The sequence below is a fragment of the Miscanthus floridulus genome, chromosome 4, assembly GCF_019320115.1.
Source record: "Miscanthus floridulus cultivar M001 chromosome 4, ASM1932011v1, whole genome shotgun sequence".
Lineage (NCBI taxonomy): Eukaryota > Viridiplantae > Streptophyta > Magnoliopsida > Poales > Poaceae > Miscanthus > Miscanthus floridulus.
In genome coordinates this window covers 90076860-90147669 of record NC_089583.1, presented here as the reverse complement: position 1 = coordinate 90147669, position 70810 = coordinate 90076860, and the positions used below count along the sequence as shown (strand labels likewise).

General features: G+C 43.4%; 4 protein-coding genes, 1 long non-coding RNA gene and 3 pseudogenes across 12 annotated transcripts; 2 read left to right on the top strand and 6 right to left on the bottom strand.

Annotated features, from left to right (window-relative positions):
• Positions 1–2933, bottom strand: part of LOC136549969 (type I inositol polyphosphate 5-phosphatase 13-like) — a 7236-nt pseudogene extending 4303 nt beyond the window's left edge.
• Positions 2934–5171: 2238 nt separating this feature from the next.
• LOC136549970 (uncharacterized) lies at positions 5172–9920 on the bottom strand. Of its 2 annotated transcripts, none has more exons than XR_010782108.1 (3): positions 9687–9920; positions 7880–7986; positions 5172–5670 (listed from the first exon to the last, which is right to left on the bottom strand). It is a non-coding gene; the product is annotated as an uncharacterized lncRNA (long non-coding RNA). The 2 variants fall into 2 exon arrangements; XR_010782109.1 differs by lacking the exon at positions 5172–5670 and adding an exon at positions 5715–6510.
• Positions 9921–14465: 4545 nt separating this feature from the next.
• On the bottom strand, positions 14466–43377 carry LOC136549965 (uncharacterized). Of its 2 annotated transcripts, XR_010782107.1 has the most exons (6): positions 43238–43377; positions 42683–42789; positions 41296–41555; positions 41021–41192; positions 15092–15253; positions 14466–15000 (listed from the first exon to the last, which is right to left on the bottom strand). XR_010782107.1 is itself a non-coding variant. In XM_066541398.1 (4 exons), exons 1-4 carry the CDS (start codon positions 43281–43283, stop codon positions 14644–14646), a joined length of 672 nt encoding a protein of 223 aa, XP_066397495.1. In that variant the 5' UTR covers positions 43284–43371; the 3' UTR covers positions 14466–14643. The 2 variants fall into 2 exon arrangements, 1 of the variants encoding a protein (XP_066397495.1); XM_066541398.1 differs by lacking the exons at positions 41021–41192; positions 41296–41555 and having other exon boundaries at positions 43238–43371.
• LOC136550659 (uncharacterized) lies at positions 27487–31016 on the bottom strand (annotated as a pseudogene).
• Positions 43262–47371, top strand: LOC136549966 (uncharacterized). 3 transcript variants are annotated; one of them, XM_066541400.1, is made up of 9 exons: positions 43262–43425; positions 43504–43780; positions 43972–44031; positions 44226–44278; positions 44412–44463; positions 45691–45750; positions 46098–46172; positions 46252–46330; positions 47051–47371. In XM_066541400.1, the coding sequence occupies exons 2-9, from the start codon at positions 43666–43668 to the stop codon at positions 47112–47114; spliced, it is 558 nt and encodes a 185-aa protein (XP_066397497.1). In that variant the 5' UTR covers positions 43262–43425; positions 43504–43665; the 3' UTR covers positions 47115–47371. The 3 variants fall into 3 exon arrangements, with proteins under 3 accessions (XP_066397497.1, XP_066397496.1, XP_066397498.1); XM_066541399.1 differs by having other exon boundaries at positions 43262–43780; XM_066541401.1 differs by lacking the exon at positions 43262–43425 and having other exon boundaries at positions 43446–43780; positions 46264–46330.
• A 3186-nt stretch (positions 47372–50557) lies between these two features.
• Positions 50558–54924, bottom strand: LOC136548796 (uncharacterized; annotated as a pseudogene).
• Positions 54925–56594: 1670 nt separating this feature from the next.
• LOC136552065 (uncharacterized) lies at positions 56595–60928 on the top strand. Of its 4 annotated transcripts, none has more exons than XR_010782738.1 (4): positions 56595–56744; positions 57402–59185; positions 60073–60198; positions 60275–60411. XR_010782738.1 is itself a non-coding variant. In XM_066543611.1 (4 exons), the coding sequence occupies exons 1-4, from the start codon at positions 56608–56610 to the stop codon at positions 60567–60569; spliced, it is 2334 nt and encodes a 777-aa protein (XP_066399708.1). In that variant the 5' UTR covers positions 56595–56607; the 3' UTR covers positions 60570–60928. The 4 variants fall into 4 exon arrangements, 3 of the variants coding, with proteins under 3 accessions (XP_066399708.1, XP_066399707.1, XP_066399709.1); XM_066543611.1 differs by having other exon boundaries at positions 60081–60198; positions 60275–60928; XM_066543610.1 differs by having other exon boundaries at positions 59994–60198; positions 60275–60928.
• Positions 60929–67568: 6640 nt separating this feature from the next.
• Positions 67569–68541, bottom strand: LOC136552063 (classical arabinogalactan protein 9-like). Its single transcript, XM_066543609.1, has one exon. It carries the CDS (start codon positions 68363–68365, stop codon positions 67976–67978), a length of 390 nt encoding a protein of 129 aa, XP_066399706.1. The 5' UTR covers positions 68366–68541; the 3' UTR covers positions 67569–67975.
• Positions 68542–70810: the final 2269 nt, after the last annotated feature.

Sequence of the window (70810 nt, the reverse complement as noted above, 5' to 3'; positions counted from 1 at the left end):
CAAGCCCTACCTGAAACCATGAAAAGAAACATTCAATCAAATGGTGATTCAGAGAACTTAACAGATAGCACTGCAATGACAAGTCAATGTAACACTACTGAGTGGTGAATTACAACACAAAGGTCAAAGAGGATCAAATCTGTTAATTCAAAAACAATTCTTATGCGTCTATTCAATAGCCCGGTGGTTATTTCATCAAAAACAGAAATAAATGCTAGTCACATCTACCTCAACAATTATTAAATTTGAAAACGCAACAGAAAGTATCTGAAGTGCAGTTAAATTACAGGAAACATCGAGCTGAAAACTATGTTTCAATATTGATCTGTAAAAATTAAGATGGAACAACATAGCGAATAGTTATATCTACGTTAAGTAGCAAGCTAGAAATGCATAACTAACTGAATTGAACCAAAAAAAGAAGAAACACCAGAAGTTAAGGCAAGTATCTTACTGTTTCTTTTGCAGCAGAAATGGCAAGAAACCCTGCGCCCATCTCAACCTCTTGTAACCCAACAACAACCAACCCAACATCAGATGCTACACTACCCAACCATGATCTTAGTGACTCAGCAGATGCTTTCCCTTGTGCTACATTCCAACTCCCTACCATTATGTTTATCTTCTCCATTCTAGTGTATGACAGCTCTTTGTTAGACAATTCAGTTCGGATAATATCGTCAAGGGGTCCAGGAGAAGTTAGTGGCCATCCCCGAATACCACCATGATGTGCCAGTGTGTAAATGTAAGAACAACCAATTGCCATCCTTATAACTGGACAGCTATGCCCAGTCCATCCTGCAATAATGTTACCTTCAGCATCCATGACTTGAATCAGGCCACTGGCATATCCCACCCACACCCTTTCTCCAAGTGCCTTTATGCACTGCACAGAAGAAGTATGATGCTGGAATTCTTGCACTCTATTCCCATTTCCATCCCACTGAATAATGGCGCCATTCGTGCATCCTGACCAGATCGATCCATCCATTACTTGAGCCACCGCTCCTGTTCTGCGGTTATCTTCGACAAATGTCCCCTTTGTTGCAACCCTGCGCACCGCATCAGCTGCTCCTATTAAAGCATTCCTAGATTTTTGGAAGAAGTTCAAAGAACCTTGTGACTTGTCCTTCTTCGAAGGTTTTGCTTTAGGATTAGGATTGATCTCTTCCTCCATAGGTTGCTCTGGCATGACAGGTGTCTCTAGCTTTGCTGACTCAACTTGGCCATCCATCCCAAATACTTTCAGCAACTCCCTTGTACGAGCATCCCTGTAGCAAGTGGTTCAGTAGAATTGGCATGTTAAAGTACCTACTATGTGCTGGGGAGAACAGTAATCTAACTAACACATTTCATCTGTTCCGGACCTTTCAAAAAAAAAAAAAAGAACAAATTTCATCTGTGTATGTGAAGGCATACCAGAGAGCAAATGTCATGCTAGTCACGGTCCAAACTTTCGCCCGTGAATGATCCGCTAGCATGTACTTAACATCAGAAGCGGGCAACGAGCAAACGTTACCAACTGTGCAATGGTTCCTCAGGTCGATGTAGGCTCTCTCAACCAACAAAGCAGCCATATGTCTCTCTTCTGGTGACAATGACAGGGACTTGGCAATGGCATCGTAAGGCCATGCCTTTATGATTCCACCCTCGGAACCCGACCATATCTCACCTGTTATTAGATTCAAAGACCCATAGTATGTATGGTCAGAAATTTTTAATTTGTAGTAGTTCACATGCAGTGATGTCAATGCGCAGATATAACGCAATTGTGAGTTTGTGGCAACAGAAATGCATTGGCATTGCAATGACGGTCGTAAATGGCATGCTCACCATACGAAGTGACGACCATGGAGAGCACGGGCGTCCGGCCATAGGCCTGCCATGTGAGGGCTTCCCTGAACACTGGCGCATTATTGCTTCCCCCGCCGTGACTACTTCCCCCAACGCTCCCGCCGTCGCCGCCTGCACCAGCGGCCGGGGGCGCAGGCGCCGTAGCGGCCGCGTCGAGGTCCATGCGCCACGATCGGATCCTCCCGTCCTTATGCCCCGTCCACAGCAAGCGGTTGGCCCTGTCTACGACGACGCAGAGCGCGGGCGGCGCGGGCATGCCCTCGCAAAAGGGCGCGCTCTCCTCGTCGCCGCGGCGCGCGCCCGCGCCCCACTCGGCGAACACCTCGTCGAGCGACCACACCCTGATCCCGGACTCGGCCCCGGCCCAGAGCTGGCGGCGCTGCGGGTCGGCAGCGAGCGATCGGAGGAAGGAGCCCGCCTGCGTCTCGCGGAGCGGGTGGGGCCGTACCTCGAGCGGGGGGCGGACGGCCCGGGTGCATGGCGGCGCGGAGTGGCACACGGAAGATGCCCTTGCCGCCCCCCGCGCCGACAAACTCCGGGAGGGTGCCTTGGCCGCCGCCGTACTCTGACATGGCGCGCTCGAGCGTCATGGAGCCCTCGCTGACGCCGCCGGCGGAGCGTCGGGTGTTGGAGGAGTAGGACGCGCTGGGGTGGTGCTGGTTGGGCGGGAGCGGGGGGTGGTAGCCCATGGGCGCCATGCCCGAGGGATCGTGGTGGAGCGGGTAGTTGAGGGAGTGGGAGGCCGGCAGAATGTGCTCGTCGTCGAGGCTGTGCTTGCGCAGCGCGGCGCGGCGCGCGGACGCGGCGTCCCGCGACAGCGGCTGGCTGTAGGAGATCCCGCGGCGCTGCTGCGGCGGGGCGCGCGCCGCCTTCAGCGCCTCGTCGTCCGGCTCCATGGCGATCGGTCGCGCCCCGCCGATCGGCAAGGCGGTGCGTGCGGGTGCGGGTGCGTTCTGCGTTGCGTGCGAGTGCCAGGTTTTTTTGGCGTTGGCCTGGGCGTGGAAACGGAAGAGAGGGATAAGACGGCCAGAACCGGTCAAGATGGGGAGGGAGAAGAGCGCGGCGAGTTCGTCGCGGGAGTGAGAGGTCGGGGTCGGAGGGAGGGAGGAGGAGCCGAGGAGGGCGCGGGGCGCGGGGAGAGAAACGCGAGCCGAGGTCTCAGTGTGTCGTGTGTGAGAGAGCGAGGATGCCGTTGCCGTCAATGCCTATGCGGATGGTCGCACGTAGGTGTAGCAGCCTAGCGGGAAAGGTGCCAGCAACGGCAATGTCACTGCGATGACTCGTATGTAGCATAGCATAGCATAGCATTTACTACTGTCAAGCGTAAAAAGTGTGTCGCTGATCTCTATACTTCAGGCTATCCTTCGCGCAAAACTTTACGCATGTCGTATCGAATGTGACACGTGTATAAAATATTAAATATAGATTAAAAAAATAGCTAGTTGCACAGATTGCGACTACTTTGCGAGATGAATCTTCTAAGCCTAATTAGTTCATGATTTGACAATAAAGTGTTACAGTGTGCTAATGACGGATTAATTAGGCTTAATAAATTCATCTCGAGGTCTACTGACGGATTCTGTAATTTGTTTTTTTATTAGTATCTGAATACCCCATGCGACATATGATGTAACACTTCAAAACTTTACGATCTGTATCTAAATAAGGCCTCAGTTCTTATGCTTAAACATCATTTACTTCGTTATAAATATTTTTTCTATTAGAACAAATACTTATTCCCGTGGATAAAATGGTTTCACCGTGGGGAAAAGATGCTATACCTATAATAAAAAAATTGGCCATAGCTAAAATTTTGTTTGCTTAAAAGATAAAAACATTGTGGCATGATAAAATTGTTCTACCACAATAAAAAAATATACCATTTGGACAAAAAAGCTCTACGAAAAAGAAGAGATGCTAAAATTTTGTTTACTTAATTGTGGTATGATAAATCGTTCTATCACAATAAAATATACCATCTGAACAAAAAAAAACTCTATGGAAAAGAAGAGGTTAATTATTTTTTTAGTCTTGCACACATGATATACGAAGGCTCTATTTGGCACAGCTCAGCTTCACTATTAAAACTATTCTTTTTTTTTGCAAAATCAACTTCACGAGCAGCTTTCTCAGTGAAGCTAAATGTTTTAGGAAAACTGTTTGGCAAAAATAACTTCACTAACAACTTTATGCATGGCTAAGAGAGAAAAATAGAGAGGGAGCTGTGAAAATCAATTTTTTTAGCTTCACCTCTGTCAATTCCTTTGTGAGAGCATAAAAAAAGAGAGCTTCACCCCATGAGACTATAAAGTTGTTTTAAAAAAAGGGTGAAACCGTGCCAAATAGGGTCCCTAACTCAGACTTCCTACACGGAAACTGCAAAAGTCGTTTTAGTAGCTATTAATTTATGTTATAATATTTTACAAACTCATTAGCCGAGTGTAGCAGCGGAAGAGCGCTCGGAGCGGATAAGCAAACGGATGGAAGCGGAGCTACATGGACGACGGTCGTGGAGTGCGAGGGGTGATTCCCACTAGAAGCAGGCCATACAAGCAGCCTTTCTAGGTGTAGGACACAAGCGGAATTTTTCTTTTTTAAGGCCCGTTTGGTTCGAAGGATTGCCATAGGAATTTTGGAGGATTAAGTTTCCTAAGGATTCTTTCCTATAGAGTTCTTTGGTTCATAGGAAGAGTAATGTTTTCTATAATTTTTTCAAATATTTCTTTTGAAAATAGTTTTTGTATAGCTTTTTCATAAAGGCTATTAATAACTTTCCTAACACATATCTGGACAAAGGTAAGGTGGAAAGGGTTTGCTAAAATTAAGAAAAACAATAGGGTGCGCGGGAGATTGGTGTTGTGATTGCTCTAGCAGCAGCATTCACTCATAATAGCAACAGTAGCTTCTATATACTCTCTTGTAAGACGCTTTGACTAGAAATCACAACAGCAACAGTAGCTCCTATATACTCTCTTTATTTTAAATTATAAGATGTTTTGACTTTTCTACCTACGTAGTTTTCTCTATGCACTTAGAAATACCAAAAAAAAAAATTAAAAACATTTTGTAATTTAGAATGAAAGAAGTACAAGTTAAGCAGCTGCAGGCGCCAGGCGCTGTAGGAAAATGGATATCATTTCAGAAATAGCGTGTGCACCAACTAGCAGAGCTTATTTACATACAACTTCGGTTTCATTTTTACCATAGTGTTTCCTCAACTTTACATAGAATAGCGCATGCACCAACTAGCAGGACCACCCATCCAAAAGACATCTTAAGGCTATGTTCCATCCGTTTCAAAATATAAGGTATTTTGATTTTTTTTGGATACATAGGTTTGACTATACACTTAGATATACACGATGTTTAAATATACAGTCAAAGCAATTCACCTAGAAAAGCCAAAGCGTTTTATAATTTAGAACCAAGGAAGTACAAGTTAAGTGGAAACAAAAAGTTGAAGAAAACAGAGCACAGACATCCAAAGTTTCATTGCCAAGACTCTCGGTGGGCCCTGAACATCTGATCTAACCGTGGAGGAAACCTTTGCCTCGATGTGGGAGGACGTTCTAGTAATAGCCACGATGCGGCAGTTGGGACGATCGCTGTTAATCTGATATGGATGGAAGTATGGAACCAGTGGACAATGGTAACAATAGGAGGTGCCCAGTTCTAAGGCATTCCAACGATGTGCCCAGGACATAGCATGCTAGCTCCAGAAGACTCTTTGAGCTTCTCATGGCGGTGTTCTGGCATCTGACGCGGATGCGAGGGATCTCCAGAAAACAAGCCATCACGCACACGAAGGTCCGGTACCTGAACATGGCAAATGAAAAACACTTGAGTTCATCCGTCAGGCCTCAGGCGCTGGACGTGTTTGCAAGATGAGGATGAGAATTTCCAAGCAAGGAGAAGCACAGAGAATGAACCAAGGAGAAAGTAATCATAATAGGCTGTGCCCCGAGTCTCTACTGGAACACGAATGCTCAGCTACTTAAGCTGGCGTAATTTTGCTAACAGTATGGTTGGATTGCGGCACCGCTTGATTCAGAATCAGTTTGCCCGCCAGTCCAGCAATTTTTGAAGAATCGACGAGTCCTTCAAATTACGCTAGCAGGGAAGATTACTACGGATGAGTTGCCAACAGATAGGTTCAACTCATGATGCAAACCATTTTTTTTTTTTTTTTTTTGAGAATTGCAAACCAAACAGATAATCCAGGTCGTCCAGCAATTTTTGAAGAATCGACCCGTCCTTCAAACTACCAGCTGGGAAGATTACTAAAGATGAGTTGGTAACAGATCGGCAAACCAAACATATAATCCATGTTCGGATTTTGGTTCCGGTATGTTGGTCAATCCAAACGTGGATGGTGTGCTGGTCATCAGCATAAAGGTTCCAGATCAGTTATATTATACAAGGCCTTACTGCTGTAGTATCATTGCACGTCCAACTCTGTTTCATTTAGTCACATCAACTACTCGAGTACAATCTCTATATACTTTATTATCTCCATACGGATTTTCTTTCGAGCCCAGAGTGTCAACACTGAAGTAGAGGCTGGAACTGGCACCATATCTCTATGCATGAGATACACAGGTAGCACGGCCAGCATCTCTAAGTGGCAATAGAGAATGTCTATGGCACAAGACTTTCCTGCAGGCGCAACAATGTGATAAACGTTTGATGATGGGGACTGCAGAAGCTAGTAGTTACTTTAACTAGAACACAGAAAAAATAGGAACATATAAAAGCAGCATTTAATCTCAGGTGCTCTATCTGTGTGACCAAACAAAATGTGCCCTAGCTGCATTACAGGGGTAGGAAATGCATTGGAATGCAATTGCAATTGGTATACTGAGGATCATCATACTAGAGTAGAAATTTTGTTGTCTCTCCATCTGTATTATGTGACTAGGAGGTGCCCTGCCTCTTCGAGTGATGTTGTGGTCTCAAGAGTCAAGGACACGTCATGCTAGCACTCGAGTATGTCATGGCATTGTTCTGGAATCTGAACCAGATCAGTCAATCGGGGTTTGATTCAATAATTCCACTTTTCAGAAAAAAAGTTTAATCTCAAAGCAAATATTAAAAGTAAAACGGAAGTAAAAAAAATGTATTTTTAGTCAAGCGTAATCTAAACTGATAAACATGCCCAACTGCCTGACTCTGGCTGACTATTTGGCCTCGCAGTCTGGCGGAGCCTACGAATACACGAATACATAAAGCTCACAGATATGCATCTCTCAACAGGCCTGATATTAATTTGTTTCTCATTGCATGAAACCTTCGCCAAACAATGTCTTGTAACTGTCCTTCCGACATTTCTAAAAGGTTCTGGGGTTCTGAAACACTGTAACGATTCTTGGCAGCTGTGGCTGCTGCAGCTCGTGAACTACGGGGTACTATAGCGAGAGCTTCTGCAGCGAACACACCCTACGAATCTAACTTTCATGTTTTCTCTGTCATTCAAATGTCAGAGGATTTAAATGACAGAGGCCGCACCATGAGAAAACAAGATTCAAAGGGTGCCACAAGCAGGGGCGAATCCAACCATGAAGTTTACCGGGGTCATCACATTTATACAATGGGGTCATCGTCGTTGATGGATTGTGATAAACAGTAATTTTCCACTAATTTTGCCGAAGTCATCGGGGTCAGGCGACCCCGGTAACATAAGCTAGATTCGCCCCTGGCCACAAGTTGAAGGAAGCGACCAAGGTTGCCTGTCATGAAGAAAGTTTCTTTGATGCAAACACCTTAATTTCACACATTGTGTAAAGAGACAACTAGATGTATCACTATTCCTTAGTCAAAACTCTTTAAATGAAATAGGTGCCGCTTTTCTCACAAGTTTATGGCATACATATGCCCATATAAGCTTCTTGTGCAACATCAAGGGACAAATATGTTAAAGTGCCATCCAAAATATTTGTATCCCACAACCAAAACTAGTGCCATAACAGTAGTTAACTAGTTATTATGATGATATTACTTGCAACCACTGTTTTGCATTTATACCTACCTGAGGAAGGGTGGGCCCTGAATATCCAGTTGCCTCCAAGAGAATTACCATCTTGATCACAAGCCACAAGGCAAGCCCTTCATGTGGCCACGGAAACAATAATCCATCTGAAGTGCAAATGCAATGCATCATGGTTATCATATAGGTTAGCCAATAACGGAACTACGAAAGTACAATAATATCAACCAAGCTGACTTTTCTGACTCTGCCTACCTTATGTGCAGGAATACAAACAATTCTATTGTTAAGAGCCAACTTGTAAGAACACAAACACAAAGGGCACATCCGTTCACATGGATTATCAGATAACAAACTAGTTAGCAACAATGTATGTGTCAGTTCCTGGAAGTGAATGACATGAAAGGCCTTCATTAGAATAGAATAGAGAAGGGGACTAGGGAGAGCAAATCGAACTCTGAAGAGGGAAGCCATAGAGAAAAGATCGCATAGGAATCAGAACTACACAGAAGGGCAGGATCAGTGCCCGAATGCGATTCCAATGCTGCTAGATCTGCCAATGCAAGAACTTCACCTTCAAAGTACTTCACCGGACTCTGGCTGAAGCTCTCACCAACGTGGAATGGCCAAGGGACATTCAAGGAGGCCTATCCTGGGCTGGTATTAGAGAATTCCTACGGCTATGGGACTGCCTCATGGGAATTGTTTTGACTGACCAAGAGGATCGTCACACGTGGAGGCTAGATGCAAGTGGATGCTACTCTTCCAAATCTGCCTATAAAGGTTTTTTTTTCTGTGGTGCCGTGACCTTTGAGCCTTGGCGTCGGCTATGGAAGACTTCGGCCCCGGCCAAACGCAAAATGTTTTTGTGGTTGGCAATCCGAAATAGATGTTGAAGGGCAGATAGGCTCGCTAAGAGGGGCCTCTCTCATCCGGATAAATGCCCTCTATGCGATCAAGAAGATGAGACGATACAACATCTTTTAACAGCATGTGTGGTGGCAAGACAAGTATGGTTCAGATTATTCACTCCACTGAACCTAGCAGATTCAGTCCCCCGACAAAACGAACTGAGTTTTGCTGACTGGTGGCGCAAGACGATGAGCAGAGTTAGCAAGGAGCACAGAAAAGGAGTGAACTCTTTAATTATTCTAGGGGCCTGGATTATTTGGAAACATAGGAATGCATGTGTTTTTGAGGGGGCTTCTCCTTCGATTAGCATGATTTGGAGTGAGCTGAAGAATGAGCACAGCCTCTGGTGCATGGCTGGGGCGAAGAATCTACAAGGGCTAGGGCAGGCGCTTGCAGACTAGGTCTTTTTTAGGTAAGGTCGAGTTGTGTTTGTTCACTATGTGTTTGAACCATGAGTCTATGTAATTGCCTCACTCATATCTGGTCCCCGTATGAGTGAGGATCCTGTTGCAACCCCCCCCCCCCCCCCCCCCCCCTATTTTTCATCTCTATAATACAAGAAACACAGCTCTCCTGCGTTTTCAAGAAAAGAAAAAGTACGGATCATGGACACCTTTTGGTTTGCATCCATCTACAGCTGCATGTGCTGACAGCTGAGGATGCAAATGAATGAATGGCACAACAATTGTGCTCCTTATCAAACCACAAATATAGTACTCCCTCTATTCCAAAACATAGGCCAGTTTTCTGTCCTAAGTCAAAATTCTCTAATCCTGATCAAGTCTATAGAAAATATATTAACATCTACAATACCAAATAAATACACTGGTAAGACATATTCCTGGTGGTCTCGGCAATACCAATTTGATGTTCTATAACCTTGGTGTTAGTTTGAGAAGTTTAACTAAGACTAAGAGAAAAAAAATAAACAACTTACATTTTGGAATGGGTGGAGTCTTAGCATAGAGAAGATTTCTACACAATTGTCGTAATAAGCCAGCCAACCAGCAGAAGACGTCAAGCAGCTTGTTTAGCTAAACTGAAGTTTGTTTGAATGCTCCTTGTAAGTAGTGCACTCAAAATGGTAAACCCATCATTTATAACTGTATCAAATCAGTCAAACAAGCAATCGATCTGATCTACACAAGGTACAAGAGGAACTAACTACTAATCAGCTAGTAATTTGATGTGATGGTGCCCAGTCTCGAGGAGCAGTTGCATGATCTCGCCACGCCGAAACAGACAGAATGACAAGCATCAGGGGAGGCGATCGATCGACCCGCTTGCTCAGATAAGCCCCTTGGTCCTGCAGCAAAGGCGCGTCACGGATCAGTTAAAAGCGAGCGCGCAGATCTAATGCGTCGACTCGACGGTATCTCCACCTCATGGAGGAAGGAAGGAAGAGAGGCAGAGCACACCTACGTCTGCTTGGAGAAGGAGGAGGGCCCCGCGGCGGAGGCGGAGGACGGCGAGCGCTTGCTGCGGAAGATCATGTACGCCAGCGGGAGCACCACGCCGGCCATCATGATCGCAGCCCCCACCAGGTACCTCGCCGGCGATGGCGCCCCCACCTCCAGCTCCATCCCGATCTCTGTCGCTCCCTGGATTTGGATCTGAGGAGGTGCCGAGGTGGAAACTCGGGGCAGAGGAAGGGGCGAGTGAGGCGGACGGAAACGACCAACTCGCGTGCGGTGCCGGCGTGCGTGCGTGGTCAGGTGTGGCCAGAGTCGGGTTCGACTTGGCTTGAGAGCCAATTTTCCAGGTTTTAAGGGTGTTTTACGACGTTCTCGTCGACGGCGAGATGCTTCGTCGACGTCGAGCGGTAGGCTAAAAAATAGAACGATAACATGTACATCACTGTGATAAATCAAGAATCGTACATATTCAACCCTTGATTGTGTAATCTTTATTTGAACATTATCAGTCTTAGTGTTCTTTGAAATAAAATCATAAATGCTATCAACAATTCTAATTCATTGCAATAAATTATTAAGTCTTTCTTATATCATTGGAGAACGCTAATACAACAATTCTAGTTCATATGAATTATTTAACAAAACCAAAATTTATGAAAAATAAATTACTTTGTTGGCTGGTACAACAGTCCTAGCTAGGCAGCGGCGAGCACTATGCATAGCTAGCGGTTCTGCATCAACATATAGCAACTACGTAGTAATTGTTAATTAATACAAGAAATATTTCCATCAAATATAAGACAATTGTTCTATTAGACAATTTGCTGGTACAATTAGTAATTTTGGGGGGCCCTACGAATGGGAGGCCCTGGTAAGATGCCTATAGTAACTTCGTCAATTTTGTGAATTTATTGGTCTAGTCTTTCTAGATGCTCATAGAAATAGAATTTGTGTTCATAAAAGATGAGTACATGCGCGTTGTGAGTGTATACGTTGTAAAGACATCAAGATGCTTTCTCACGGGACTTGTGATTTGCAATCGGACATTCTGATTCAATACCGACGGCAATCTTAGTACTCATTATGTTCTTCTATTCTTTTTTACATATCACAATTGTTTTGTCCTATGTTAAATATTACTATTTTTAACCATTCATTTAAAAAAATCTTTATAGGTTCATAACATATAAATTATAGATTAGAGGTGGATAACGAACCCTTTCAATTTTTTTACACGTCACGTTAGCTTTATGTGGATTTCAGATTTGTTTTGTAAGAAAAGGCATTTTAGAAATATATCCACGAATTTATTGCGAAAAGATGTACACGGATCCCTGTGAAAAAAAACATCATGGATCCATTATGTGAAGATGTTTTAGGGTCCTTTTTATGAAAGTTGTTTGGCTATAATAATTAATAAAGTTTACATGATACACGCATGCTGCAGCCTGCAGGGCATCCGTAGAAGCATGCCACCGTGTACACGATACAGGCGCTTGTAGGCGGAGTCGCTGCCTAACCAAGCGTTCGACGCTTCAGGCAGTCCGCCGCTCCTGGGCTAAAGCAAATACTGCTCTGAAAAGGTAACTACCATTGTTTTCTAGTTATGAAGCGCCTGTTCTGTTGTAGGCTACGGCTGCTAGATAATATTTTATACTTCCTCCCTCTTTAAGCCCCGATAGAAGACGATCTCCAACAGCCTATCCATATAGCTACCTAAACCCAAAATGCATCATGCACACGAAAAAAATGACATCTGGTAGAGTAGGCATACCAAACACCTATTTTGCGTAGAAAGAGAGAGGAAAACCCAAATATGTGTCCTCCCTCCATCTTCTCTCTCCTCAACCCAAATCTATGGCGCCGGGGTGGGGCGGCCCGTGGCAACGGCGGCGACACCCTCGACGGCGGAAGAGGCCTCTACAGCATCGTCCTCCTCCTCCGGCGCGAAGGCCTCCTCCTCCTGCTCTGACTTGGCGAGTTTCACGTAGTCAACCCTGACGGAGGACTCGAAGGTGGAGTCGGAGGCGACGAGCAGGAGGAGGCGTGCGGAGCGGAGGCGGAGCAGGCATCGGGGCAGGGCCAGCGCGAGGAGGACGAGGAAAAGTGAGGAAGGGGCGGGGCTCGGCTTGGGGAAGGAGGCGGCAGCGAGGACGTGGGGGGACACCGCGACGGAGGAGGACATGTGCCGCCGGCTGTCGAGGACCAATACTAGGGTATCCGAAGAGGATGAGCTAATAACCAATAAGGTTGATTCATCCGAGCAGTCGAGAGCGTGACTACAGCTCCAACCGACCCATAGGTGCGCAAACTCGGCCTCGCCCGACCCCGAGGCTGCGGGCTCCGCCTCGCCCGACCCCTAAGGGGTGGCTTCGCCTCGCCCGACACCAAGGCCGCAGGCTCCGCCTCGCCCGACCCCTGAGGGTGGCTCCGCCTCGTCCGACACCGAGGCCGCGGGCTGCGTCTCGCCCGACCCCTAAGGGCGGACTCTGCCTCGCCCGACACCGAGGCCACGGGCTCCGTCTCGTCCGACCCCTGAGGGCGGACTCCGCCTCGCCCGACACCGAGGTCGCGGGCTCTGCCTCGCCTGACCCCTAAGGGTGGCTCCGCGTCACTCGACCCCTGAGGGCGGACTCCGCCCCGCTCGACCCTTGGGTTTGGGCTCCGCCTCGCCCAAGCCTCGGGTTCACGCTCCGCCTCGCCCGACTCCGAGGCCGGGGGCTCCGTCTCGCCCGATGGAGACCCATACCGTCGCCAATCACTCCAGGTCCAAGCGTATGGGCCTAGGTCAAAGCTCTGACGCCGAAAAAGTGACGGGCACGCCTCGATGTAGCCCGTGACCCACGACAGGACATACCTGGGGGTTCACGTCAGGAACAACATCGAGTGTACCGGGACTGTTATGCCTAACCCCCGTACGAACACAGACGGGCATGTTAATTCGCCGTGATGTCCGCCAGGACGGAGTGGAGTGCCATGACCGGCAGACGCCGCCTGCACATGACGCTAGTGACGAACAGGGCCGCGACGGGAAGCTGTCCCTATTGACGTCTACAAGGTCGGTGGACCCTCATATAGGAGAAGAAGGACCTAGCGATCCTGAAGGACTTCTTCCTCTCGTTCTCTTCTCTTTCTCCACTGTAATCCGTGCTTTCCCTTGGCCTATAAAAGGGAAAGTAGGGTGTCCCACAAAGGACATCGGACCAACGATCGCAGCACATCGCATCGAACCATCGGACTCGAATCCGATCAATCCACCAAACCCCGAACACGCAGCCAAGCAGCGATCGAGCTCTCGGCACCCATTCGTTCCTTACATCAAAGACTTGGGACATGTCCCTCTCTCGACCGTTTGTAACCCCTACTACGAACTTTCAGTGCTAGTAACATAAGCAGCAGCAACGAACTGGACGTAGGGACGTTCTGCCCGAATCAGTATAAACCTCGTGTCCTCTTAGCACACCATCCGAGCTAGACGCGCAATATTAGAAATTTACTTGTTGGTGGCAACTCGAAACACCGACACCGGCGCTACGCGGCGGGGCGCGGCCGGCTCGGCGAGGCGCGCCCGCGGCTAGGTGGTTCCGCTGTGGGGTGCGGTCAGGCGGACCACGGCGGGTTCCTTCGAGCCGGCGGCTGCGGCTGCTCCTCCATTGTGGGCCCCGCCTCGCGCGGATGTGGTCCGACGTCGGCGCGGCTTGACCCACGCGCACGAGGCTCCCCGGCGGCGACACGACCCGCCTCGCTCAGAACGCGGCGCCGATGGCCATGCTTCTTGTTGCTCGGTGCTCGCCCTTCCCCAATCCTCCCCCGACGATTGCCTCAGAGCTCTGCGGTGCCGGAGGCTTCGATTTCTAGTTCTGGGGGCTGGAAGGAGAGGAGAGGGAGGAGGGAGAAGCGAGCTTCGAGGCGTGCCCGCGGCGCGACGAGTCCATGGCGGCTCAGCGCTCGGTGGGGAGGGAGGCGGGTTTTGAGGCTTGACTGCTCAGGACTCCTCTCTTTTTGCGTTGGCTGTTGGAGAAGGGACGTTTTGGGTGCGTGGCCCTTTCCCTATAGATGACCCAAACCATGAAATATGTCTCGTATTTGGGTTGGTGCTGTTGGAGATAGTCTAAGCATCTTTGCATTATACATGGCCTTACACCACTAATTCCTTTTTACTCTCCAACATAGAAGAAATGAGCAATCTGATCAAAGAAGATACAAGAGGTTCTTCGAAGGACAAGAGAGAGAGAAATAAAGTGGAGCGGGCGTTGGAGTACTTGATACATTTTCATGTGATATCCAATGCCGAAAAAAAAAGCAGACAAAAAAAAGACACCGACTACAGGCAGTCAGGCATGCAGGTAGTGCGTACACTGCCGAACAGCCGAAGCCAAACCAAACAAAGGCGCAACCACCGATGAGGTGCAGATCAGCAGATAATAAGACTTCTTCTAAACTTAAGTGGCCATAGTAATTTAATAAGCAGACACCTCATTAAACATTGGATGGCAATGATAACTTGACATCTAAAATACAAGGCTTCGGAAAGTCTAGCCTAGTCGTAGAGGGAAAATTTCCCTCGATGTGTGCTCTGACAGCGAAGATGAAGCATTTGCCAGATTTGCTGTGAGAAACCCCAGAACAACAGCATTTCGTGTCCAATGTAGGGCATTGAAGCGATGCCGTACTCTCAAGAATATGACATGTTAGTTCAACCAGGCTTTTCGTGGGGTGGAAACGGGCGATCTTCACCCTCTTGAGGTTGCCGTAGTGGCGCTCTGCCGTCTGGCGCATATGTGATTGCGAGAGTTCCCCAAGAACTGACTCAGGATCCTCGAATACCCTACGTAACTAAAGACAGAATGCATGATATTCAAGTTGATCCATTAGTCACTACTCACTAGGTATACTTGCTAATTGCAATATGAAAAATTATACTTACATTAAAATCCAAGATGAAAGTCTCCAAGGAAGGAGAAGCGTCAAGAAAAGAAGCCAGAGAAAAATAATCATAGTCTGGAACAAAGTACTGTCCAGGAACACAAATATCCAAGTACTTGAGCTGGTAGAATTTACTGGGTAGGATCGCTATATTATTGACCATCTGCATAAAGATTCTCAAGTTATACTCCAAGTTAAGAATTCTTTCCTACCACTATATGCATTCACTAGTCTATAATTACCAATTTACCATAAATTTTAGAGTATACCTCCTTCAACGACTCAATGGTAAGAATCTCGAGACATGGTGCAATCAGTGGAAGGTCCACACGAGCAAAATAGACGGCGCCATAGTGGGACATGTATAGGTCTTTCGCTTGACATGCTTCTCCAAGTGAGAGTTGTACAGGGTTGCCGCGTGAAAAGCGTAAAGTGGATAGAGATTTGGAGCTTCGATCTGTATCACTTCTAGACTCATGCATACTTTCACCTCCAGGTAGCTGAGGCGCCGCAGCAGGTAAGGTATCTAAAGGTTAATTATCTTGCTGCAACTCAGGAGTTCCAACCTCTCCAAAGCAAAGGAATCTGATAGAATACACTGTAACTCATCATCCGTGGTACTCGGAGAACAAAGATATAACTTCTTCAGGCTTCTCAAGCAAAGTGTAACTGTAGGACAAAAGGCACAGGAGCTAAGGCGAAGATTCTGAATCGAGTCTCTACTCTTGCCAGATAAAAGGGAGCATGGGAAGTAGTACTGTGACATGCACATTATGCCTGACCACAACTCAATGATGAGTTCTTCAAGCCCAGATGAAAGAGCAAGGTGAAGCCAGCTATCAAGATGACATAAGTTGTAATGATTAAACATATAACCAGACATTTCAAGCCCAAATGTCTTCGAGCCAGTGCCTGAGTGCCTTTTCAGAATGTGATAAACAGTGCTGATGAAATCCGATTCCATTCTCATGTCCATGTTGTTACTAACCTTGGGGATCTGAGAAGATAACCACTCCACAGGTGGAGATGATCTATATATAGAGAGCCACATGGGCCATATGGGCCTGTAGTATAAGGGCCTTCATAGTTCATACACTTAACACCCCCTTCAAACTCAAGGTGGAAGCGGACAAGCCCAAATGTCTTCGAGCTAGTGCCTGAGTGCCTTTTCAGAATGTGATAAACAGTGCTGATGAAATCCGATTCCATTCTCATGTCCATGTTGTTACTAACCTTGGGGATCTGAGAAGATAACCACTCCACAGGTGGAGATGATCTATATATAGAGGGCCACATGGGCCATATGGGCCTGTAGTATAAGGGCCTTCATAGTTCATACACTTAACACCCCCTTCAAACTCAAGGTGGAAGCGGAGGATTTGAAGCAAAGTTTGATCAAGTGAAGCCGATGCTGCTCTCTAGTTTATGCTTTAGTGAAAAAGTCAGCCAATTGCAACTCTGAAGGCACATATTGGAGAGAAATAGTTTTCTGATGACAATGAGACCGAGTAAAGAAGGCATCCACACCAATATGCTTTGTAAATTCATGCTTCACAGGATCATTGGCAATTTGTATGGCTCCTGTATTATCACAGAGAAGAGGTGTGACAAACATCACAAGCAATACCAAAATCAACCAACAACCATCGCAGCCATACAATCTCTGCAGTAGTAGTAGCAAGAACTCAAAGTTCGGCCTCCGTACTAGAACGAGATACAGTTGCTTGTTTCTTGAACGTCCATGCAATAGGAGAAGAGCCAAGTGAAAGCTCTAGTTTGGTTTTGGTGAATTGATGAAACCCTAAGTGCTAACCTAGTTTATCAAGTGATCATGAGATAGGTAGCACATTCCAAGTGGTGAATTAAATGAAGATCATAACATGATGATGATGACATGATGATGATCAAGTGCTTGGACTTAGAAAGAAGAAAGAAAAAAACAAAAAGTTCAAGGCAAAGGTATAAACCATAGGAGCTATTTTGTTTTGGTGATCAAGACACTTAGAGAGAGTGATCACATTTAGGTTTGATAGCCGTACTATTAAGAGGGGTGAAACTCGTATCGGAATACGGTTATCAAAGTGCCACTAGATGCTCTAACTCATTGCATATGCATTTAGGATCTAGTGGAGTGCTAACACCCTTCAAAATGTTTGTGAAAATATACTAACACATGTGCACAAGGTGATACACTTGGTGGTTGGCACATTTGAGCAAGGGTGAAGAAGATAGAGTCGAAGAGGAGTTAGCCGCGCTGGTTACAGAGTGACCGGACGTGTCCGGTATGGTGACCGGACACGTCCGGTATTTGGAGACGAACTCCGCGACCGGATGCGTCCGGTCGCCACACCGGACGCGTCCGGTGTGAATTAGAAAAAATAGTATACGGCAGGACAGTCGATCGAACGCTAGCAGCGTCCGGTCCGGTATCACCGGACGCGTCCGGTCGGGCAAGGATGCTTACTGTACTGCACCGGACGCTGCGTCTCAGCGTCCGATCATTTGTGTTTGTGCGTCCGGTGTAAGCGTCCGGTCGTCGGCAGATTAAGTAGCAACGGCTATGTTGGTTTGAACTGAACACGTGACAGTCTGGGGGCTACCGGACACGTCCGGTATGCCGACTGGACGCGTCCGGTATTCACGACCGGTGTGTCCGGTGCTGCGTCTGGTCAGTTGGACCAGAGCGTCTGGTCAGCCCGCGTTATGTCCAGTGAAGGGGTATAACGGCTCTATTCTGTGGAGGCTTCTATTTAAGCCTCATGGCCAGTTGAAGCTCACACATTTGGCCATTTTCATTGACATAGCAACCTTATGAGCTTAGCCAAAGCCCCCCACTCATCTCCACCATTGATTCATCATCTTTGTGAGATTAGGAGTGAATCCAAGTGCATTGCTTGAGTGTTTGCATCTAAAGGCACTTGGTGTTCGTGTTTCGCTGTGGATTTCGCTTGTTACTCTTGGTGGTTGCCGCCACCTAGACGGTTTGGAGCAGCGAGGATCATCGAGCGGAGGGTGGTGATTGTCTCTAGCTCCGATTGTAGTGATTGTGAGGGGTTCTTGACATTTCCCCAGCGGAGCGCCAAAAGGTACTCTAGTGGATTGCTCGTGGCTTGTGTGATCCTCATCTTGTGTTGGTTGTGCGGCACCCTATTGAGGATTTGGCGTGTGAAGCTAATTAGCACGTTAACCTCCAAGTGAGTGAATCGCCACAACGAGGACTAGCTTGCCGGCAAGCAAGTGAACCTCGGTAGAAAATCATTGTGTTCATTTTTTTATTTCGAGGTGATTGGTCTTTATTGATATTGATTCTTGTGATTGATTGGTTCACTCCTCGACACGGCGGTATAACTATCTTGCTTACTCTCATTACATTACCGCAAACTAGTTGTCAAGTTCTTTAGTGTAGTTAGTTGTGAGAACTTACTTGCTTAGTTGGTGTGGCTCTTTAGTTAGCCTTTGAGAGCACACTAACATAGAGTAGTATCATAGCTATTGTGTGAATAGATACTATCTAAACTAGAATTGTGGTAGGTGGCTTATATTTTGAGTAGGCTAGTGCAACACTTGCTTCGCCTCATAATTGTCTAACCATTTTGTTAAGTGTTGTTGTAGAAATTTTTATTAGGCTATTTACCCTCCTCTAGCCATTAGGACCTTTCAAGTGGTATCGGAGCCGAGGTCACCGTTATTTGAGGCTTAACAACCTTCGATGTTAAAATGGCTCAAATCAACAACACCAAGAAGCCACCCTAATTTGATGACTCCAACTATCTCTATTGGAAGGCCAAGATGACAACTTATATCAAGTCAATCAATAAGAAGGTTTGGAAGGTGGTAGAAACAAAAATTAAGATTGAAGATCTAGAGAATCCCACCGTGGCCGAAGAAGTACTTCTCCAAAACAATGACATTGCTCTAAGTGCTATTCATGATGTAATTGATGAAAGAATATTTGAGCAAGGCAAAAATATTGAGATGGCACATGAGACATGGAAGAAGTTGGAAGAGTCATTTGAGGGCACTCAAGCCGTGAAGGGTGCAAAGGCTTATATTCTCAAAGAACAGTTTGCAAGCTTCAAGATGAAGGATGATGAGAGTGTGCCGGAGATGTTCCATAGGCTTCAAGTGCTTATCAATGATCTCAAAGCACTTAGAGAAGAAGTGAAGGATAATGACTTCTCCCACAAGTTCTTGAGATGCTTACCCTCAAGATTTGGTACATTGGTCACTATTCTAGTGAGGAGTAGTTTGGACACCATGACACCAAACCAAGTGTTGGGAGATATAATGACCGATGATACTTATAGAGATGATGATGAGAAGGAAGAAAAGAAGGAGAAGAAAGATGAGAAGAAGGATGACAAGAAGAAGAGCATGGCATTCAAAGCCACATCATCCAAGGACAAAGTAAAGCAAGAAACATCAAGTGAAGAAGATGAATCATGGGATGATGATGATGATGAGAAGATGGCTCTATTTGTCAAGAGATTTGGCAAGTTCATAGTGAAGAAGGGCTACCGTGCTAGAAGAAAGAAGTCTTCATCCAAGAACAAAGAAGAGTCAAGAAGGTGCTTCAAGTGTGGAAGCAAAGATCATCTTGTTGCTCAATGCCCATATAATAGTAACAATGATGATGACAACAAGAAGAATAAGAAGAAGGACAAGAAGGAAAAGAAAGAGAAGAAGGACAAGATGGTCTTCAAGAAGAAGAAGGATGGTTCATATGTAGTCACTTGGGATAGTGATGCTTCCTCAAGTGATGATGATGATGATAGTGATGATCACAAGACCACCAAGAAGAAGGTTCTTGCTAGCATTGCCATCAATGATAAGCCTTCTCTCTTTGAATCTTCATCATACTTCATGGCTAAGGCCACTAAGATACAATCTTGTGATGATAAAAGTGATGAAGAACATGATGATGAAAATGAACATGAAAATGAAAATAATAGTGATAGTGATAATGATGAACCCACTAAAGATGAATTGTTTGACATGCTAGAAGATGTTAGAGAACACTTTAATATCAAGAGAAGGGAATGCAAAAGCTTGCGTAAGGAATTAAATGCCCTTAAGTAAGCCTTTGATGAGCTCAATGCATCTCATGAGAGGCTAGAGGAAGCCAATGAGAAACTTGGCAAAGCTCACAAAAAGCTTGAAAAGGCTCATTCCTCTTTGCTTGATGAGCAAAATAAAAAGAAGCATGTTGAAACTTATAATGTAGGTTTAACTTGTGATATAATTGATGAATCACCATCTATGCCTGTCATTGTTGCTCCTACTAACCCTTCTTATAGCACTTTCACTTCTTCCTCATCTAGTAGTGATGATCTCACTTGTGATGCCTCACTAGTGGTTGAGAATGAGAACCTCAAGAAGGAGGTCACTAAGCTCACTCACACCTTAGCTAAGGCTTATGGTGGTGAGGACCGCTTGCTTATGTGCTTGGGTAGCCAAAGAGCTTCTCTCTATAAAGAGGGATTGGGCTATACCCCCAAGTAAGGCAAGGCGGCCTTTGCTCCTCACAAGACTAATTTTATGAAGAACAATGGTCGGTTTTGCACTAGTTACAAGCAAGTGGGTCACAAAGAGCAAGAATGCAAAAACAAGAGTAAAAATGCTAATGTATCCTCCATTAAGCTTGATTCATGCTGTATGCTTACTAAGGGTACAAATGATGTGAATGCTAAGTTCATTGGTAAAGCATGGATGGGCTCAAAGAAGAAAGTCATTTGGGTACCAAAAAGCCTAGTGACTAACCTTCAAGGACCCAAGCAAGTTTGGGTACCTAAAAAGAATTGATCTTCTTTTGTAGGTCAATTACAAAGCCAGAGGAAGGTATTGGGTTCTTGATAGTGGGTGCACTCAACATATGACTGGTGATGCAAGAATATTCAACTCAATCAACATCAATGGCAATGATGATTATGATAGTATCACATATGGTGACAATGGCAAAGGCAAGGTCAAATGGCTTGGTAAGATTGCAATATCTAATGACATGAGCATATCTAATGTGTTGCTAGTAGAAAGCTTAAACTTCAATTTGCTATCCGTGGCACAATTATGTGATCTTGAATTCAAGTGCATATTTGGGATAGATGATATAGAGATCATAAGTGTAGATGGCTCTAACTTGATCTTCAAAGACTTTAGATTTGAGAATCTATACTTGGTTGATTTCAATGCTAGTGAAGCTAGATTGTCCACATGCTTGTTCACTAAGTCTAGCATGGATTGATTATGACATAGAAGGCTTGGTCATGTCAGAATGAAACAATTGAATAGATTGGTTAAGCATGACTTAGTTAAAGGCTTGAAAGATATTGTGTTTAAAAAAGATAAGCTTTGTAGCTCTTGTCAAGCCGGCAAACAAGTTGAAAACACCCATTCTAAGAAAAGCATGATGAGCACTAGTAAAGCATTTGAGTTATTGCACATGGATTTGTTTGGGCCAACACAATACACTAGCATCGGTGGTAATAAATATGGCTTTGTGATAGTGGATGATTACACTAGATATACTTGGGTATTCTTTCTAATGGACAAAAGTGATGTGTTTACAACATTCAAATCATTTATCAAAGGCATTCACAATAAGTTTGAAACAACCATCAAGAGAGTTAGAAGTGACAATGATAGTGAGTTCAAGAACACTAGAATTGATGAGTTGTGTGATAAATTTAGAATTAGACATCAATTCTCGGCCAAGTACACACCTCAATCAAATGGCCTTGTTGAGAGGAAGAATAGAACACTCATTGATATGGCAAGGTCTATGCTTAGTGAGTACAATGTGAATCAATCTTTTTGGGCCAAAGCTATCAACACGGCTTACTATTGTAGCAACCGCCTCTATTGTCACCCATTAAAAGAGAAGACACCATATGAGCTCTTGAATGGTAGAAAACCCAACATTGCATATTTTTGGGTCTTTGGTTGCAAATGTTATATCTTAAAGAAAGGCACTAGATTGGGAAAGTTTGACAAGAAATATGATGAAGGATTCCTACTTAGTTATTCCACTACAAGCAAAGTATATAGAGTTTGGAATTTGGATAGTGGTACTCTTGAGAAAGTTCATGATGTTGAATTTGATGAAACCAAGGGTTCACAAGTATAGAATGAGAACTTGAAAGATGTTAGAGGCATTCAACTTTCAAAAGCCATGAAGAACATGAATATTGGTGAATTGAGGCCTAGGCAAGTGAATGATGATGAAGATGATCAAGTGCAAGTGCTCTCTAACTAAAATGTGCAAGATGATACAAATCAAGTTAGTGCAAGTGGCTCTCATGACAATGAACAAGATCAAGTGGCTAGTACATCATCTCAACCCAATAATCAAGCAAGTGCAAGCAATCAAGTTCCAATCCTCCAACCAACCAATGTTGCAAGAGATCACCCATTGGACATTATCATTGATGATATTTCAAGAGGTATACAAATAAGATCAAGATTGGTATCATTTTGTGAACATTTTTCATTTATGTCATCTATTGAACCTAAGAAAATAGATGAAGCATTAAAGGATGTTGATTGAGTGAATGTTATGCATGAAGAATTGAATAACTTCACAAGAAATCAAGTATGAGAATTAATAGAGAGACCAAAGGGACACAATGTCATTGGAACCAAATGGGTCTTTAGAAACAAGCAAGATCAAGATGGGATAGTAGTAAGGAACAAAGCAAGATTAGTAGCACAAGGCTATTCACAAGTTGAAGGTCTTGACTTTGGAGAAACATATGCCCCGGTTGCTAGATTGTAAGCAATAAGAATCTTGCTAGCTTATGCTTGTGCCCACAACATCAAGCTCTATCAAATGGATGTTAAGAGTGCATTTCTCAATGGTTACATCAATGAAGAAGTATATGTTGAGCAATCTCCTAGTTTTGAAGATGACAACCATGTACAAGTTGAAGAAGGCATTGTATGGCTTTAAGCAAGCACCTAGAGCATGGTATGAGAGATTGAGAGATTTTCTACTCTCTAAAGGGTTCACAATGGGCAAGGCTGACACCACTCTTTTCATCAAGAAGATTGGAAAAGATCTATTTGTGTTGCAAATATATGTTGATGATATCATATTTGGATCAACCAATCAAGAATTTTGTGATAAGTTTGGAAAGATGATGGCTAATGAGTTTGAGATGTTCATGATTGAAGAGTTGAGTTACTTCCTTGGTCTTCAAATCAAGCAATTGAAAAATAGTACATTTGTGAGTCAAGGCAAGTACATCAAGGATATGATCAAAAAGTTTGGCATGATTGATAGCAAAGTCATTAGCACACCAATGGAAACCAATGACAACTTGGATAATGATGCAAGTGAAAATATGGTGGATTAAAAGTTGTATCGGTCTATGATTGGAAGCCTACTCTATGTGACCGCATCAAGACCGGATGTCATGTTTAGTGTATGCATGTGTGCAAGATTTCAAGCCTCACCAAGAGAAAGTCATTTGAAGGCTACAAAGAGGATATTGAGGTACTTCAAGCATACACCAAATGTTGGTTTGTGTTATACTAAAGGAGCAAAGTTTGAGCTAGTTGGTTACTCCGACTCGGATTATGCGGGATGTAAGGTTGAAAGGAAGAGCACCTCGAACACATGTCAATTATTGGGAAGATCACTTATTTCATGGTCATCAAAGAAGCAAAATAGTGTTGTATTATCAACCGTCGAAGCCGAATACATATCCACCGGTAGTTGTTGTGCACAAATACTTTGGATGAAGGCCACTTTATGTGACTTTGGAATCAAGTTCAAGAAAGTACCATTGCTATGTGACAATGAGTGCAATCAAGTTGATAAACAATCCGGTTCAACATGCAAGAACAAAGCACATTGATGTCCGCCACCATTTCATAAGAGATCACCAACAAAAATAGGACATTTGCATTGAGGGTGTAGGCATCGAAGATCAACTTGCCGATATATTCACCAAGCCATTAGATGAGAAAAGATTTTGCAAGCTAAGAAATGAGTTGAACATATTGGATTTCTCAAATATATGTTGATGCACCCCTACTCATATGACATGCCTCTTCTTCGAGCAATCCAAGGTAAAAGTTGATTGGCATGGCATATATCCTTGCTAAGGATATGTTTAGTGCATCTAGTCATATTTTCAATCTTATTAGGACCTTTCAAGTGGTTCTATTTTATTAGGCTCATTCATGAAAATCAAATGATTTTGATGTCTATATGATATCACTATTGCTTCTATGCTTGACTTAATCTAGTGATGGCATATGACATGTTTATGGGCTTGTAAACCTAGTGTTTAATCTAGAAAATGAGCTATAAGTGTTTAACTCAACATGGTACAAGATAACCCTTATTTGGAGGTGTGAAGAAGCTTGTCTTTGGATCAAACCGAGTTAAATATCTTTAGCAAATAATCTAGATTGGACCAAATTTAGAACTTTGATCATCACCCCATTGATTGTCATTGATAATCTTGACCCTACAAGTAATACTATCTATATTTAGAACCTTTGTGGTCATTAATGACAAAGGGAGAGAGAAACAAAGATAGTAGTAAAAATAGTGAAAAAGGGGAGAAGTATCATAAAGGAAGAGAAACATAAAGATATCTTGATATATGACATAGGAGGAGAGATATGATAAAGGAAAGGAATCAACTAAAATTTTGAGCACACAAGTAGAGGGAGCAAGCTCATGAACTTGTATGATGTATTTGAATGTGCATTTCATATGTTTGCTTGCATGGCACAAGTATTAAATTTAAATATCCATGCTTGTGTGATGTACGTTAGTTGTAAGATTGAATGATGAAATGAAATCACTAGATAACTTTTATTTCCAAGTATTGTTTCCAAGTGGTATTTAGCTAACCATAGTGCTAAGGATGGTATATTGGTGCACTCCGATTGGTATCGCACTTCAAAGATCCATCTTTTATACCTTAGCATCATTTGGTAGACATTGACTCCTATATTTTCTATCTAAGCATATGTGCAAGCTACAATCCAAACTCTTAGCACATATGTAGGGAGAGCAATTGCTACCATTTGGGGTTCATGAAACTTATCCATATCCTTTTACACATGGTAAATATGCTTGGGCAAGCAACATGGATTCAATTGAATTTCAATTCATATCTTTGTGAAAGGGTTGTCATCAATTACCAAAAAGAGGGAGATTGAAAGCTCTAGTTTGGTTTTGGTAAATTGATGAAACCCTAAGTGCTAACCTAGTTTATCAAGTGATCATGAGATAGATAGCATATTTCAAGTGGTGAAGCAAATGAAGATCATAATATGATGATGATACCATGATGATGATCAAATGCTTAGACTTAGAAAGAAGAAAAAGAAAACCAAAAAGCTCAAGGCAAAGGTATAAACTATAGGAGCTATTTTGTTTTGGTGATCAAGACACTTAGAGAGTGTGATCATATTTAGGTTTGATAGTTGTACTATTAAGAGGGGTGAAACTCATATCAAAATGCAGTTATCAAAGTGCCACTAGATGCTCTAACTTATTGCATATGCATTTAGGATCTAGTGGAGTGCTAACACCCTTCAAACTGTTTGTGAAAATATGCTAACACATGTGCACAAGGTGATACACTTGGTGGTTGGCACATTTGAGTAAGGGTGAAGAAGATAGAGTCGAAGAGGAGTTAGCCACGCTGGTTACAGAGTGACCGGATGCGTCCGGTATGGTGACCAGACACGTCCGATATTTGGAGACGAACTCCGCGACCGGACGCGTCCGGTCGCCACACCGGACGCATCCGGTGTGAATCAGAAAAAAATAGTATACGGCAGGACAGTCGATCGGACGCTGGCAGCGTCCGGTCCAGTATCACTAGACGTGTCTGATCGGGCAAGGATGCTTACTATACTGCACCGGACGCTGTGGCTCAGCGTCCGATCATTTGTGTTTGTACGTCCGGTGTGAGCGTCCGGTCGTCGGCAGATTAAGTAGCAACGGCTATGTTGGTTTGAACTGGACACGTGGCAGTCTAGGGGCTACCGGACGCGTCCGGTATTCACGACCAGTGCATCCGGTGCTGCGTCCGGTCAGTTGAACCGGAGCGTCCGGTCAGCCCGCGTTATGCCCAATAAAGGGGTATAATGGCTCTATTCCGTGGGGGTGTCTATTTAAGCCCCATGGCCGGTTGAAGATCATACCTTTGGTCATTTTCATTGACATAGCAACCTTATGAGCTTAGCCAAAGCCCCCCACTCATCTCCACCATTGATTCATCATCTTTGTGAGATTAGGAGTGAATCCAAGTGCATTGCTTGAGTATTTGCATCTAAAGGCACTTGGTGTTCGTGTTTCGCTGTGGATTTCGCTTGTTACTCTTGGTGGTTGCCACCACCTAGACGGCTTAGAGCAGCGAGGATCGTCGAGCGGAGGGTGGTGATTGTCTCCGGCTCCGATTGTAGTGATTGTGAGGGGTTCTTGACCTTTCCCCAGCGGAGCGCCAAAAGGTACTCTAGTGGATTGCTCGTGGCTTGTGTGATCCTCATCTTGTGTTGGTTGTGCGGCACCCTATTGAGGATTTGGCGTGTGAAGCTAATTAGCACGTTAACCTCCAAGTGAGTGAATCGCCACAACGAGGACTAGCTTGCCGGCAAGCAAGTGAACCTCGGTAGAAAATCATTGTGTTCATTTTTTTATTCCGAGGTGATTGGTCTTTATTGATATTGATTCTTGTGATTGATTGGTTCACTCCTCGACACGGCGGTATAACTATCTTGCTTACTCTCATTATATTACCGTAAACTAGTTATCAAGCTCTTTAGTATAGTTAGTTGTGAGAGCTTGCTTGCTTGCTTGATGTGGCTCTTTAGTTAGCCTTTGAGAGCACACTAACATAGAGTAGTATCATAGCTATTGTGTGAATAGATACTATCTAAACTAGAATTGTGGTAGGTGGCTTGTATTTTGAGTAGGCTAGCGCAACACTTGCTTTGCCTCATAATTATCTAACCATTTTGTTAAGTGTTGTTGTAAAATTTTTTATTAGGCTATTCACCCTCCTCTAGCCATTAGGACCTTTCACCAAGAAGAGTGCAATATCCGGTGATGGAACGTCGATCTGTTGGGTCACTTGCCCAAGTGGAGTCCGAGTAAGCATGAGGCTGAAGCAGACTATCATGCACATAGAATAAACTTTGAGATGATGTCCCCCGTAAATATCGCTACACGCGAAGTAAATGTCCAAAATGAACAGATGTTGGAGCACAAACAAACTGACTCAAAATATGGACGGCATGAGCAATATCAGGCCTAGTGATAGTGACATAAACAAGGCTGCCCATAATATGTCGATATCGAGAGGGATCCTCAAGAGCTACCCCATCAGTGAGACAAAATTGCAAGTAAAGATCCATAGGTGTAGCTGTAGTTCAATTATCAGTGATGCCTGAACGAGCAATAAGATCTTGTATGTACTTAGACTGAGAAAGATGGTAACCATTGGTAAATTGCTTAACCTCAATGTCTAAGAAATAACTGAGAGGACCCAAATCAGACATCTGAAATTCAGCACTAAGTTGTTGCTTCACATGAGAAATGTGATCCTCATCATCACCAGTAATCTGCATATCATCAACATATAGAAGAAGCAAAGTACGACCACGCGGTGACAAATGAACAAATAAAGCCAGATCATGATCACTAGGTGAAAAACTAGTAGCCCGTATCACAGATACAAAATGCTCATGCCAAGCACGAGGAGCCTGTTTAAGGCCATATAAAGCACGTCAAAGACGACAAACATATCCTGGAGGAGCAACAACACCTTGAGGTGGTTACATATAAACTTCTTCAGTCAAAACACCATGACGAAGAGCATTCTTGACATCCATTTGAGAGATATGCCAAGAAGAAGAAGCCACTGCAAGTAATGTGCGAATCATCATATGAGCAACATGTGCAAATGTCTCATCATAATCTAGCCCTTGAGTCTGCTAAGAACCTCTATCAACAAGATGGGCCTTATATCTCTCTATAGAGCCCACAGACTTGGTCTTAACTTTGAATACCCACTTAGATGTAATAGGTACCGTGTGTGATGGCAATGGAACAAGACCCCAAGTGCCTTGATGATCAAGGGCAGCAAGTTCCTCAGACATAGCTAGCTGCCATTTTGGAATATGAGAAACTTCCTCATAAGTGGATGGCTCATCAACAATAGCATTCACATGAGGAAAACCATACTTATCTACAGGACAAATAGTGCTACGATCTCAAAGATTATATCGTGGACCAATCTGTAACTCATCAGAAACAATAGATGACTCATCAACAGTATTATTAGAATCATCAACAACGAGCTTGTTAGGACTGGCCAAGGTGGTAGAATTAGAGAGAAGCTGGTTGGGGTTTTTAAGACGATGGCTGAAGACACGTGTGATGGGTGGTTTGGAAAAAGAGTGAGGTGGAGGAGTTTCAGGAGGTAAAGGTGGCGTGATGGAAATAGGAGCAGATGGTGTGGAGGTGTCATAGCTGGATGAAATTGGAGGAAGACACAAAAAGGAGGTGGACTCCGTGGGAGAATAGGAGGGCTTGGTAGAAGGGTTATAAAAAAGGACGGTCCTCAACAAAATTAACATCACAAGAGATGCGTATGCAACGAGAAAGAACGGTCATAGCATCAATAACCTTTATGCTTAGGACTACACCCCAGAAAAACACACTCAACAGACTATACAGTCAATTTAGTGCGCTCACGAGGGGCAAGCAAAACATAGCATGTACATCCAAAAACATGAAGATGATCATAGCTAGGAGGAGTACCATAAAGTACTTCACCAGGGCATTGGTTTGACAGTTTGGATGAGGGTTGCCTATTGATGAGGTAGACAGCAGTGGAAACAGCTTCACCCCAAAAATAAGAAGGGATAAAAGATAAGATCAAAATGGTGCGAGCTGTCTCTATGAGATGGCGATGTTTTCGTTCGGCAACACCATTCTGAGCATGAGCACCTAGGTAAGAGAGCTGTGCAAGAGTACCCTCAGAGGACAAAAATTGGCGAAAAGCAGCAGACAAATATTCACCCCTGGAGTCTGAACGAAGAATTTTAATGGGAGTAGAAAACTGTGTGTGAACCATTCGAACAAAAGACTGATAAATGGAATACAAGTGCGAACGATGTTTCATGAAATAAATCCATGTATAGCGAGAATAATCATCAATAAAAATAACATAATATTTGTGGCCACCCTTTGTAGCAAAAGGTGTAGGACCCCATACATCTGAATGAATAAGATCAAAAGGTCTAGCAGAATGGAAAACACTAGAAGAATAAGGAAGTTGTATTTGTTTGCCAAGTTTATAACCCTTACAATGAAAGCTAGACTCAATAGATGTATGACCTAAACAACCTTTATTTATCATGGAGGACAAACGAGACCCACAAAGATGACCAAGACGATGATGCCACTTGGCGAAGGAGGTGGCTGAAGACGATGCAGCAATGAGACATGAGCTGTTGATGCAACAGACAAAGGAAGATGTAGGGTGTCTAAAACATAGAGGCTAGAAGCACCCTTACAGCGATGGCTAGTCCCAATCACTTTCCAGCTGTGACAGTCCTGAATAAAACAAGATGAGTCATCAAAACTAACAAAACAATTTTGGTCGGTAACTTGACCAACCGATAGAAGATTCATAGACAACCGAGGTACAAAAGAAACATTTGGTATAGAAAAATGATTATTGCAAAGTGAACACTGATGAGTGATAGAACAAGATGTACCATCGGCTAACTGAATAGAAGCGCTATCAGTGATCGGCTTGTAGGCAACCAACTGGGACTGGTCGGATGTCACATGGAAGGAGGCTCTAGAATCAAGCACCCAAGACGAAGGAACACTCACAGTCAAGGAAGTAGCAATAGAAACTGACCCAATAGGTCCTGAACCTCGAGGAGTGGAAGAAGTACCACGACCACGAGCAGCATGGCGGGTGCGAAATTCAGCCAACTTCTCTAGATGCTTAGCAAAACAGGCATTTGAACTATGATTAGTCCTACCACAATGCTTACAGGGTTCTTTGAATGCACTGGTCTTCTAAGAAGCAGCCAACACACTGTAAGGGTGAGACACAGAAGAGGACAAGGACTGAAGACGTATCTCTTCAACAAGTAAGTCAGACAATGGTTGTGCCATAGTCAGAGTAGAGGAAGTATGAAACAGCCTTGTACGAATAGAATCAAACTCTGCCCTGACTCCCATGACAAATTTGTAAGTAAGAAACTGCTCAATAAATGAAAGTGTTGTATAATTCTAACCAGCTGTACACTGAGGTATCATGGAGATCAAAGAACCCATCAACCGATCAAAGGTAGAATAGTACTCATCAATGGACATGTCTTTTTGTTCAATAACATGAAGTTGCTGCATGAGAGTATGCTGAAGGGCACCACTTTCCTGAACATAGCGTGCCTTCAAATAAGACCACATGGGTTTGGCTTGCTTAAACTTACGCAGACTCATAATCATGGTGTGTTTAACATTGTTAACCATAGCAGCCATTACTTTTCCCTCATTGATTTCCTAGCTTTTGACTACAGCGGCATTACTACTATCAGGATTGAGAGTCAGTGGATCATCAGTTAAGTAAAAAATGAAGACCAACACCTCTCAAAGCAGTTTCAACAGAAAAGGCCCATTCTAGATAATTCGGACCATCAACAGTAATATTGATGGCAATTGTAGGAGTAATTTGAGACATTGCTGGAGGCTAAAATGAAGAATTACCACCAGCACAGAAGAAGTTGCAAGGAATATCACTGGTCGCGGGGCACTAGTAGGAATCCTCTATGGTTGACAGAGGAGGAAGATCAGTAGCAGCAGACGAGCACATAGAGCACGAACAGGTGAGGGAGTTCGTGCAGGCCATGAACAAGCCACACATGAAGATGTCCTATGTATGTGAAGAAGTTCCACGCCCCACGCGTAAAGACCACGAGCAGAGGCGACCTCGACCCTGACGGATGGGTCGTGCAGATGGCGTAGACTCCCCCGACGGACCCGACAGATGGTGAATTCCGGGTGCGCGGCCCCGCATGGGAAGTGCGCGTGAGAAGTCCGCAGAGGACAGGCGAGCCGCGAGCGGATGAAGCCGGTCACACAGATGAAGACCTCACGACGAAGGTGGCTGACGGTGCTGAAAGCTCTAGTATGGTTTTGATGAATTAATGAAACCCTAAGTGCTAACCTATTGCTCTAGTGATTATGAGATATGTAGCACATTCCAAGTGATGGAGCAAATAGAGAAGATCATGGTGATGGTGGAGTCCATGGAGATGATCAAGTGCTTGGGCATGGAAAAGAAGAAAGAGAAAAACAAAATACGCTCAAGGCAAAGGTGAATTTGATAGGGTCATTTTCTTTTGGTGATCAAGACACATAGCGGGTGTGATCACATTTAGGATAGATAGCCATACTATTAAGAGGGGTGAAACTCGTATTGAAATGCCGTTATCAAAGTGCCACTAGATGTTCTAACTCATTTGCATATGCATTTAGATCTAGTGGAGAGCTAACACCCTTGAAAATATTTGTGAAAATATGCTAACACACATGCAGAAGGTGTTACACTTAGAGGTTGGCACATTTGAGCTAGGTGTTACACTCGGTTTGTTGACCAGACACTGGAGCAAGGAGGTGACCAGACGCACAGCTTCTAGGTCTGGTCGTGTATGACGTATGCTGACATAAGCATGGAGACGAGGAAGAAGCGAGCGGACACAGGGGCGTGTCCGATCATGCTTGACATGATGCGTCCCGAGGATTTCATTGGTTCTCTTGTGATTGATTGATTGATCATCGCTTGCCACGTTGGTATAACCTCACTACCTCACCCTTGCATTTACTTTCCTAGTGTTGCTAAGCTCTTTAGTGTAATTAGTTTTGAGAGCTAGCTTGTGTCGGGTCTAGTGGTTAGTGAGGCTTTTTAGTTAGTCTTTGAGAGCTCACTAACTTAGTGGTAGTGACCTAGCATTGTGTGCTTAGAGACTAGTAACTAAAATTATGGTAGGTGACTTGTATTTTTAGTAGGCTAACGCAAGTATTGCTTTGCCTCATTTTTGTCCAACCACTTTGCTTAGTGTTGTTGTAGAAATTTTTATAGGCTATTCACCCTCCTCTAGCCATTATGACCTTTTAAGTGGTATCGGAGCCGTGGTCGTCGTGATTTCAGGCTTAACAACCTTCGGTGTCAAAATGGCTCAAGTCAACTATACTAAGAAGCCACCCCAATTTGATGGTTGAAATTATCCTTATTGGATGGCAAAGATGACCACCTACATCAGGTCAATCAATAGAAAGGTTTGAAAGATGGTGGAGACCAAGATTGAGGTTGCCAATATCGAAGCTCCCATCGTCGCCGAAGAAGTATTGCTCCAAAACAAGGACATTGCTCTTAGTACCATTCGTGATGCTTTGGATGAGAGAATATTTGAGCAAATCAAGAACATTGAGATGACTCATGAGGTATGGAAAAAGTTGGAGGAATCCTTTGAGGGCACTCAAGTCGTGAAGGGTGCAAAGACATACATTCTCAAAGATAAGTTTGCAAGCTTTAAGACGAAGGAAGATGAGAGTGTGCCGGAGATGTTACATAGGCTTCAAGTGCTTATCAATGATCTCAAAGCACTTGGAGAAGAGGTGAAGGACAAGGACTTCTCTCGCAAGTTCTTAAGATGCTTACCATCAAGATTTGACACATTGGCCACTATTATAGTGAGGTGTGGCTTGGACGCTATGACACCAAACCAAGTGTTGAAAAATATGATGACCGATGACACCTATAGAGATGATGATGAAAAGAAAGAGAAGAATGAGAAGAAGGATGATAAGAAGAAGAGTGGCATTCAAGGCCACTTCATCTAAGGGCAAGGCCAAGCAAGATACATCAAGTGAAGATGAAGGCTCATTTTCTTGGGATGACGATGATGATGAGAAGATGACTCTCTTTGTGAAGAGATTTGGCAAGTTCATGGTGAAAAAAGGCTATCGTGCTAGAAGGAAGAAGTTTCCGTCCAAGAATATTGGAATGAAATAATTGAATAGATTGGTTAAACATGATCTAGTTAGAGGCTTGAAAGATGTGGTATTTAAGGACAAACTTTGTAGCTCTTATTAAGTTGGCAAACAAGATGGAAACACCCATCCTAAGAAGAGTATAATGAGCACTAGCAAAGCATTTAAATTGTTGCACATGGATTTATTTGGACCAACATAGTACACTAGCATTGATAAAAACAAATATGGCTTTGTGATAGTGGATAACTATACAAAATACACTTGGGCATTCTTTCTAGCGGACAAGAGTGATGTATTTACAATATTTCAATCTTTTGTCATGGGCATTCACAATGAGTTTGAGACAACCATTAAGAGAGTTAGAAGTGACAATGATAGTGAGTTCAAGAACACAAGAATTGATGAGTTGTGTGATGACTTTAGAATTAGATATTAATTCTCGGCCAAGTACACTCCATAATCAAATGACCTTATTGAGAGAAAAAATAGAACACTCATTGACATGGCAAGATCTATGCTTAGTGAGTACAATGTGAGTCAATCCTTTTGAGCCGAAGCTATCAATACGGCTTGCTATTGTAGCAACCATTTATATTGTCACCCATTAAAAGAGAAAACACCTTTATGAGCTCTTGAATGGTAGAAAGCCAAACATTGCATATTTTTGGGGCTTTGGTTGCAAATGTTATATCTTGAAGAAAGACACTTGATTGAACAAGTTTGACAAGAAGTGTGATGAAGGATTCTTGCTTCAATACTGAACCACTAGCAAAGCATATAGAGTTTGAAATTTGGCAAGTGGTATTCTGAAAGAAGTTTATGATGTTGAATTTGATGAAACCAATAGTTCCCAAGATGAGAATAAGAATCTTGAAGATGTTAGAGGCATTCAACTTTTAAATGCCATAAAGAACATGGATGTTGATGAATTAAGACCTAGGCAAGTGATTGATGAAGAAAATGATTAAGTGCAAGTGCTTTCTAACTTAAATGTAGGTACTACAAGCGCAGATTTCGAGATAGTTCATAAAGGTTTTGGGTATGGTAGTAGGAATCAGGAGAGGGAGGAAGTTTTGGACTTCACGGTAGCTTTTGACCTGATGATAGCCAACACTTTCTTTAGAAAGAGAGAATCTCATCTAGTGACCTTCAGTAACGGACAACACTCTAGCCAAATTGACTTTGTCCTCACAAGAAGAAAGGACAAACAATTATGCTTGGGTTGCAAGGTGATCCCAGGAGAGTGTGTTGTTTCTCAACATAAGCTTTTGGTGGCCGACTTTCGTTTTCAAGTGCATGCCCATAGAGATATACAAGCTAAGATTGAAAGAACAAAGTGGTGGAAACTGAAAGAGGAGACGTCAGAGGTATTCAGGGAAAAGGTTATCAAAGAGAGCTCTTGAAAGGAAGAAGAGGACATAAACAATATGTGGGAGAAGATGGCAACCAACATTCGAAAGGTGGCCTCAGAGGTGTGTGGAGTAACCAAAGGAAGTGAATGTGAGGCTAAAGATATTTGGTGGTGAAACGAGGAAGTCCAAAGGGCTATTAATGAGAAGAAAGAGTGTTATAGATGCTTGTACCATGACAGGAGTGTGGACAACATAGAGAAGTACAAGGTGGTAAAGAAGACTGCAAAGCGAGCTGTAGTGTAGCAAAGGGTAGAGCGTACGATGATCTTTACCAATGTTTGAGTACGAAGGAAGGAGAGAAAGACATTTATAGGATGGCTAGGGTTCGTGAGAGAAAGACAAGGAACTTCAACCAAGTTAAGTGCATTAAGGATGAAAGGGAGCATCTCTTGGTGAAGGAGGATGAGATCCGACATCGATGGCAAGAGTATTTTGACAAATTGTTCAATGGTGAGAATACGGACACAACCTTTCAGTTGGATGATTCTTTTGATGACACTAATAGGCGCTTTGTGAGAAGAATCTAAGAATCTGAGGTCAGAGAGGTATTGAAATGGATGAAAGGAGGTAAGGTGATGGGACCGGATGGTATCCCGATCGCAGTGTGGAGATGACTCGAGGGCATAGCTATAGTATGGCTAATCAAACTGTTCAACCATATTTTTCGATCGAACAAGATGCCTGATGAGCGAAGAAGTATATTGGTACCGATATACAAGAATACAGGAGATATTCAAAATTGTACTAATTACCGGGGAATTAAGTTGATGAGCCATACTATGAAGCTATGGGAGAGAGTTATCGAACATCGCTTGAGAGCAATAACGTGGGTCTCTATGAACCAATTTGGTTTTATGCCCGAAAGATCAACCATGGAAGCCATTTTCTTAATAAGACAAGTTATGGAAGCGGTATAGGGAGAAGAAGGACCTACACATGTTTTTATTGACTTGGAGAAGGCTTATGATAAAATACCAAGGAATGTTATGTGGTGGACTTTGGACAAACATAAAGTCCCAACGAAGTACGTTGGGCTCATTAAGGACATGTACAACAATGTTGTGACTAGAGTTCGAACAAGTGATGGAGACACGGATGACTTCCCGATTAGGATAGGACTACATCAAGGGTCAGCTTTGAGCCCTTATTTGTTTGCCTTAGTGATGGACGAGGTCACAAGGGACATACAAGGGGACATCCCTTGGTATATGCTTTTCGCGGATGATGTAGTGCTAGTTGATGAAAGCCAAACAACAGTGAATCAGAAACTGGAGTTATGACGGGAGACTTTAAAGTCCAAAGGTTTTAGACTCAGTAAAACTAAAACTAAGTATATGAGATGTGACTTCAGCACTACTACTCAGGAGGAGGAGGATATTAGTTTAGAAGGTCAAGTAGTGCATAGGAAGGATACCTTTCGATATTTAGGATCAATGCTATAGAGAGACGGGAATATTGATGAAGATGTTAGCCATAGAATCAAAGTAGGGTGGATGAAGTGGCGGCAAGCATCTGATGTCCTATGTGACAAAAGGGTACCACAGAAGCTGGCGAATTAGACCTGCTATGTTGTATAGTGCAGAATATTGGCCTACGAAAAGACAACATGTTCAACAGATAAGAGTCGTGGAAATACATATATTGCGTTGGATTTGTGGTCATACAAGAAGAGATCGAGTTCGGAACGATGATATACGTGATAGATTAGGGGTAGCACCAATTGAAGAAAAGCTTGTCCAATACCAGTTGAGATGGTTTAACATGTCTAATGGAGACCTCTAGAGGCACCGGTGCGTAGTGGAATCCTAAGCCATGATAGTAACGTGAAGAGAGGCAGAGAAAGACCAAAGTTGACTTGGGTAGAGGCAATAAGAGGAAACTTGAAATGATAGAATATACCTAAAGACTTAGCCTTAGATAGGAGTGCTTGGAGGACAGCTATTCATGTGCCTAAACCTTGATTGCTTCTACTAGGTTTCAACTCTAGCCTAACCCAACTTGTTTGAGACTTAAAGGCTTTGTTGTTGTTGTTGTTGCTGCTTTCTAACTTAAATGTGCAAGATGATACAAATCAAGCAAGCACAAGTGGCTCTCATGACAATGAAGAAAATCAAGTGGCTAGTACATTATCTCAATCTAATGATCAAGCAAGTGCAAGCAACAATGTTTCAATACTCCAACCAACCATATTATAGATCATCCATTGGACATTATTATTGAGATATTTCTAGAGGTGTACAAACAAGATCAAGATTTGCATCATTTTGTGAATACTTCTCATTTGTGTCATCTATTGAACCAAAGAAGATAGAAAAAGCATTGATAGATGTGGATTGGGTAAATGCTATGCATGAAGAGTTGAATAACTTCACAAGAAATCAAGTATTGGAGTTAGTTGAAAGACCAAAGAACCACAATATGATTGGAACCAAATGAGTCTATAGAAACAAGCAAGATCAAGATGGGATAGTAGTAAAGAACAAAGCAATATTGGTAGCACAAGGCTATACACAAGTTAAAGGTCTCAACTTTAAAGAAACATATGCCCCGATTGCTTGATTGGAAGCGATTATAATTTTGCTAGCATATGCTTATGCCCACAACATCAAGCTCTATCAAATATATGTCAAGAGTGCATTTCTAAATGGCTACATCAATGAAGAAATTTATGTTGAGCAACCTCCTGATTTTGAAGATGACAACAAGCCCAACCATATGTACAAGTTGAAGATAGTATTGTATGGCTTGAAGCAAGCACCTAGAGCATGGTATGAGAGATTGAGGAACTTCCTACTCTCTAAGGATTAATAATGGGCAAAGTTAACATCACTTTTTTCACCAAAAAGATTAGCAAAGACTTATTTGTGTTGTAAATCTATGTTGATGACATTATCTTTGGATCAACCAATCAAGATTTTTATGAAGAGTTTGGAAATATGATGGCTAATGAATTTGAGACATCTATGATTGGAGAGTTGAGTTACTTCCATGGTCTTTAAATCAAGCAAATGAAGAATGGTACATTTGTGAGTCAAGGCAAATATATCAAAGATATGTTCAAGAAGTTTGTCATGAATGAGGCAAAAGCCATCAGTACACCAATGGGAACAAATGACAATTTGGATAGTGGTGCAAATGGCAATATGGTGAATCAAAAGTTATATCGCTCTATGATTGGAAACCTACTCTATGTGACCGCATCAAGGACGAATGTCATGTTTAATGTGTGCATGTGTGCAAGATTCAAAGCCTCACCAAGATAAAGTCATTTGAAGGCTACAAAGAGAATATTGAGGTATTTAAAGCATACACAAAATATTGATTTGTAGTATCCCAAAGGAGCAAAGTTTGAGCTAGTTGGATATTCTGACTCGGATTATGCAGGATGCAAGGTTGAAAGGAAGAGCACTTCGGGCACTTGTCAACTATTGGGAAGATCACTTATTTCATGGCCATCAAAGAAGCAAAATAATGTTGTATTATCAACCACTGAAGTCGAATACATATCCGTTGGTAGTTGTTGTGCACAAATACTTTAGATGAAGGCCACATTAAATGACTTTGGAATTAAGTTCAAGAAAGTGTCATTGCTATGTGACAATAAGAGTGCAATCAAGCTAACCAATAATCCGGTTCAACATGCAAAAACAAAGCACATTGATGTCCACCACCATTTCATAAGAGATCATAAAAAAAGACATTTCAATTGAGAGTGTAGACACCGAAGATCAACTTGCCGACATATTCACCAAGCCATTAGATGAGAAAAGGTTTTGTAAGTTAAGAAATAAGTTGAACATATTAGATTTCTCAAATATGTGTTGATGCAACCCTACTAATATGACATACCTCTCCTTCGAGCAATCCAAGGTAAAAATTGATTGACATGCATACATCCTTTGCTAAGGACATATTTAGTACATCTAATCATTCCTCATATTTAGTGCATCTATCCATGAAAAATAAATGAATTTGATGCTTGTATGGTACCACTATTACTTCTATGCTTGACTTGATTTAGTGATATCATATGACATGTTTGTGGACTTATAAACCTAGTGTTTGATCTAGAAAATGAGCTATAAGTGTTTAACTCAACATGGTCAAGATAATCCTTGAAATGAGGTGTGAAGAAGTTTGTCCTTGGATCAAACCGAGTTAAATATCTTTGGCAAGTGCTCTAGATTAGACCAAATTTGAAAAAACGATCCTCACCGCATTGATTGACATTGATAATCTTAACTTATTTAAAATTGAACATTTGTGGTCATTGATGACAAAGGGGGAGAAGTAACGCACAAAGATAGTGAAAATATGACAAAGGGGGAGAAATATGAAAGTAAGGGGATCAATTAAAATTTGAGCACACAAGTAGGGGGAGCAAGCTCATAAACTTGATTGATGCATTTGAATGTGCATTTCATATGTTTGCTTGCATGGCATAAGTTTTTATTTAAAATTTCCATGCTTGTATGGTGTATGCTAGTTGTAGGTTTGAATGATGAAATAAAAAACTAGTATGCATAGCTAATAGTTAGATATGCCTTGCTTACTTGCTTTGTCTTAATAAGTGGTACTAGAGTCTTGCTTCTAATGTTGATCTCATGAGGTATCTAGTATTTGTGTTTTGCAAGTAATTCCAAGTGGTATCTAACTAGCAATGGTGCTAGAGATGGTATATTTGGTATACTCCGATTAGTATCACACTTCAAAGGTCCATCTCTTATACCTTAGCATCATTTGGTAGACATTACTCTCCCACATTTCTAATCTATGCATATGTGCAAGCTTCAATCCAAACTCTTACCACATATGTAGGGGAGCAAATGCTACCAATGGAGGGTTCATGAAACTTGTCCAAATCCTTTTACACATGGTAAATATGCTTGGACAAGTAACATGGATTCAATTGAATTTCAATTTATATCTTTGCGAAAGGGTTGTCATCAATCACCAAAAAAGGGAGATTGAAAGCTCTAGTTTGGTTTTGGTGAATTGATAAAACCCTAAGTGCTAACCTATTACTCTAGTGATTATGAGATATGTAGCACATTCCAAGTGATGGAGCAAATAGAGAAGATCATGGTGATGGTGGTGACCGGACACACAACTTCTAGGTCCGGTCATGTATGACGTATACTGACGTAAGCATGGAGGCGAGGAAGAAGCGAGCAGACACAAGGGCGCATCCGGTCATGCTTGACCTGACACGTCTGGTCATGTTTTAGCCGCTTGGGAACCTTACTGGAAATGATTTGAAGCGCGCTGGCATGGCATCAGGTGGATCCAGCGGTGCGTCCGGTCGCGACGTTGGGTGATCGGGCGCTTGTCTGATCTGATGCAGTGGTGGTGCGTCCGATCGCCCTTCGGGTGCGTCCGGTCATGACTTAAGTGCAAACGTGGGCGAAACGACCGTTGAGATCGGGCGGCGCAAGTTTGAAGCGGGAGACACGTGGCAGTCATCCACTGACCGGACGCTGGGCTGTGCATCCGGTTTGGCAGACCTGCGCGTCCGATCACCCCGAGTTGGGTTGCAATGAGGAGCCCAATAGCTCTATTTTGTGGGGGCTTCTATTTAAGCCTCATGGTTGGCTCTAGCTCACCCTCTTGGCCATTTGCATTGATATAGCAACCTTGTGAGCTTAGCCAAAGCCCTCCCACTCATCTCCATCATTGATTCATCATCTCTATGAGATTGGGAATAAATCTAAGTGCATTGTTTGAGTGATTGCATCTAGAGACACTTGGTGATTGTGTTTCGCTGCGGATTTCATTTGTTTCTCTTGGTGGTTGCCACCACCTAGACGGCTTGGTGCAGCGAGGATCGTCGAGTGGAGGAAGGTGATTATTTTTGGCTCCGATCTTGGTGATTGTGAGGGGTTCTTGACTTTTCCTCGGCGAAGAGCCAAAAGGTACCCTAGTGGATTGCTCGTAGCTTGTGGGTTCCCATCTTGTGTTGGTTGTGCGGCACCCGATTGCGGGTTAGGCGTGTGATGCCTATTAGCGCGTGAACCTACAAGTGGTTGAATCGCTACAACGAGGACGTAGTTTACTGGCAAGCATGTGAATCTTGGGAATAAATCATTGTGTCATCTTGTCCCGATGATTTTATTGGTTCTCTTGTGATTGATTGATCATTGCTTGCCACGTCGATATAACCTCACTACCTCACCCTTGCATTTACTTTCCTAGTGTTGCTAAGCTCTTTAGTGTAATTAGTTTTGAGAGTTAGCTTGTGTCGGATCTAGTGGTTAGTGATGCTCTTTAGTTAGTCTTTGAGAGCTCACTAACTTAGTGGTAGTGACCTAGCATTGTGTGCTTAGAGTTAGAGACTATAGTAATTAGAATTGTGTTAGGTGGCTTGTATTTTTAGTAGGCTAGTGCAAGTATTGCTTCGCCTTATTTTTGTCTATCCACTTTGCTTAGTGTTGTAGAAATTTTCATAGGCTATTCACCCACATCCAGCTATTACGACCTTTCAGGCGCCGATGAAGACCGTGCGATGGAGGAGGACGGCGCAGATGAAGACTGCGCGAGAGGCTGCAACGACGGGCCGCGCGGATCACGCGCAGGTGGCGCAAACGACGCGCGCGGAACAAAGGACCTGCACAGCGACGGGCCGCAAGCAGGGGCCACGAGCAGAGGACCTGCGTGAAGAAAATCCCAAGGGGAAGAAAAAAATGGATCGTGGGTGAATTAGATCAGCCTAATCCTAACTCTAATCCATAGCTTTGATTCCATGTTACTAACCTTGGGATCTGAGAAGACAACCACTCCACAAGTGGAGACGATCTATATATAGAGAGGCACATGGGCCATATGGGCCTGTAGTATAAGGGCCTTCATAGTTCATACACTTAACACATGTAGTGTAGTTTTCAAGCCCATAGTTTCCTTACTGAAGTAGAGGTTGGGATGACACTTCAAGAATTTCGAAATGCACGAGACACGGAAGCAGCACGGGCAGCATCTCGAAGTGACAACAGAGAATGTATATGAAGCAAGATATCCTGCAGGCACAACCATAGGAGAAATGTTCAATGATGAAACTTAACAAGCTCATGATTACTTCAATAGGAAGGCCAAACCAACAGGAATGTATGGGCTAGCATTCTATCACAGGTGCTCCGTGGAGGGTAACATAACGCTGATGGCAATTCTACCGTAACTAGTTACGCTTACAAAGGTGTGTGTCCATCAAGCTAGGTCGAACGATGAGATGGCATATTCAGACTTCAGAGTAATATTGTTGGTTGCTGATGACATTCAGGCTATGAACCACAGAAAGAGATGTTTATTGATATGAAAAGTATCAAGGAAACATACTTCATATATGAATGTGTCACTCTTGCTTTCCAAGTGTTGGTACAATGAAAGTGCTATATATACAGAAGAAAGCTAAGGACAAATTGCACATGAAGTGTATAACAACTTCCAGTATTTGTAATATTGGGGCTTGCTTTTCAATACTCCAATTCCTGAAAAGTTTCTATATCTCGAAGTAAAAATGTCTTTTTGATATTTAAGTAAAAGACAAACAAATCTAAACTAATAGATATGCTCTCTATTAATATATTTGCCTGGCAGAAGTCCTGCCAGTGATTTTCAAAAAAAAAAAAACTAATAGACATGCCTAACTGCCCTGACTCTAGATGATCAAGGCCATGCACTCTGCTGGAACATACAAATGTGGAAAGCTCATAGGTATGCAGTTCCAGGAGGTATGCAATAATTTGTTTCGTCATGTATGAAAGTATGAAACCTTTTTTTTCTGCATTCCAGACAACTTTTCGGAGGTTTCTTTTCAAAATCTCCTTCTGGCACCATGAGAACACAGATTTAAAGGGTGGCATAACCTGAAGGAAACCTGAAACCTCACAAAATTGCCTAACATGGAAAAGATAAATTTTATTTGATGCAGAGATGTTTTAATTTCAGATACATTCTGTAAAGAAATAACTATAGGTATCACCCTTTCTCCATACAAAGGTTATGATATCTATATGCCATTGTAAGCTCTGTGTGGATGCTTGGGGACACATATGTCAAATGCCATCCGAAAGTTTAGTCTCCCACAATCCAAAGTTTTGCAGTAACAGTAATTATGATGATATTAATTGCAACCGTTATGCCGTACCTCAGGAAGGGTGGGCCCTGAATATCTACTTATTTTGCCTTCTGGAGAGTTACAATCTTGATCACAAGGGAAGTCCTTTCCCTCAGCCATGGAAACAATCGATCCATCTGAGGTGCAATACGAGAAAAAATCATGGTTACCAAAGAGTTTAGCCAAAAACCAAAGAACAACAAGAGAATCAAACACACCAATTTTCGGCGGCCAGCACACTGTTTTACTTTTCTTTTAACTAAATACATGGATTTGTTTATTCTATCGAACTTTTGCGTAAGAAACAGCAGAAAATTTTGTTGTCAACCAAACCAAACATGTATGGCTATCTCCTCCCCCATGCATGGCTATCATGGAGTAATAATCTGAACACAGGCTGTAAACGCCACGGCACCCGCACGGAGGTAGACCAAAGATAAAACACTGTTGCGTGCCGAATTGATGTGAGAGAAAAATAGCGAAATTTGGGCTAAAACTGGCTTAAAAAAACGTCGTTCCGACTGAATTATTGTTATTGTAAGTGAGGCCGAACATGGCCTAAACCGAGAAAGCTAGGAAGCATACCGCGCGCTTGGATTCGGGGATGGCGAAGCCGCTGGTGCCGCCGCATGGCCTTTGAGCATACGACACGAGGGAGAGGAGCGCAGCGCAGGTGCGCCGATCGCGTCGGCGCCGCCGACGATTTGTGGCCTTGTGGGGCTTCCGGCTATCGTCTGACTCCGCCGCCCAGCTCCCCCGTCCTGCGCGATAAGGTCTTGGCCTGCAAGTCCTATCCTGGAAACGGCCCAAACTTTGCCCAACCTAATAACCAGTCGAGCTATATGGTGTAGTGGGCCGTCTGTGGACCAGACACCCAGACTGATTCGCTGGCGGCAGGCCGACGGCCATCGGAGACGGAGGTGGCGACCGGTTCCGGCGAGCCGCAGGCGACGAAGAGGGGACGCCGCGACCTGTTCTAGCGAAGCGGGAGCGGGGAAGATTCGGAAGCAGCGATGTCGAAGCGGCTACTGTCGCGGCTGCTCGGCATGTTCCAATCGCGGACGCAGTTGGGCGTCGACAAGGCCGGCAACCGATACTTCACCCGCCTCGAGGAGGTCGACGGCGCCAGTACGTGTCCCCGTCCACCCCGCTCATCCTATCCCCTGTTTCCCCCTTCTTGCACGAGCTTGCCTCTAGTTTCCCCGCTCGTGGTCTCCTCTGGGGAGGAGGAAGGCACGTGAATGCCGGCTAAGCAAATCTCGATGCTGTTGCTTTTGCTTCTTCTTCATGTTGTTCTTGATTGCGGAACATGTGAACAGTGAAGGAGAGGCGGTGGGTGGAGTTCAAGGGCGCCGACCAGGACTCGACCACCGTTCCAGGTGACCTTCCTCCCTTGCTGCTCATTTTTTCCGATGAGGATTTTTTTGGTGTGACTGAAGAAGTGAAGTATCCCAATTTAACTGCTACGACACTGTGTTTGCAGGCATGTATGGATTGTGGCCTTGATTCTAGATTATATACTTGGATTTATTGATGGCATATACAGCATCTCATAGTTATGTCGTGCTTGTAGTCGAGTGGATTTGCTGGCTGAACGGCCAAAGGAAGAAAGCTCCAACACCAGAGGTAAGAGCAAGAATGTGAGACAGTGCATTGTCCTTCAAAGTTTTGCTTTTATTATTACATCATCAGTTCAAACTTAGCAAGGAGAGCAACATGATCTTTGCATCTGACGCTGATGTATTGTTGCGCCTTTCAGGAATTGGCTGAGCTGGAGGCAAGGCGTGAACGTGTCAAGCAAAACATTGAACGTATGTATATGCCATTTCCTACTTGTGTACTCATGTATGATTTTACTAATAAGCCTCACTGTGCATTGTGCATGCTGCTGCACTGAGCAGGAGTCCAAACATGTTTTCATAGGCATTGGCAGTTGAATAATCCATGTTAATTGCCTCAACTACTTTATGGTAGCCCATATGTATCATCATATGCACTCTATGCTAATTTCCATACCATTCACTGGATAAGACTAAGAGAAATGAAATAAAATGCTGGTCAGATATATGTGTTTCTTGTATTTGATGCTAGATTCTTATTTTGTAAATAGAAATTGTATCATATTTTGTGCCAGGAATCCTCAGCAAGGTTGGATGAAACATGATCACTTGCAAACTTTGATCTCTATTACAACTTTGCAAATCCACGAATTAGAAGGTTAACGTTGATATTCAGTTGCGGCCTTGTGGGGTGTGATTGGTGGTTGGAAAAGTAACAGGATATGCTGTTGTTGTCGTGCACTTAAAATTTGGTTTGTTAACCTCATGATTAGGGATTCAAGCGCTAACACCAAGTGTTGTGGGCCAGTCTGCCAGTTAATTTTTATCCCACCTCGCTTCCTTTGATATCCGGACTAGTTCAATTGAGTATTGGGTTGATCTGATGTCCCAAAGAAAGCGAAACTTGCATCCCTAGTCATGAGCCAAATTTCGATGATGCCTGCTATATATCTATTTAAATTCATCCATGGAAAACATGTTGGAAATGCTGGCCTATTGTTTATGGCCTTAATTTTTTTAGAGAACAGTTGTTACGATGTAATGTACTGGATAGGTTTGCAGCTATGAAGCTTTCATTCTAGTTGCAGACTTTGCGGTGCAGTAAAAGATCTTATTCGTACCAGCATATGTTTGCTATTATGGTGTCGCAGCTTCTTTTAAGTTTCGTTTCTTTCAAGAGTCAAGATCCTCATGGTGAAAGGGCCTCTAGCCTAGTGGTTAGAGCACCTGAGTAGTATCCAGCAGGCCTGGGTTCGACTCCCCGTGGGAGTGAATTTAAACAGGTCTGGAATAAAAAAAATATTAAAAAAATAGGTTGGGGTTTCCCCTGCTGACTTCAGTAAAAAAAAAGAATCAAGATCCTCATGCATGTAATTTTGCATTAGCCTTGGTTATTCATAAAGCTGTCATCTTTTTTTAGTTTGATGGCCAATAATCTGTGTTTTCTCCACTAATATGTTTAATCTGTGTTCAATCAAGTTCTCAAAAAGAAAGAAGAAGAGGAAAGAAAAAACGGTATCCGACCAGTCAAGAAAATTGGTATGTTTTTTCTGGTACCTTGTACTTCAATCCTTGCTTATATGCACTTACAGCTTTCTGTGGATTGTTTAGTATGCTTCCTGTGTCACAATTCCACTTTCATCTCTTACCCACTCTTTTCTTTTTGTTTCTTATATATTTAATATATTTACCACAATAGGGATATGAGATTTTGACATCATTTGATACCCTGCCGTGATACTTGACAGTTATACAATTCCTCATATTATCAGTTAATCTTCCATTGTAGTTTCTCCCTGTTGTGTTGGTGAAGGGGAAAGAAATCTCGTAATGCTTTCTTTTCTCTCCCCCTGATTGTTTGACTGCTGATGTTCCTCCAAATGCAGGGAAAGCCGAATCTCCAAATCTCCAAAGTTTCGTGAAGCAGCAGTTCTCTGGTACTCCTCCAGATCAGCAGAAAGGTAACATTACCTTATTTAACTATGTTTCTCTCTGGGAATATAAGTGCGACTACTTTTGAAATACATGATGACATTTTAGTTAACACTTTAGGACTTGAGGAGGTATCTAGGCCTAAGTACGCAACTCATACAGAAGATGCTACGACAGACAATGAGAGGTGCATTCCAGCTCAAAGTTCTTTCTGTGAATGTTTTATGTCATTGTGATGAAATGTTATTTACTCTGTAGCCATTTTATTTAAGTAAATAGTACCAGCAATGGCCAGCTGTATGCTCTTGTGCCTGCCTTTTGCTTTATATCTGCCTTCAAACATTCAGCATGGTTTTGCAATTTTCTGTGGTACTCCCTCCATCCCAAATTATAAGACATTTTGGCTTTTTTTAGATACATAGCTTTTGCTATTCACTTAGATATACACTATGTTTGTATACATAGTAAAAGTAATGTATCTGGAAAAGTCAAAACATCTTATAATTTGGAACAACGGGGAGTAAAACATTTATGCTGTTAATTTACGCTTAAAGCATTGTGTGGGCGCATGCCTGTGTACACCAGGAACATGTACAATAAAGTTAATTTACCGAACTTGAATATAGAAATGAAGTTCAACTTTTAGATTGAAGTTGGATATTATAATATCATGGTAATTTTTACTGGATCTGACAATATGCTCTGGACACCTCGGTCAAACTTCAATTTGGGTATTGCAGAAGTATTGAAAGTGCATCAATTTATTCATGGCTCCAGCTGATATAGGAGCTACATGAAAAACAACAATATGCTATTGTCTTTATCTTTGTTTTTTTTTTCTTTTGCACGAGTCTTCATCTGATTTTACATTATTTCTAATTTCAAACTCATGTTTATTTGTCTTCAGGTCATCTGAACCAACAGGAACTGGTGCCACTTTCAAGCCAGGGACTTGGCAGCCACCAACATGAATGCCAACCTGAACTCTACAAGATGAAGGGTGTGTACCAGAGCATTTTCCTTTCACCAATCCGTGTAACATTTTAACATTTGCTCTGAAAGAATCAATAGCATGAGTTCCTTTTTTTCTTCAGCTGGTTACTCCATCTGATGGAGTTTTAGGTGATCAGGGCTCCACGTTATCCCTGGATTTTTGCCAAATTGTCCTCTGTAATCTTTTTATGGACTGTGATAGCAACTATAATAAACTCGACCAATGTTTTGAACAGGGCTTTGTCAGGGACATGGTTCAACATATTGCAGTATGTCCGATGCAAAATATTGCCCTAAATGAAGTAAAAGCAATTTTGTTTGGTTCATATCCAGAGCACGCCACAGGACGCCACGCCTAACGTTAGCCGATGTTTGCCTCTTGACCAGACTTACGGCGAGCCCGAGCCGCACTTTGCCTCGGTGAAGCTAGATCATTTTGACGCCTTCCCTCGCCAAATCTCCGGCGCCAGTTTTCCTCGCCAGATTTTTGGCGTGGCCCCAGTTGAGTTACGGCGAGGTGTGGTCACAGGCCAAACGCGCCCACCCCATCAATTGATATGAAAATTGATGTTTTACTTTTATTTGTTGTATATGACTTTTATATTTTACAGGTATATTTGTTTCCATGATGGTCCCTGAATTTTGGTCTACAAAATATAAGAACCGGGCCTAAAAAATTCTGGGCTGAATTTGTATGGAGTATGGGCCTGTTTGGCACCGCTCACAACAGTTTTTAGCCTGTTCGCTTTGGTCGTAAACGATCGTAAAATTTCAGTCAGAACAGTATTTTTCTCTCACACCAAACCAGCCAGCAGTAATAATCCACGATCGTATACGATCGTTTCAGCCCCAGCCGAACAGGCTGTTTATGAGCAGTTGTGAGTTTTTTTTTTTTTTGCTAAACACTTATTTCCAAACAACTTCATGAGTGAAGCTGTTTTTCTTCTTCTCTCATAAAGACATGAGTTAGGATGAAGCTAAAAATGGTAGCTCATCCCAGCTCTCTCACTCATGAGCTATTGGTGAAGCTATTTTGCCTAACACTTTTTCCAAAAACAGTTCAGCTTCATAAATAAAAAAAAACCTGCTTGTGAAGCTGTTTTTCAAAACTAGTGGAGCTAAGTTGTGCCAAACATGCCCTATGTATTTAAGCTAAAAATGATTAAGAGCTGAGTTAGATTGCCTACCATCATTAGAGGCCTATTAAATTCCGTAGATATACATGCCCTAAAAATGAACTTACTGTTCCTATTCAACTAAGACCTATTTGGTCTATCGCAATAAATAATCCAAAGATGCAAATATAATCCATAATCCTAATTATAATAATTCTATCTATCTCTCCCTAATAATAAAGAGACAAAATTTTCATCCATTTTTTTTGTCCATCTATTTTTTTTTTGTCTGTCTCTCTCTAACTACCGGACAATAGAAAGTTTCTTTCATCCGGACATATATATAACTCTTGTTCATACGAGTTAGAATAGCTCTTGCCTAGCGCAATACAGAGTCCGATTCTAAAATATATTGGGTCCTATATGGTCTATGTTTAATCAAAGAGTCCATACTCCTACGCAAAAAAGTTCATACCCAATACGACTATTATATACAGTAAATTCGGTTTTTTCTCTTTTCTTATTCCGTCATCTATTCAGTCTTTTTTCCTTTTTTCTGGACTATCTCTGATCAGTTAACTGTATCCGATCCATTTTTCATTTTCGTATTCCTTCCACTTCTATTCCTAATTTCCTCTTTTTGTTTTTTCTTCTCCTTTTTCTTTTTTTTTCTTTTCTGGACTATCAAGTCCGTTTTTCTCATGCCCTTTTCCTTACTATTTTGCATGTCATTTTTGTTTTCTTGATTCTCTCATGATTTTTCTTATAAACATAAAAAATTAATACACAATATTACGGGTCTTTGGATCCTTCATCATTCCGTAATCCTTAATAATCAAATATTCATAATACTAAATTATTGATGTAATTTGATTAAGAATAAAAATTATTCTTATTATAACCTGAATTAGCAAATGGTCTAATTAATTAAATTATGCAAAGAAATCTTGGACGATCTATTTGTCCAATCTAACCGGGAGGCGGTAACGGGGGTTGCGCTGCCAGCAGACACGGCGTCGCGGGAGGCGGTGGCGGCCGGGCGGCGAGACGACCATCGACGACCTGTTGGGGGTGGGGAGGCGAGCGATGGAGAAGGAGAAGGAGAAGGGGGCGGGGAGGAGGTGGCGAATGCTGGCGAGGTGGCTGTCGCCGGCGGCAGCGACGGCGAAGCGGACGCAGCCGCCAAGGGCATTCATTTTTTCACTAAACTTTCCCGCTCTTTCATGGATAATTAAATATGTTCATATATATCTAGTTATTTTGCCCGACGGAAGGAATTTGCTAATTTAGCTGGCATTATTCTAAATTGCACTTTTATACAAGGTCAATGTTCTAATTTAATATTGCTTTATTGCTGATGGATTAAATGCTAGCCGGCTATAAAATAGCTTATTCTGTAGCCACTCTGAGTTACGATAATTACTATGTTAATTTACGAGATTACAGTAACTCCTTACTAAATGGTTTACTATAACGTTATGGTAAATACCCTCATGTCACCCAACTATCGTGTGTGTATATGTGTGTGTGTGTGTGTGTATATATATATATATATATATATATATATATATATATATATATATATATATATAGAGAGAGAGAGAGAGAGAGAGAGAGAGTGTGTGAAGATATAAATTTTGATTTTCTTCCGTTGGAATGCAATAATCTAAATCTATAATAATTTGACTAAGCCCACTGGGCCACCCCGATGGAAACCGCCGCGGCAGCCGCCCGATTCCACGAAAACCTCGCCGATCTTCTCCGGTTGTCGCCGTCCAGCTCCAGCTCCACCCTGACCCCGGCTATTCAGCCATGGGAAAATTGGTTCTGTAGCATCGAAAGGTTGCGACCTCTGTAAAATATCACTGAAAGAGTTTGGCCCCGTAGAATACCACTGAAAGGTGCACACGCGAACTGAAAGTACCATTCTGTTAGATTTGAGCGTCAGGTCTGTTAACTTAGACCAAAATACCCCCAAACCGGTACAAGAGCTCTAAAAACATAAGACCAAGACCCAAACCGGTACATGAGCTCTGAGAACATAAGATTGAAGTACATGGCATGAACCGACAGCATTTCAATACATACAAGTCACCATATGCACTAAATATTGACCAAGCACATGAAAAATATTCTGGTTCAACACATGGACTAATATTGACCAACACATCTTGCAAGCACATGGCCAAATAGGTTCACAGTACAAGAACCATATTGGTCTGGTCCAACACATGCCCAAAATAGGTTCAGTACATGACTTTTTCATACAGCAACAGTTCATTAAAATGATTCAGGATCACACTAGCCTAGTTTATGATGACCCTCCTAGCAACGCCTCCTGGTGATGTATCCAGTTGTGCTGCCATTCGTCTTGTTATTGGCCCTGGACTCACTGGTGTGCCTGGTGGTCTTGTTGGTGTAGAAACAGGAGCTGCCATCCTTCTTGTTGTTGGTCCTGGACTAACTGGTGCTTGGATGGCTAAGGAAGTAGAGGGGCTAGCTGTAGCTGTACCAGGTGATTGAGTGACTAAAGAAGTAGATGTTATTCTTGTATCATTCTTTGAAATACCACTTCCTCCCTTTCTTTTCCTACATAACAGCAATGTAATTAAGTCATTTTGCATGTAGGGTAATTCAGCTAGAACATGAAACTTGAAGTTTAACTTACCTAGGTTCAACAGCAAGTTCAGTAGGGGGCTCAGAAGAAGTAGTGGTTCCTGTAGCATTCTTCTTGGACTTTTTGGAAGCATTCTTGCATTTTGAAGTACCACATCCTCCCTTTCTTTTACTACAGAACAGCAATGTAATCAAATTATTTTGCATGTGGGGAAAAAAAGAAATCGATTCTGTGGTACATCTTCTATCATGGGCAGTCAGCTGGGCTTATGGCCGGACGGCAGTATATATATATATATATATATATATATATATATATATATATATATATATATATATATATATATATATATATATATATATATATATATATATAGGGAGAGGCTATTCAGCAGCTGGCTACAAAATAAGTTATTCTGTAGCCACCTCCATTTACTATAATTTTATATACTAATTTACCATAATATAAATACATATTTACGATAGTTGGGTTACTATAACACATGGGGATATTTACCATAACGTTATATTAAACCACTTAGTAAGGAGTTACTATAATCTCGTAAAATAACATAGTAATTATTGTAACTCAAAGTGGCTACAGAATAAGTTATTCTGGAAATATGGACTGAACACATTTTAAACAGGTTAGCATTCTCCTATCTATTTTTTAGTCAGCATTGAATACCTTGACTTATAATCACAGAGACAAGTTCCTTAAACTCGATGCAATTCAAGTAGATAAACACCCTAGTTACATGGGAATTGGAAGGGCTACAGAAGGGTAAGAATCTTTCATCAAGGATTCAAGTTTTTTATGGTAGCTTTTGGCTGGCGTCCAATTTTTTAATAATATTGACAAACTGCAGGTTCTCAGTTTTTGGCATGCTCAACAAGGTAAAAAACTTCTTTCTTTATTTACTTCTTTTCTGAAAAGCACTGACTGCGTGCACCCATCACGCAGACGCAGCACTGCCCCCACTCCTGGGCGGCCCACCTGCCAGCTAGTACACTCCAGTGCAAGGACTAGTCGTCCCGGACCCTACTACACCCACGGACACTGAGACGCCTATGGAGCGATGACTCCGCCGGCAGGTGAACAAAGTTGGCACTCTAGAATGCTAGACGCCTATGGAGCGACGACACTGAGACGCCTATTTCAGTTTGGGTTAGTCATGTCTGTATGAAAGCAGGTTAGCAAGCTGTCAATGAGTTTTTATTGTGTTTCTGTAGTGTACTGCACATTGCCATGCATGATAGCAGGTTAGTCACTAACATGATCCTTGCTTGATCTGTCAATGAAGTAACAGATTCTCATATGCATCAGCAGAAATGAATCAATAACTCAATTGCAGAAATCTTTTCCCATATGTGTTCTGATCATCTCAGAAGCTTGATTAGTCTTATTAGTAAAAGCATCACAAAGGGCTAGCTATACTGTATGCATGGAACCTTTCAACTGCAGCTAGTACTATCATTTTTCTAATAATATCAGTGATATACTCTACAGCATGGCAGATTTTCCTAAGCAACCATATGAACTAAAACTTGTATCCTACTGCAAGTTTGAAGAAGTAGAGGTTCAACTTACCTAGGTGCAACAGCAAGTTCAGTAGGGGGCTCAGAAGAAGTAGAGGTTCCTGTAGCATTCTTCTTGGACTTTTTGGAAGCATTCTTGCAGTTTGAAGTACTTGGTTTTTCTTTCCTTTTCCTACATAATAGCAAGGTAATCAACAATTATACTCAGAAGGAATTGGTATTGTACAAGTGATAGGAGCATAAAATTAATTTACCTAGATTTAGTAGGTATTGGTTGTGGTAATTCAACAGCAAGTTCAGTAGGGGGCTCACGACAACCCTTCTCAATGTGCCCAAAGTTGAAGCATCTTTTGCATTGGTAAGGACCCCTTTTTCCTGGCTCACCCTTACTCTTCAGCCTTTTCACTCTTGGCCTACCCGCGGACCTTTCAAGCTTTGGAGGCAACATTTGAAACCCGGGATCAACAATAGGCCACTGTGACTTGCCAACCATTGGGTTCACCTCAAACTGATAAGTAGCCTTGAAACGATGAACTGAGTAGTAGTCATGCACATAGTCATCAAGTTTTATTTGTCTCAAGGAACCTATAAAGGCAATAACATGTGTGCAAGGTTTACCGGAAATATGCCACTGCGCACATGAACATGTCTTGCTTTCAAGATCCACAGCATGCCTCCAAGGATAGTTGTCCTTAGTCAATCCAGATACCTCAGCCTTGAGACCACCACTCCCCTTAATTGTGTACTTCAAGTTTCTACTCTTCATTTTTAGCTCATTTATAACACTAGGGAGAATGGACCCTTCAAGTTTGTTAGCTATATGCTGCCTCATAGCTATCTTTTCCATGATCATACCCCTAATTGTGTCCACAAGGACATCCACAGGGAACCCTTTGGTCTCTTTAATCTAGTTGTTGAAGGACTCTGATATGTTGTTATTCACATAATCAACCTTGCATTCCCCTGAGAACTTAGCTCGAGACCAAAGTTGTTTGTGCTCTGCTTGCAAGTAAGGAATTGCTGCTGGACAATTCTCTCCAATTTTGTTCCAAAGCCAGTGATGCCTCCTAGGAGTACATGCTCAAGCACAAGGCCACATGTACTTTAGCACATCTCCATCGAAGTGCTTTCTAAAATTCTGCATGAGGTGCCTAAAACACTCTCTGTGCTCAACGTCACCTTGGAAGACGTCGTGGACTGCTATCTCTAAGCCTTTGCAAGCATCTGTGTGTATTGTGAGTCCATGTGGAGTTCCAATTGCTCTCTTCAATTGCTTCAGAAACCATGTCCAATTAGCTTTTGTCTCCTTGTAAAAAATTCCATATGCCACCGGGTACATCCAATTATGTCCATCAATTGTTGTTGCTGCAGCTAGCTGTCCATTATATTTTCCTGTGAGGTGAGTAGAATCAACCCCTAGGTATGGCCTGCAACCAGCAAGAAATCCATTCACACATGCTTTGATGGCCACAAACATCCTACAGAAATAGACTTGACCATCCTTTTTGCTCTTCTTGCAATCAATCTCTACTATGCTTCCAGGACATGTACCTTCTAACTCGGCTTTGAAACTCCACAACATTCTAAAACTTTCGTCCCAAGTGCCATGTAGGCCTTTTAGTGCAAGTTGCCTTCCTTCCCACACCTTATTATATGACATTTTGATCGGAAACTGTCTTTCAAGCTCAACTTGCAATTTCTTTGCTCCCAGCTCTGGAGTAGACTTGAGTACCTCTGTTGCTCTGTCAGCAATCCAGGCTTTGCTAGCCTCCTTACCCCTCACTTGGCTGGTGCTAGCACAGGTATGGCTAGAACCTATTGACACAACCTGAAAATAATAGAAGATATGGGATCTGAATTTAGTGTTTAAATATGTAGAGAACATGAAAAATAAAACATTCTGTACATTGTTTTTTTTTTCATTTTCTTTGCATTGTTTCCTTAAGCTGTTATAAGCAGACTATGAAAGCAATTAGTAAGGTTATAGTCTGGCTCGTTCAAGTGAAGAAACTGAAAAAGATAGCCAACTGGCTACAAATTGGAATAAGGAGCATTACCTAACAAGCAAAAATATCCAAAATCCATTGAGAGAACAAGGGATAATGTACCACACACTGATCCTAAAAATCAAGCATCTGTTTTAGTTCACCCTGATCCTAAAAATCTTGAATTTACTGCCCATGCTTAGGACTGTACCACACACTGCAGTTTGATCTGCACTGCGGCAGATATTGATCAGGTACACCTAAACGTACTTCGTACCATGGCATTAACTCTATTAAATATGTAGAGAACATGAAAAATAAAACATTCTGTACATTCTAAAAATTATGGGTAGAACATGAAAACAACAATTAGTACCATGAAAGTGGGGCAACCAAGAAGTTTCTTTGCGTGAACTTTCCATCCACACTCTGAATCTGCACATCTTGCCCTATATCTTGATTTATCACTATGCTCTACAAATGTTTGAAACTCCCTTTTTATGGCATATTGCTTAATCATCAGTATGAAGGCCTTTTTGTCAGTAAATGTCGAACCTTCCTTTATATCAGGGTTGTCTCTGTCATATGTAGTGAGTGCAACATATGGAGCATCTTGCATCATGGTGGCTTCATCACTTGGCACTGCCTCAGGATCTGTAGCTTCAGTTACATTCTTGCTGCTCTCTATTTTCTTCTTTTCTTGCTGCACTTTCTCATTGCTTCCTACTTCAGGTACCTTCCGGAAATACCTCCACTCTTCATCAACTCCAACTGGATCATCTCCCTCATGGTCAACACCTGGCTCCATATATTGGTCACCTTCCTCCTCTTCTACTCTAGAAGGACCAGCAGCTGTAACACCAAGTTGAGGTTCCATGGCCCATTCTAGACCATCCAATTCTGCACTCACATGCATCTCCTTGAATTGTTCTGTGACCTGAAGTTGTAAGTCATTCTCTTCATCTGTCACTTGTCTTTCATTCTCAATCAAAGCCATATCAACATGCTCACATCTATCTACGGTCATGATAAACTCCACCATTTTTGAGGCTCGCAGCAAAGTTAGAAGCTCTTGGTCCGTACCAAGGCGAATTGTTAGATTACTCTCACCCACAAACCAAAAGTTTGCCTCCTGATAACTAGCCCAACTAAAGTGCTTGAACACATCATTCTCCATATCAATGATGGAGTACTCTTCTGCATCCACCCACCAGTCCAAGCATCTACCCTTTTTGTACACAGATCGACCATCCTCAACAGTTGAGTAGGAAGAAACATCAATCACTACTCGACATGCATTGTTTGGATCGATCCTGAAATAGTAGCAGTGCAAAAAAAATTAGCACGGCTTTCAGATGCCCTTTCTCATCGGTGACCATCCTCATACCACGTGAAATCGCACACACAAATCGGACTTCGTAACTAATTTCAGTTGTACTAGGAACCATGAAATAGATAGCTAGGGTTTCATTCTTATCCGTCGGGGATCTCAGATCGATGCATTGTTCCACCGCATGCGCACTGGAGGAGGAGGAGGAGTCACGGCCGGTGCAACACGCAGTCGAGGAGGAGGAGGTGGTGGACGGCGCAGGCAGCGCGGCCTCCGCGAGACGAGCGGCCCACGGCGGACGGCGCGGCCTCCACACGGGGAGCGGCCTGCGCGCGAAAAGGAAGCCGCGGCGGCCGGCGTAGGAGGCCCTCCGAGCTCCCAGGCGGTCGGCGGATGGGCGGAGGCGGCGCGGCCTCCGCACGATGAGCGGCCCGCGGCGGACGGCGCGGCCTCCGCACGACGAGCGGCCCGCGGCGGACGGCGCAGGTAGCGAGGAAGCCGCGGTGGATGGCGCAGGTGGCGAGGAAGCCGCGGCGGCAGGCGCAGGTGGCGGACGGGCAGAGGCGGCGCTCCCAGCAAGACCGACCGCGGCGCGGCAAGACAGACAGGCACAGCCAGGCGTGCGCGGCGCAGCTGAGGACAGGGATGAGATAAGGCAAGGGCACAAATGTCATTTTCCCTTTGGAGTTTAGGTCAAACTAATGCTCTTGAGGTTAAAACCTGACGAAGTGCTATTTGCAGTTAACGGTGACAACTTTCAGTGCTGTTTTACGGGGCCAAACTCTTTCAGTGGTATTTTACGGAGGTCGCAACCTTTCGATGCTATAGAACCAATTTTCCCTTCAGCCATTCCAAGTCCTCCCAAAACCCAACCGCACCGCAGTGGATGAGTTCCGGTTTCTCGCCCGAATCCTCCCAGCTTCCCGCCGGTTTCCTTCTCTCCGACCTAGCGGACCAGATCTGCCGCCTGGGGGTGCTCGCCCCCAAGGACGAAGCCTTCGACCGCTTGATGACTGAAGAGAGGTGAGGCTGTGTAGTTTATTCTATACCTCAATTCAGTACTTTTCCAGTAGCTTGTGTATTTCATAGCAGAAGGGGTGCTCAAGTTTTGATCGGATTTTTTCGAAACCGGCCGGTTTTCATCACGCGCGGTCAGGTATCGCCGGATACCGCCTGGATTGTTCGCAAGTTCGGAGTAGTCATGGACTATAATCTTGGCTGTATTGCTTCTAAGCTGTAACTGGTTCTAATTACAGCGAAACGCCTTGAATCATCGGGTGGTTGTTTTTCTTTTCCTAGCCTAACCTTGTAACGGAAGCTGCCATAGTTAACCCCACAGGTCCACAAGCGAAGACTGCACACTTTTGTTCTAGATTTTGATTTTGCCTGTTGTATTCAAGGGGTCTACGCTGTGCAATGAACATATATAAATATTTTTACTTGCTTCATTGATTTTTTTTTTTTGAAATTTGAACAAATGCATAGGACTGTGTATAAATATGAAAGAGTGTGCAGCTTATTTCCTGATTTCCTGGATATGTACTCTGCTGGAGTTATTATTCTATGAAAACTGTAGTGCTCTTGTAATCTTTGATTAATCGTGGAACAAATGTGTAATGATACACAATTGATGTTTGGTAAAAGTTCTAAAATATATTTTTTTTATTCTGTCTTTATTAGAACTCAGGTAGCTGGTAGTGCATCAACTGTAGTCACCTTGATGGCATCACCTTCAGCTTCTTCGAGGCCACTGGATCCTGCTTGGGTTCACGCAAAAGTGGATGCCAGTTCAAGAAATGCCATCATATGTCTTCATTGTGGCAAAAAGATTGGGGGCGGCGGGATTACTCGCTTTAAATATCATCTTGCTGGAGTTCCAGGCCAAGTTGAATCTTGCAAGAAGGTGCCTGATGATGTGAAACGTCAGATAATACAACAAATTGATGAGAAGTGGAGAAATGAAGAAAGAAGGTATGAAACTAGAGATGCCCGCAGTTCACGCGCCAAAGATTCTTCAGATGCTATTTTCTCAACCGAGGGAGGCTCTGAAAGCCTATTCAGACCATCAAGGAAGCGAAGAACGGGATACTTTCCTCCGCAAGCTACCACAGGTTCAGAGCCAAGCAGTGGTGCATTTATGACTGCAGAAGACATGGTTCAACATGGTGTAGATGGTACAGAAGCTCCAAATGATCTGTTACATGAAGCTATAATTGCTATGGCTAGATGGTGGTATGATGCAGATGTACCCTTTAGTGCAGCAAATTCTCCTTTCTATCAGCCTATGCTAGAAGCGATAATATCTTCTGGACTGGGCTTCAAGGGACCATCTTATCATGACCTACGTAATCCATTATTGAAACAAATTGCTGAAGACATTCGTGAATATCTGGATGATCTCAAGAAAGAATGGAGTTTACATGGTTGCTCAATTATTGCTGACAGACAAAAGGACTATGGAGAGGGTTCTATAATCAATTTTCTTGTATACTGCCCACGAGGTACTTTGTTTTTGAAGTCAGTAGATACTTCGACAGAGAAATCTGATTTACTTGAGATATTTGATCAAGTTATTGGAGAAGTTGGGCCACAAAACATTGTTCAATTTATCACTGACATAGATGCAAGATATAAGGCTGCTGTTAAGGTTCTGGAGGAAAGATATGGCACTTTTGTTTGGTCTCCATGTGCAGCGCGCTGCATTGACTTGATGTTGGAGAATTTCGCTGATCCTAGATATTTTCCTATGATCAATGAAACTTTAGGTAAAGCCAGAAAGATAACAAAGTTTGTATATAATCATGCTTGGGTTTTGTCTTTAATGAGGAAAGAGTTCACAAATGGTAGAGATCTGTGTCGGCCTGGCATCTCGAGATTTGCTACTCATTTTCTTAGTCTCCAAAGCATTGTTAAATTTGAGAAAGAGCTCCGCCAAATGGTTACCAGCAACAAATGGGTGAAATCAACATATGCTAAAGGTGGTGTTGGAAAAGATGTCACAGCTATTATTATGAAAGATGTTGACTTCTGGGCCAAGAGCAAACATGTTGTTAAGGTCACTGAGCCCCTGTTGCGCGTTCTACGCTTGGTGGATAGTAATGAAAAACCTTCCATGGGCTATCTTTATGATGCAATGGAAAAGGCAAAGGAGTCAATAAGGGCAAGGATGATGCACAAGGCCTGTCTGTATGGACCATATGTGCGAGTAATTGATGCGAGGATGGAGAAGCAGCTCCATAGCCCGTTGCATGCAGCAGGATGCTTTTTCAATCCTTGTATTTACTTTAGCCCCTCTTTTAAGATGCAAAGCTATGCATTTAGGGGCCTTATTAAGACAATCACTAGTTTGGTCCCTGATGATGATGTCCAAGATAAGATATTTCTTCAGCTTGAGGAGTATAAGAAATCAACTGGTGACTTTGGCCTTCCAATTGCAATTCGTCAAAGAGAGAAACTTAATCCAGGTAAGAATGACTTCCATGTTATGAGACTTGTACCAGGGACACACCAAAAGGCAACCCATTTTGGCTGCCAAGCAGGGTATATGCTGCATTAACATAATTGATTTTTAAATTTTGTGAGTGAAAATAATCTAGTATATGATGATGAAGATAACAATGAAGAATTATCCTGGACCCAGTCGAGGTGGCAAGCGGAAATATGTTCTGTTTTCTTTTTCCACCCACTGATCCAGGTGGATAGGAAAAATGAGTGGCAAAATTTGCAGTTTTATGGGAAGAAAGCCAGACAGTGACATATGTAGGATTTTGGGTATGACTTGGTATAGATTGTTTAAGTACTGCAAATTGTAACGTGCCAATATACAATATGAGTACAGAATTTACTAAAAGCACATTAAGATAGATTAAAAAGGTTTCTTACAAACATCTTAAAATCAACAGTTAAGTATGAAATTTGACTTAAAAGAAGCTTACATGGCTACAATAGTTGGAAGAAGATTACAATACCAGATTTCCCACCTCACATGAGTTCTTTTTTCCCATACCTGGGCCTTGGGCCGAGGATTTTTTGGGTGGACCGTGGACCACCATCACTCCCTAGATCCGCAAATGGCCCCAGGTATTGTTGGGTTTGTGAAATAGCAACAGAAAGTATTCCATTGGTTTGTGACTATTATTAGGCCAAATATTGGTGTGCTTGTTAAATTTACTCTTTCCTAAATAAAACAGGAAAAAAATCCATTTTCCATGGAATTGTATTTGCCTGGATTCATTAATCTCACGTTGTCACATAATTGTTTATTATCATCAGTTGCATGGTGGGACAACTTTGGTAATGGAACTATAGAACTTCAAAGGCTTGCAATCCGAGTCCTAAGCCAATGTTGCAGTGCAACAGGGTGCGAAAGGAACTGGGATACATTCAAAGATCTCCATTCCAGGAAGCTAAGCAGGCTTGAGCGTTCAAGGTTAAGTGATGTTGTCTTTGTTAGGTATAATCTGAAGCTCCGAGAAAGGTACAAATACTTGAACCACGTCATATATGTATATACCATCCTGACTTGCTACTTACAGTTCAGCACTGTCATGCAGGAACCAGCGTAAGCTTAAGGATGCCATAGATCCTATCAGCCTGGACAACATCGATGTTTTGGATGAATGGGTCAGTGAAGAACCTAGCCTTCTCTGCAGAGACGACCTGAACTGGGAGAGCGTAGACGCGCCATTTGCCGAACCAACTTTGGACAACGACGAAGAGTTCGTCGCCATCGACAACGGCGAGGAAGCCCCAATGGCGGCACTGTCGTTGCCAGCAGCAGATGATTTGTACTGCCCACAACCAGATCAGGACCCCTACCTGTATGTCAACCAAGATTGCGAAACCTGACTGATTAGGCTTATGCCTATGTTGTATGGTGAACTGAACCTGAAATGAAACATATGTCAGGGTCTGATGCTTGCCTCGGCGTGGACTGGTGATGGTTAGGCTGTAGCAGGTCACTTGGGATCAAATTGTTGCGCTGAAATGAAACAATTCTCTTGTTTTGCAGTCTGTAGCATGCGCTCATTTGCCCTTTCTGATGCCAATGTTATCAGAGTGGACTGATGGTAGATCTAGCAGACCTGGAAGCCCACTATTTGCCACATCAGGGGGGAAAAAGCACATCAGGAGTGACTAGCTGCACTTTTAGAACAGTGCTGGTGCCCAGAGCTGAAAAATAGAATTCCGTCAGTTGCTCAATTATACGTTTATTATTGTATTATAATATAGTGGGTCTCTGGTCGACCTGTGTAGTTTATCTAGTCTTTCTACTAGTAGAAATCTGGATCTAAGACCTGGAAGAAATGATTGAGCCGGCTGATGAGTGGCTGGCTGGCTGCCGCGCGTGACAATCATCGCACCGGCGTGAGGTGGCATATACGCGATTTGTCCGTCGTAACGATGCGGAATACGATCTCTTTTCTAAAGCCTTATTATCGAGATCAGATGGGATGCGTACTCGTCACGGCCCGAAACACAGACGCATGCCTTCTTCACGCACATACACCGTTTTCCGTAGAGGTAGCGCAGGTCCTAAGTCCTAATTAACAGTGTACCGCGCAGGGATCACGAGGCTTATATGGTGCTCATCCGGTACATACGTTCCAGTACATGTCCAAGGACGACACTGGTCTATCTCGATCGGTTGATGACAGCACGCGCTACACGATCCGTTACGTTCCATATCGTTCCACGGAACGTTTCATTGCTCATTACACGCCTGGCCGGCGGCCTGCTGTACGCCTGTTGGTGTGGGGCGCCCGGTGGTGTGCCGGCCGGCCGGGCACCTAGCGTCTGCTGCGCGCGGCAGATGACACGGCCAATGCAATTGCCTCGGCTCGCCGTACGTAGCAGCTAGTAGCTGTCTCGATCTCCATCGCTGGAATCGGAGCTCGTGCTCGTCCTTGCGCAAGCAGCTGTCGATCGACGATCGTCTTCAATTCACTCCCGATCGACGATCCCCGGCGGCCGTTTTCTAGCTTGATCTGGTGGGTGGGTCGCGCGCCCACGGGCCGTGTCATGTTGTCGGTCCGCGAGACAGACAGACAGGACAGATTAAAGCATGGCACACGATCAGATACGCGGCCAGGTTCACCGTGCACTCACACACGAGGACCGCAACCGGGCGCGACGATCGCGCTGCATGCTGTAGCCCCTGTAGGCTAGCTGTAGGTGTGTGTATATTCAAGGCGGCGGCCGGCCGGCCGGCCCCCCTTTTTTTCTCTCAGAGTCGCCGATCGACGACTAGACGCGCGCGGGCGTTGCACGGTCACTCCATCGATCGATCCGCTGGCTCTTCGTCCCCCTCACGCGCGCGGCTGTCGGCCATGCCGGCCATCAGCACTGCCGGCGCCGGGCGAGATCATCCCGGCCGTACACGAGCGAGCTGGCGCACGTAGCCTTTTGCTCGCGCGACGACTAATAAACTAATTTAATTAGGCATATAGAATTGTAATCCCAAAGCAAGCGTACGTACGTGTTGTGGGTCATCCCGGGCGGCCGGCGATCGCTCGGTCGACAGTGGACAACGATGGGGACCCAGCGGCGTAGGACTGGGGTGCCCTATGCTGGCTATGCATGCGGAAAGCAAGCAAGCATGCATGCAGAACAATCGTCTTCGGGAATGCATTCCCTGATCTATCCATCCATCCAGCTGGGCTGCCGATGCATGGCTACCGACTACCGTACGTCACGTCGGCATCCTAAGCCATTCCTTGTTGTGGACAAAAGCGAGGCTTCGATTCGTTAGCGGTCAAAAGCTATTAGCTAGCCTAAAGAGCTGGAGCAGCACTGCGTGCAGCAGCATCAATCACGTTGCTTGCATGACAAGGCTCGCGCTACTTATCGTCATCATCATGCGTTCTCGTTACCTCTGAAAACGGATCCAATCCCAGTCGACCACCGGTCCCTGGCGATGATGTACTACCTGATCATCATCATCTCTGTTGTAGCTTTACGTTTCCCGATGAGATCGAACGGGCCGTTACTATTCAAGTATTCATAACCAAAAGCACTCATGTCGTGACAATAGTAGGGATGTTATTGAAGAACTCCCTTCTTCTCTAAATATCATCACAAGATCACAATGACGGGAAAAATCTGTCGTTTATTTCAATCTGTCGTAGCGGATCGCACTGACAGACTGAGACTGAACACACAACACAGCATCAGGTTCTCTGAAGAAAGGAATGGAAGCCTGACGAGCGAGGCCCAGATCGAGAGCGACGGCTGCTGCCTGCTGGATCTTGCTGGTGTCCGCTGCACTCGTCCGGACCCGTAGCCGCTAGTGCTGCGCGCCATTCGGAGGAGCCCTTTTGGCACTCTGCAGCTGATGAGACAATAAAATTATGCGTCAGTACACATCACACACATACAAAACTTCTTCTCAGCTTGGAAGAAGCATGTACAGTGTCGTCAGAATGGGATTGAACTTTGTACCACAAATCCTCTGATACTAGCTACTGTGCTACCAGATCTTTTTTCTTTCTTTTTTTTGCTTCGCTTGTTTTATGTTAGATAACAGAATGGACAAGATATATATGTTGGGTGTAAAAAAAACTAAATTTATAAAGTTCACCGTACTTTGAAGCTGCTAGCCAAGGTACAGGGTACCCTGGGCAAAATTTCCAATTTTCCACGGTGTTCCTTGGCTAGCTACTGCCTACTGGTTTGTGTCCTAGCAACTAGCAAGAGCCAGGATGGTGGTTAGTGAACGTTAACAAAGCTTGTGTTTTTTGGACCGGCAATAGAGCAGCTGGGGGGTTGCAGTATTTCCTAGCGGCCAAACCGTACCGTTGCAGCGCAGAGGACTGGTTGGTGTGGCTGGGTTAAAGCGGCCATTTGGATCCGCGAATTAGCAGCCCAAATCGTTTTTTGGGTGGACAGTCATGTGGAGCTACTGTACGTGCAGCTGCCTTCCTTCCTTCATGCTTTACTGCTGCTCAAAGCTAACCGGAAGAGAAGGGAAGGCAAACCGTACACACACGAGCATCCAAATTAACTGGTGTTCGATCGGCTCTCCTTTTTTTTTTCTTTCTTTTTTGAAATGAGAAGAGATTATTGACGCCAATCGAAGCAAATGCATCATGTCGACCCCAAAACGGCAGCCAGCAACTGCAACTCTCAGTGAGAGACCGAGAGTGATCCGGATTCCGACAAAAGAAGGTGAGATGGTTTCTATTCCAGTAATCATTGCCACGCACTGTTACAGCAGTTTTGATTTGTCATGCCGATCTTCGGGAAAAAAATAAAAAGATCTTTCGATTTGTCATGCCATTTTTTTTGGCTGGAGCTTTTGTAATTTCGAAAAACAATTTTGGAGGGAGTTGTCTAATAATGGAGCGAGCTATTATTATTGGACGAGTGGACATGTTGCAGGTGGCAGGACTGACAGAGCGCACATTTCTGCCGGGACCAAAATTAGGGGGTGTTTGGTCTTAGCAACTAAACTTTAGTCGCTGTTCCATCAGATGTTTGACACATGCATGAAGTATTAAATATAGACTAATTATGAAACTAATTGCACAGTTTGCGACTAATTTACGAGACAAATCTTTTAAGCCTAATTAGCCATGATTTGGCAATGTGGTGCTACAGTAAACATGTGCTGAAGACGGATTGATTAGACTTAATAAATTCGCCTCGTGGAGTACTGACAGATTCTGTAATTTGTTTTTTTATTAGTATCCGAACATCCCATACGACACTGTCATGTGACACCTCCTAAATTTTAGTCGCTGAATCCAAACACCCTCTTAAAATGATTTGAACGGAATTGATGCTACATTTGTTGTTGACAGTCATTTTTTACATTCATCACGAGTGCTCCAAACCCGTTTCTAAACACTTACCAAAAAGTTAGTTTCAAACACTTACTAAGGTCCTTGAGCTTATTGCCAACAATGCTGTGAGAGAGGGTCAATGAATTCTTCCACCCAGCACTATGCAACATCTTCATTTCATGGCCCTGCTGCAGCTGCTACACACTGACATCATGCATACTTGAAAAACGGGAGCAAGCATTACTTGGGTAAATCAATGGGGCGTGGAAAAAAGGAAGACGGAGTCCTTCACATATTTATGCATACCCGTTGTGGAGAGCCTAGTATAGCCTTGGATTCTACTGTTACCTGACGAGAAAAATGTGGAGAGCCAACGGTTGGTTTGGCAAGTGAATTTACTTCATGCACACCTGTTGTCCGTTTTTTTTTAGCATCTATACCAGTTGTCCGTTGAGAAGCCAGCCATGCAGGAAAAAAATCATTTACCGCGGTCCGCGGTCGAAAGAATCCTAGGCTATTTACTTGCATGCGTAGGGTACGTTCTCGTCCGCTTTACAGCCTCACATTTAGGATTGACCTCTGTTTAATTCATTGGAAAATCCAAGCATGCACCCTGAATTTCTGTACTCATTCGAGAAGGGTGGAAGGGACTGAAGAAAAAAATGTTTTTCTTTTACCACTAGCTAGGGCTGTACACTCACTCACGCTAGTCAGTACTCCGTCCGTCTATAAAAAAAAATGCAATTCTCACATTTCAAAGAGCCAAACAATTTAGATTTTAATTAAAATTATATAAAAAAAAGTATTAACACTTATGAAACAAAATAAGTATCATTAGATTAGTTATATAATATGTTTTTATAATATATTTATTTGAAGACAACAATGTTAATATTATTTATTATAAATTTGGTTAAATATTAGCTAATTTTGACCGACACGTTCTCATAATTGCATTCTTTCGTGGATAGAGGAAGCTTACTGCTCCTACTACTCTTCATTTTGTCTGGGCCCACATTTAGTGACAGAGTCAAGTGTCCAAAATAAACATCAATCATCAGAAAAAAATAGTATCTTTCTCGGGTTAGTATCAGCTAGCCGGGACAAAAAAAATTACACTCGGCCCCTGTTTTGTTGCATCCCAAAATGTCAATTTTTTCAAGATTCCTCGTCACATCGAATCTTTGGACGCATGCATGAAGCATTAAATATAAATAAAAAATAAAACTAATTATACAGTTTAGACGAAATCCACGAGACAAATCTTTTAAGCCTAATTAGACTATAATTGGATATTAATTATCAAATAACAACGAAAACGCTACAGTGTCATTTTGCCAAAAATTTTGGCATCTTAACGGTGCCTCGGAAGAAAAAGAGGGTAGTAGTAGGTTTGGAGACATTCCTTGTGCTGACCACAGCAGCAGGTTCTACCGCAGGTGAAAAACAAAAACTGAAGATGCAGGAATGCAGGAGTTAGGCCGATGCGAAAATTTTTGGCTTTTGACTACTTGTAGCACTTTCGTTTGTATTTGGCAAAAATTGTCCAATTATGGACTATTTAGGCTTAAAAGATTCGTCTCGCCAATTACGGGCAAACTGTGCAATTAGTTATTCTTTTTACCTACATTTAATGTTCCATACATGTGCCGCAAGATTTGATGTGACGAGGAATCTTAAAAATTTTTGGATTTTGGGTGACATCTAACCGGGGCCTTAACAGAATAGAACGGTTTTCCAAGCCCTCGCGTCATCCTGGGATAAAGTGGCCGGGCGACCTGTTCTGTTCCTGAGGCAAGAGCACTGACCGTAACTGCAAGTAACAACCCAGGGTGCCTTTTCTGCTCTCAGCTTCCTCTCTCTCCCTCTCTCCCTCCCCTTCCTCAGGGTCAGGGGCTCAGGGCACCATCGCAGCCTTTTCTCAGCATCTTCTTCTAAAGACACAAAGCCATGCTGGGTGAACTGAACTTTCCTGTAGTAACAGCAAGAGCTTTGTTCCTGAGAAACAGTAGTAGTGTGCACTGCAGGTAACCATACGCAAATGGTTGGGATCACCAATGTGGTTAGAAGCATCTCTCTGTGGCTTGGCTTGGATTTTACCGACTAAAATCCATATGGGAATTCACAGTTTTCATCAGGATATATAGGACAGTTGGAGTGTTGCTACCTGAACTGTGTGTTCTTCTGCCAGGCAATGTGTATATGGCTGGACTGTGAACTGTACTACTACTTGTGAGCTAGTAGATGTGGACTGTGACCAATGTAGCACAAGACAAAAGTCCCTGAGAGGTTGCCTGGCCTTTTCCTCTGTCACGATCCATCAGCTGCATGTTCTTGAAACTTGTGAGCTTGGATTCTGCTCAGATTTTCCAGTCATATCTCAGCTGTGAATGTGTGATACGATTGTTCATACTACTGTAGTACAGGGTAGGAGAGAAGCTTGAGCGGAGGCCTTATTTAGAATATCACATCGAACGTCGCATGGGTGATCGGATACTAATAAAAACAAATTATAGAATCTGTCAGTAATCCGCGAGACGAAAATGAACAGTTAGTTTTGGCGCTTATAGACAAGAGCTGAGAGACGGATTGGGAAATTTGAGCATCTCCAGAGAGGTTTTTACCCTGCAAAGAATGATGCAAACTGATTAGAGAGAAATGGGAAGAAGAAAAAATCATGTCGTGTCTTGATGATCAATGGAAGATTCGTTCTGTCTTCTCTCTCTCTTGCGTTCGGACAAACACAACCAAAAGTACACTCACCATCAGAGCCATTTTCTTTTGCCAAATTGATTTGATGGGCAGGGTATCTAATCCGTCCACTGTCGAGAGCATTCAGTAAAGTAGGTTCGAAAAAATTCAAACTGGTGACAGGATTATTCTCACAATTAACAATTCTCGGACTCAGATGTCTTGTTGCAAGAATTGGTGGATCTACCCAACCCAAATTAGCAGTTTTGTCACCGTGCTGATGGCTTCATGTGCGCTGCTTCATATATCCACTGAATTATATATGATCTACAATAAATTGCTGAATTCCCAAACAATTTTACAGATTCTGCATCAAGCGAAACTCAGGTTATGATAAATAGTTCTGGCAGGTATCATAATTTACAAGATCAGTGTGAATTTTTGCTACAGGTTTTTTTGTTTCTTTGAACTGCTTCCATTCAGTAACAGCAATTCATCTCTAGAGCTACAAATTCTCGCTCACACTAGCACAACAAAAATAAAAGAAAATAAAAGAAAATTCAAGTGAACACGCAAGAAAAGACGTTATTTATACCGAAAATTATAATTTAATTTATACTATGGCCGTGGCCCGTGGGTTGCAGTAACCCAAAGGAGAAAAGAAAAGAGTAAGAGGGGGAGGAAGAAGACGAAGCCAAGAACTCGGAAGAATTCTCCAAGAAGAAATGGACAAGCCTGGGAACGAAGCCGGTGGCAAATCACGGCCAGCAGATCGCAGCATCACGTCACCCGGATCCGTTTCTTGGGCGGCAGCGCCCGGAAGACGGTGGAGAGGTCGCGCGGGACGGCGACGAACACCCGCGCGGGCCCGGGCGACGGCAGCGGCGGCTTCCGCTTGACGGCCAGCCGCGGAGCCGGCGGCTTGCGCGGAGCCGGCGGGCACTCGGCGGGCGACCGCAGCTTGCTTCCCTCCGACGTCGGCGTCGATGGCTCGTGATCCTCTTCCTCCTCCTCCGCGGCCTTCGCGCTGTCCACCGACGACGACGACGCCGGCGACGGAGACGTAGAGGCCGAGGCCATGGCAGACGACGGCGGAGGAGGCGGGGGCGGCAGAGGTGTCGTCTTGATGGGCGGCAGCGCCGGGAGACCCTCGTCGCCGGGCGACGCCATTGCCGCTCCCCGCTCGAATTACCGACGGACTTGCTCGACGGCGCTGTAAATTGGGATGGAATTCTCCTCGTTGTTGGTGGAGGCCTGGAGGGGGTGCAATTGCACGAGGTGGGTAGAGAGAGAGAGAGAATAAGGTTGGGGCGGTAACGCGAAGGTTGTTAAATAGCGGTGCTTTTCTACCTTCTTCAAGAGAGGGAGGGAGAGAGAGGAGGGGCGCAACGAGAAGAGGATTACGAGGGCTATAATGGTAAGTGCTGGGCTTTAACATGAATTCGGCTGATCTATTGTGCAGTAGATTTTGTATTATTTTGAATGATTAGTGTTCTGTGAGAGAGAGTAAGCTGAAACAAACTGAAACTTAGCAGATGATTTATTGCTGGCGGGCAGTAATGCTGTTTACATGGGTAGGCAGGTGAGGTGAGTGAGCGTGTGTATTTTACATTTACACCCCCAACTTGTTGATAGGATATACTCCTACGTATACACCTACTATCTTTCTTTCTTTTTTTAAATATTTGATACTGTATACACCTATCTTTCCGTGTACAGAAGTTTGGGTAATCATGGTCCCAACAAGTTGTGTCTAGAGATTTTACCAGATGGTAGGAGCTTCTTGAGACACTCCGTACTCCATTTCCTTTTGTTATGCACGTCGATCCAACCACATGTAACTCAATTCAGGCACGAAGAGATGGATGGTTTGCAGGAGTTGTATTTTTATATAGAGATTATGCTAACGCACTATGCAGGCATCTTAGAAATGAATGTTGAAAAATATTCTCTTACAACACATACTAGGCTACCAAGACCAAAAGTACGTCGAGGCGAACTCTCATGCATGTTCCAAAGAAATTAAAGCCTAAAATCTCAACTCTACGAGCGCTTTTTTTTAGCAAACATGAGGGGCCGAGGTCCCCTACTGGAACGGGTGCGTTTGGTTGGCACCCACTACATGCCACACCGTAGTTGTGGCCAGCGCCAAAACTGCGACGACCAAATCGTTTGCCCCAACTGCAACACCTTTTGGCGCACAAATTGAACTAGAATGCGATGGCTGGGCTGTGCGGCATGCCTCAAGTTTGGAAAGGAACCAATCGCATGTCGGAACTTGGGCGCAGAAGCTGCGGCGCGATGCGGCAAGTTTGGGTGGCCAACCAAACGCGCCCTACATTTTGCACACGCAATTGTGTGAGCCTAATAGTAATGTCAATTCATTTTGGAAATTTAGATAGGAGCACAGAAGAAGAGGAGGAGGAGGAGCAGGGCAACATGATGATGCAGGGAGATGAGAGTGGAGGAGCTATAAGTTGCCTCACAGCATGTAATCATCACTTTGAGCAGGTACGGTACAAAAAGCTGAGGGCCATGCATCTGCATGATGGATGGAAGCTAGGCGGGCAAGCTTGTGCTCAGATCGCAACTCGCAACGGGCACAGCACAGCACAGCACAGCGTTGAGCAGTTTTGTTACAGCACAGCAGCGGTGCAGCCAGCACCGGCATCGGCATGCATGGTCAGCAATTGGAAGGGGCTGCTGGGGCTGGTGAGCTAGAGAACAAGGAGGAAACAAACAACAGGGGGTGGCCTTTTGCTGCTCTTCTACTTCTGAAAATCTGAAGCTTTCATCATCCGCTGGCCGCTGCGCCGCCCCCACGCACAGTCGTCGTCGTCGTCGTCGTCGCGGCACCGGCACCCACCGCCCACTTTCCCCGGTCTGCCTGGGGGCTCTGGCCTGGTCGCTAGCTGGTCTCACCACAGTGACAGCGCGCTGTCCTGGCCATTCCATCTCCATGGCGCGCGCGGCCGTGCGCAGGCACACGGTCCCTGTGGACCAACGCTGCCTGCTGCTTCTGCTTCTGCACGGCGTGCCCAGGTTTCTGCAGGATTTCCTCGTGAACAAAAAAATTGGAGCGGCAGGCTGAGCTACCTTTTCAGCCATGATCGGCTTGCAGTTGCCAGGGGGCAAATTTGCCAGGATTATTGTTTCTCTTCAGACATGTTCTAGTTTCCTGTACGTCTTTTAAGAAGGCTGAGCTACCTTTTCAGCCATGATTATTGTGCAGATTAATTATGTCCGATATATATGCTGTACCATATTATGCATATATTTATTGATGCTGATGAACCAAACAGGGGCTAGCTCTCCAGTGCATCGTGGGATTCAACAGTATATATGCCAGGAATTAACCTGAGCAAACACCTTGCCATACGGGTCACTGACAAAAGGCAGCACACATTTTGAACCGATGCATCTTGTAAGAAAAATGCGCGGGAGCAGAGCGTCTAGTTTGAGTATACTGATCTTCATCTTTAAATATAATATAATAATAGCAGCAGAACTATACATAGAAGAAACTAAATTCCTACTCCTGTATTTTCAGCAGAAATAATACCAGGACAGATAAAGGCAACTCGTAAAATCAATATATCAATGACAAATTAACAT

Coding starts and splice junctions, on each gene's coding strand:
- LOC136549966 (XM_066541400.1), top strand. CDS start 43,666: ATGTCGAAGCGGCTACTGTCGCGGCTGCTCGGCATGTTCCAATCGCGG. Junction 43,781..43,971: donor CGAGGAGGTCGACGGCGCCA/GTACGTGTCCCC, acceptor ACATGTGAACAG/TGAAGGAGAGGCGGTGGGTG. Junction 45,751..46,097: donor CCGACCAGTCAAGAAAATTG/GTATGTTTTTTC, acceptor CTCCAAATGCAG/GGAAAGCCGAATCTCCAAAT.
- LOC136552063 (XM_066543609.1), bottom strand. CDS start 68,365: ATGGCGTCGCCCGGCGACGAGGGTCTCCCGGCGCTGCCGCCCATCAAG.
- LOC136549965 (XM_066541398.1), bottom strand. CDS start 43,283: ATGCGGCGGCACCAGCGGCTTCGCCATCCCCGAATCCAAGCGCGCG. Junction 15,254..42,682: donor CAGGGCCCACCCTTCCTGAG/GTACGGCATAAC, acceptor ATCTTTATGCAG/ATGGTCAATAATATAGCGAT. Junction 15,001..15,091: donor CTTTCATCTTGGATTTTAAT/GTAAGTATAATT, acceptor TTCTGTCTTTAG/TTACGTAGGGTATTCGAGGA.
- LOC136552065 (XM_066543610.1), top strand. CDS start 56,608: ATGAGTTCCGGTTTCTCGCCCGAATCCTCCCAGCTTCCCGCCGGTTTC. Junction 56,745..57,401: donor CGCTTGATGACTGAAGAGAG/GTGAGGCTGTGT, acceptor TGTCTTTATTAG/AACTCAGGTAGCTGGTAGTG. Junction 60,199..60,274: donor AATCTGAAGCTCCGAGAAAG/GTACAAATACTT, acceptor ACTGTCATGCAG/GAACCAGCGTAAGCTTAAGG.